Consider the following 72089-nt stretch of genomic DNA (forward strand, 5'->3'; position numbering starts at 1 on the left):
CTATCAGCAGACCTGGGAGACAGATTCTCTCCTCTGAGTTTCAGTGCTCAGAGCACTCTCTGCTGGCAAGCTCTCTTACAGGGAAGGTGCGCAGATATCTTGTATTTGGACCTCCTCCTGGCCGAAGAAGAAGGCCCAAAACAGGACCTTTCTCAGACACTGTGTTGCTTTGGCAGTTCCCAGGTGGTACAGACTCTCACCTAAGCAGACTAAATTCCTAAGTTCCTTGGAGTCCCGGGACCAAGATGGCGACCGCTGCTGCTGTGGCTTAGGCCGCCTCCCCAGCCGGGCGGGCACCTGTCCTCCGGTCCGGATGGTGGCTGGCTGTCCCCGGCCCACAAAGGGTGCTGCCTCAGCGCCTCTGTGCTTCCGCCTGTTCCAGAAGCTGTCAGGTTCTCTGGCGCACCCTCTCACCTGTTCAGACTAATTTCCTAAGTTCGGCGGGTCCCGGACCAAGATGGCGACCGCTGCTGCTGTGGCTTAGGTCGCCTCCCTCATGTTTTCTAATGCATCGATATGAAAGCCCTGTGTCTGTCACATACAGCAAGTTGCTTAGGGCCCCATCCTTCTGCTGAGCCCCACTTTTCCCTTTCAGATTCAGTCAGTATGGGCCTACCAAGGGCAGGAAGATAGAGTCCAAAAGGGCAACACAAGCAGCAAACATACAACATTTGACATCCTGTTTCTCTCTTCTCTCTTCTTTTTCCTTCTTTCCCTTTGCTTCCGGATAGGTTAGAATTCAATAAACAATAGGATGTGACTATCCAAATTTGTTCTGTCAAGCTATAGCATTGGAAATAGTTAATGATAACATACTCAGAAACCACTGTAGCACCAATATAATATCTCATCATGACAAGAATCCAACTTAGCTATACTGTGAAGTCCGAATTTGGCCAATAGGATCAGTCTTAAAAGTCAGATTATCTGGGCTGGGGGTGGGAGTGGCATATACCTTCAATCCTAGCATGAAGGAGGCAGAGAGAAGATGAGGGAAGGAGAACAAACAGCAAGATAGAGAATGGTTGGGGTTTGATTAGGGGAGGTGTTTCAGTGAAGTAGATGCTCATCTCTGGGCATGGTAATATTAGGATATGTAGACTCACACACATCTCTTTCCCTGTCATATCCAAGTTACATATCACGATCCACCTACTGTCTCAGTTCTTTTTGCTAGTCAGACATCAGATGTCTGAATCAAAGATTATCTTCCACTTAGGTTTCCAAGCTTCAGTGGCTCTTGGGTTATAAGAACAACTTCAATAAAGGCAGACATTCTCTAGGATAATTTGTTCACACACACAGATGACCACGCCTTCCCACCTCTCTGTATCCACCCACCATTCCTCTCATCATCATCAGTCTCTCATTCCTTCCTTCTCTATCACCTCATCCACATCTCCCTCCATCCCTCTCATTATCCCCCCCCCCAATTTAATCATTCTTCCTTCCCTCCCTCCATCTCTCCTCAGCTTTGTCACAATAAAAAACACACCAGTGACCACAGAAACTTTTAAGACTGTGTGACTCTCCAGGTTCACTGGCTAGTTCAGAAAGGTCAAGAGAGAGAGAGAGAGAGAGAGAGAGAGAGAGAGAGAGAGAGAGAGAGAGAGAAAGGGAGAGAGAGACCATTGGTTCATAATTGATACAAATTTAGTATCATTACTAAATTTTAGATTATAAATTTAAGATTTAAACATTTTAGATTATAAATTTTAACCTAGCTACTTCTACTTTTGAGAGAAATACTGCCTTTACAAAATTACGTGCTTTGGGAAAATGCATGCTACAATACCTACCATAAAACTGCCCTTTAGTTTCTAGGTTGAGTGGGTGCCCCATAGCAGTAGTCATATAACAGTAAGAGGAGCTAATATATAATGTGACTTCATTATCAACCATCACTTTCATAGTCATCTATTTTCTTTTCCTCTTACACAAAGGAGCATGACTTGGTCTCAGTGCTCTGTCTTACCTCCGGAACCTACATGAGAGCACAGTGGAATGTCCCATATCACCCAAAGTCTATCTGCTTCCTATGACTTTTGTTTCTCTTTAGCCCCTAACTATTCTACATAGTGTGAATGTATTTGTTTAAAACAGTAATTGTCTGAGGTCACAGTAGTAATGAAGGTTAAGACTTAAGCTCAAAAGTCCTGGTCCCAGAACAGAAGAGTAGCAGGAGTCTAGAGGCAGAGGGCACAGGGCCCCATGGGCACCACTCCTCACTTCTCTAACAGTCACACACTGCCAGTAAGCAGCATGGTCCCGTAGTCTCTGATCAGCTCTGCCTCCAGGTTCCTGCCCAGCTTGGGTTCCTGCTGTACTTCCTTAAGTGACATATGCTATATGGAAGTGTAAGTGAAACAAGCCTTTTCTTCTCCAATTACCTTTGGTCATGGTATTTCATCTATGTAATAGTACCCTGACTAACCTCTGTCTTAGAAAGATAGAAAAGTATTTCTAGCCAAAGTGAGAATTTAGGGATCTCCATGAGATAACAGAGGCTCCCTCGGAGCTAGCAAGGCCCATAATGTAATACTTGCATGAGGACATCCAGGGAACATAGAAAAACAGACCCCAGCATCTCCAACAGATTTGCAATGGAGTTTGAAAATAACAAAAAACATAGGCTCTTCTGTGAGAGAAAACTCTAATCTTGTTGGGATTTCCAGGAGAGACAATTACACCTTGAATCTTTGAGCAGTCATGAAGTACAAAGCCATCCATACCATAAGCCCAATACAGTTGCTAGCATAGGAAACTGAGGTCATTCTCAAGGTTTAATACTGGTCACTTCCTTTACAGAGGGACCAGAGCATAGTTATATAAAAACAAGCCATAGAGGCTAGAGGGATGGCTCCATTGGTAGGACACATGCTTTGACTTCACTAAAACCTGGGATCAATATCTAGCATCCATGTGAAAATCTAGGCACATATTTTGTAATCCCAGCACAAGAAAGACAGAAACAGATATACCTCTGGGGTTTGCTAGACAGCTGTGAGCCCTAGGCAACTGAGAGATTCACAAACAACAGGTGGAAGGTTCCTAAGGAACAATACATCTTGTACATACATACATGTATACATACATACATACATACATACATACATATGTACATACATATATGCATACACACACAGAAGCAAGTATACCATAAATATGCATGTACATGCATTTTAAAAGGATTATCAGCATATGGTCTGAGGTTAAGAGCAGAAAAAGCAAAATTGTTGACTTTTTTCTTTACTGTAATGGTGACAAATAAAAAAAAATAGACTCACCATGTAAGAGTGAAATCAGTTAGTTAGAAAAACAGCTTGAGAAATGCAGGATTCTGCCAAGGACACTGAAAACTAAAAGTTACAACAAATTCATAGACATTCATCACAGACTTCCAGCGAGTTCTCCAGAAAAACGAAGCTAAGTGATAAACATCAGTAACCAGGTGTATAGCAAGAAAGAATATTTCTGGGAACTAAACCCAATAAATTCACTGAGTTCCAGGAAAAGTAAAGAGTAGTAACTTATAGTTTCAGTATCTGGATGGATTGATTTTATTTCAAGAGTCAACAAAGGATCTTACAAGCATTGAGGTGACAACAGTCATATAGTAAAGAACGCCAATTGGCCCCAAGCCTCTCCACACTAAACAAATCAGACATCAGTCACGTAGATTAAATCTACAAAATTCCTGACACGAAACATTAAAAAAAATCTGGAACACTATCAGAAGACAAAACCTAAGAATAGTAGAAAGAGAAGAATCCCTGCTCAAAGGCCCAGAAAATATTTTCAATGAATTCATATAAGAAAAATGTTCTAGCTAAATAAGGAACAGGCCTATAACTGTACAAGAAATTTACAGAACACCAAAAAGATTGGACCAGAAAGGAAAGTCCCCTTGCCATATAATGATCAAAACACTCAACATATAGGACAGAGAAAGAATAGAAAAGCTGCAAGGAAAAACAGCCAAGTAACAAACAACAGCAGAGCTATTAGTTACACCTGACATCTCAGTCCAGACTCTTTAAAACTAAAAGAGCCTGGACAGAAATGCTGCCGACTATAGGAGACCACAGATTGTAATAGGTCTTAGCACAACTGAATCCATGATGGAAATATCATTCAGGCTGCAAACCTCAGCACATAGACAGCACTACCTGCCAAAACTAAAACAAAGGCCTAATCCATCAAAGACCATATAGTTCTGGGAAACTCTCAAAATACACTCACCTTGCTGTTTAGCTTCTATGGTTCCACTTCTGACTAACTGTTTTGGTTCACGAATATATGTCAACTCAGAACATGGTTTTTGCGATCAACACCTTGTAGAGTCACCCTCTGGCTAGTAAAGACCTTCCTTTTGCTTAAACCCACGTCTGAGCAGTCTCCTCTGGTGAATATCCCAGTGAGATACTAGAGACCAGACCTGGAGACACAGGGGTGTGGGAGGTGCTCATGTCAAGGGCTTCCCAGGGAGTGAGATGTTTCAGGTCCCCAGGGTTCCCTTTGATTAATCACCACCTATGCTTCAGAGAGGTCTGACATCTCTACCCCAAAAGGAAACAGATTAGAAAGCCACCTGGTCTGTTACCTCGGGAGGTAAGTCCTGTTGAGGCACCTCTGTTTAGAAAAGTAGGAGAGGTCAGGTGGGGCCACTGATCCAGTGTCTGGGATCCATGTCAGATGTCACTGGATCCTTCTGTCTGTTCAGGTGTATGAATGTGTGGTGGCCTCGCGTGGTTGTCTGTTCTGTGTCTCTCTATGTGCATGTGTGTCTCTGTGTGTCTTTCTATGTGTTTCTGTCAGTTCTGTTTACCTGTATTGACGACTGGCTTTCCCTGGTATGAGAATCCCCTAGCCTTAAGACCTGTGTCCCCTCCTGTTGGAGACCTGTATATATTTTTTTTTCTTTGCCAGAGAAACCCTAAAAACCTCCACCTGAACCACTCAGAGAGCAGGAACATTTGCTTGTTTTGTTACTTGACTTCTGCTCACAGTTAAAGTAGGTTCCCATGTAGTGGGTGGGGAGAAGCTGGGGCCCTCAGCCCCCTGCCATCTAATTAAAATGCACACAAAAAGGAGGAAATGGTTTCTCCAGGTGAGTCCCTCTCTCCTCTCCTCTGTGCCTGCTATAAGCAGCCCCAGGAAAAGGGGATATGTTCCCCTGGCTGAGCCCAAAGGAAAAGAAAAAGTTTCACTCCTTTCTTTTTTGTGATTTATGTCTCCTTTAAACCAATGACCCACAAAACCCACCACTCTCTGAAATAAAGTTAAAAAATAAACAAAATGGATTTTCCCTTCTGTTCAACATTGACCAAGGAGTCTTTAAACAGCTTTGGCTAGGTCCTTTGGAATGGATTGAAAACAAAATGGTTACTAAAAAGATTTCCTTTGTCACCCAGTTGGCCCCAGATATTAGAAAAGAAGTTATAAAAGTTAAAAAAATTAAAAGTATAAACAAATTAAAGGGATAAGTAGGTCCTAATTGCTGGAGATAGCTTAAAGGGTGTTTAAGAACACAAAACTGATTAGGAGACCATTTTCATAAACTGACACTTGTGCAAAAAAAGTCACTGTCGCCTTCTCTGATGATGAGACAGTTAGATTTACAGATATTCAACAAAATATTAGTGTCTCACCCTCTATCAGGAAAAACAAACAATCAAGCCCACAGGAATGGCCCAACAGCTAGCTCCTATAATTATTCAACTAACCAGTTCAGCTACATCTATCCAGATTAAACAATACCCAAGGATCCTGGAAACAAAAGTGGAAATTGAAATCCATATTGCCTGGGTTGAAGAGATAGACATACTGGTGACCTGCCAGTAACTCTGGAATATGCCTCTCCTGCCTGTGAAGAAATCTGGGACCTCTGATTCTGAGAGTGATTCTTCCAGAGAAAGAGGTGTCTTAGACTTGAAAGGTGTGTTCTTCAGCCTCTCATTGGCAGAGGTGAGCCAATACATCTTTACTTAGAAATGAAAAGACCCAATGGGAGATTACAGTGGGCAACATAACTGAACTAGGTTGCCCCAGTATTTAAAGACACTAAATGCAGACTTCCTGTCTTTCTGTCAAAGGTTTCCTAGGAAAATAGTTGCTTATGGAGTGTAGACGTAGGACTATAGAATGTCAGCTAAGAAAGCCCAAATTTATACATCAGAGTCTACTTATCTTGGCTACCATAAGGAGAGACAAAATGAGCCTGTTTCAGAGTAGGATTTCTGCCATCCTTAAGATCCCAATTGCAAAGACGGAGAGACAAGTTTGAGAGTTTGAGATCTGAGAGACAGGTACAGCAGGATATTGCTGCCTCTGGGTACCAAAGTTTCTGGAAACAGCAAGGTCTGTATAACCAGCACAAAGGAGGACACTGAGCCTGTAATCTGGACTGAGATAAAACAGAAGACAAAAAGTGGTTCTAACACAAACTTTGGTGTCATGGGAGTGTCCTGTAACATGCCTGTCAAAACCACTAGACTCTGTAGTTACAGGATGTCCGCATCTATCTAAGAGCTGTGGCTGTTTCTGCTAGTTTAATGAAAGAAAGCAAACAAGTTAACTCTGGATCAAGGTCTTATATTCACAGCACCCATGACAGAGTTGAAGCTGTCCTCTGAGCAGCTCTAGAACACTATCAAGTGACTATATAAGTCAGGACCAGGCCCTTCTCCTGGCCCATCCTTGAATCCAGTTTGAGAAACCCATTGCCATTAATCTTGCTACTCTTTTCCCTGGCGATGTCCCACAGGTATTCATCCATGACTGTCAGGAGGTGAAAGATAAAAAAACAGGTACTTGAGAGCTGCAGTAGTTCCTTTAACTGAAATGATCTGGGCCCAAGCCAGGTACCTCAGCCCAGAGAGCAGAACAGGTTGATCGGACCCTAGCTATCAGACAGGGAAAAGAAAATTCCACCAACATTTACATGGACCATCAGGTATGTTTTTACTTCCAGACATGTCCACAGTATAATCTATAGAGAAAGAGGGCTTCTCACCACTAGGAAAAAGAATATTTTAAAAATCTTGCCTTTCCTTGAGGCCATTTGGCTCCCACGACAAAGTGCTGTTCTCCATTGCTGGGCTGCTGACCTGGTTGCTGGACAAATGGCACTAAGACCAGTGGGGCCTGTTGATATTCTGATGTCATACCACAATATGGTACAGCCTGAGCCTCCATGGTAAAGAAGAAATGCACAGCTCACACCTGGTGCTCGATGGAGGACACAAGAGTAAAAATCATTCTCCCAGAAACAACTGGCAGGACTCTGGGAACTGACCTTCACCAGGCTACTCATCTGAGGTCCACAAAACTTTCTGAGCTGCTCAGACCATGATATGTTATACCTAGACTGTATGCCTAGCACAGAATGTCTCAGTCAGATACCCAGTTTCTGCTCAAGTGAATTCAAAGTCCAGGAAGTGGTCCAAATAAGAGATCAAAAGCCCCACAAACTCTAGGGAAACTGATTTCACCAAGATCCAGCCTGCTGGGGGAGGATAAAAGTACTTGGTAGTTTTTAAAGATTCTTTTTCTGGATAGGTAGAAACATCCTCTACCCAGGCTGAAGCTGCTTAAATAGGAGCTAAGATGATCCTCTAGAAATTGATCCCCTAAAAGAAAGAAAGGAAAGGAAAAGAAAAGAAAAGAAAAGAAAAGAAAAGAAAAGAAAAGAAAAGAAAAGAAAAGAAAAGAAAAGAAAAGAAACTGTTCCCCTAACATAGCCTCTCCCTTAACAATTGGGGTTAGCAGCCTGACTTTCATAGTCAAAACCTCTCAATTAATATCTAAAGCCTTAGACATACATTGAAAACTTCATTGTGCATGTAGACCTCAGGGTTCTGGCCAGGTAAAAAGAATAAACAGGACATTAAAAGAAACTTTAACAAAACTCTCATTAGAGTCTGCCAGAGGGTAGATAGATCTCCTTCCTTTGCTTTAGCCCACTGGTCCCCATACCAGTGGATTTATGTTCTCCTTGAGATTATGTTTGGAAGACCTTCCCCAGGCTCAGACACCAGCAGTTGGCAGAACTCTCTAACCGTTCCTTTCTCAAGTTACCATAGGTACTCCAGTCTTCCATAAAGGCTGTCCATTGGTGTATTCAAGAGAGCCAGCTGACCTCCTAATCCATCACCAGTTTTCCTTTGTCCCAGCCCAGTGACATTGTCTGTGTCAGGCAGATAGCCAACAGGGCACTGAAATCAACTAGAAAGGGACTCTACACTGTGATTCTCTCCAATCCTAAGGCTGTGAAGATATCTGGCATTACAGATATCATTACAGGTTAAGAAAGAAGAAGCCATAGATGCTGCTGCCAAATAAACCATCTCCAGACTTAAAATTAAGGTTTCAATGAGCCCTGGGCCCTTACACTCCCTGCCCCTCTACTTTCTCCTGAGACTTGTGTTTAATATAAATACAGGGTTATGGTCCGACCCTCAGGGCCTTCAAGTTTGGACCTAGGAATTGAAGAAGTCAGCTCCAGAGAAGGTATTAACTAGTATGACTGTAGACCAGAAATCATATTCCACCTTGGCCTTTACTTATTGACCCCCTACTTTAAGTATGTGGTTGTATGAAGAAAAGGAGAAACGGGAATTTATATTTTGAGATCAGAATACAGAGTTTAAAATTCTATACATGCCTCGTTGCTAGATACCCTGGCTGCCAAAACCAAGAGAGTTTCCATCACAAAGGTGGAAAATTAAATTTGAGTTTTTTCTAAAGAAAATTCTTTAAAAGATTCTGGCCTTTGGAAAACACAAAAAAACCCAGGGAACTTGACTCTGCCATAGAAAGAGTTCTTGGGAATAGAGTTAATCCTTTCCAGCCAAAGATCAGTCAGGTTTGTGGATTGTGCTTTGATACCCAGTCCACGTACTACAAATGGATAGGGAAGGACTCAGCCCACTGACTGACAAAATCACTGTGATTAGGCACAGCCCAAATTAACATTAGATGGCTTAGAAGGGGCTAAAACTTATCTAATATTAAAAACCTTCAACCTAGACACTTCCCCTTATTCTGGTGCCTGATATTCTGCCATATGGGATAATTCATATGGATAACAACATATTGGGCCTCTGAGACTATTTAGTGGGCATGCACTAAATTTGGTGTGACTAAATTTGCCTCTTCTGGTGTTTTCCAAATGAAATATGTAGGTGGATCAGGACCTAGAGGTATTAAAATTTTCAGTTCCTGAATCAAAACATCAGTTAGATTCCCTTTCAGAAATGGTCCTACAAAATTATAGAGGTTTAGACTTCTCATGAAATAAAGGAAACTATTGATGGTTTGGGGAGAAACCTGCTGTTGTATGCTAATTGATCAGGAGTAATTAGAGAAAAATCTTGCCATGGTTAGAGAAATAATTGGTACAAGTCTCTGTTCTCTTAGTCCCCTGGCTAACTACTCTGCTATCAGCATTGACTTGGCCTTTAATTCTCATTCTGATTGGATTAACATCGAGCCTGTACATCTTAAATTGAAACAAAATGAGTTTATGATTTTTACTCATTCACTAATACCAATGGAGAATGTAATAGGACTCCAGATCTTAGTTGCCCCACACACATTAGCACTATTGGCTCCATGATGAAAGTACCATTCAGGGTACAAAGCACAGCATGCAGACAGTACAACATGCCAAGGCTGAAACAAATGCCAAATCCATCTGTCTGAGTTTCTATTGCTGTGTAGAGACAACTTTTGTAAAGGAAAGCATTTAATTGGAGAGATGACTCACAGTTCAGAGATTTAACCCATTATCACCATGGTGGGAAGCATGGTGGCATACAGTCAGACATGGTGCTGGAGAGAGGTAACTGAGAGCTCTACATCTTGATCTGCAGACAACAGGGAGTGACAGTGAGTGACAGCTTCTTCAAGCCTGCCTCCTAGAGACACATTTCCTCCAACAAAGCCATATCTATTCCTACAAGGCCACACCTCCTAATAGTGATACTGCCTATGAGAGCCTATGGGAGCCTATGGGAGCCTATGGGAGCCATTTTCATTCAACCCACCTGTCTTAGTCAGGGTTTCTATTCCTGCACAAACATCATGACCAAGAAGCAAGTTGGGGAGGAAAGGGTTTATTCGGCTTACACTTCCATAATGCTGTTCATCACCAAGGAAGTCAGGACTGGAACTCACGCAGGTCAGAAAGCAGGAGCCGATGCAGAGGCCATGGAGGGATGTTCTTTACTGGCTTGCCTCACCTGGCTTGCTCAGTCTGCTCTCTTATAGAACCCAAGACTACCAGCCCAGAGATGGTTCCACCCACAAGGGACCTTTCCCCCTTGATCACTAATTGAGAAAATGCCTTACAGTTGCATCTCATGGAGGCATTTCCTCAACTGAAGATCCTTTCTCTGTGATAACTCCAGCTGTGTCAAGTTGACACAAAACTAGCCAGTACACCACCACACCTACAAAGTCCATATAGTTTTGGGAAAATCTCAAAATGTACTAACATTGTGTTTCAATCTTCTATAGTTTCACTTCTGACTAAGTGTTCTTGTTAACTGAAATGTGCAAACCCAGGACATGATTTCTGTGCTTAAAAGCTCACCCTGAGAAAGGCACAATGCTACACTATGTGGTCAAACACCCAGTAGCTTTGCAGCCAGCTAGCAAAGACTTTCTATTAAATTAAACCATTGTTCAAGCCATCTCCAGTGAGTATCCCACAACAAGATTAGACAGCCTACACTACTGTAACCAACAAAACATTAAACACCATAAATGGAAAAAAATATCCCATAATAAAGTCAAATTTAAACAATATTTATCTATGAATCCAGCCCTAAGACTGTGCTATAAGAAAAATTTCAACCCAAGGAGGTTAACTATACCCATGAAAACACAGGAAAAGAATCTGGCATCAACAAAACTGAAAGGGAAACACACACACACACACACACACACACACACACACACACACACACACACACAGAGAGAGAGAGAGAGAGAGAGAGAGAGAGAGAGAGCCACTACCACCACTACCATCACCAGCAGCAGCAGCACAACAAAAATGGCAAGAATCAAGTCACTGGTTTCTCTCACTATGAATGGTACTACTGCATCCAAGAAACATAAAAACATCATGGACAGACATTATCTCAAGGTTAAGGTTAGAAAAAAAATATTCTAAGGACTTAAGATGCAAGTTAATATAGCCATTTTAATAGCTTATAAAATAAACTTTAAACCAAAACTAACCAAGAGATGGGGAAAGATACTATATACTCATCAAAGGAAAAATCCACCATGAAGACAACGCAATTCTTAATATCTATCCACCAAACTCATGGGCATCCACTTTTGAAAAGAAACACTACTATAAGCTTAAATCACATATTGACCCTCACACACTGATTGTGTGAGATTTCAACACCTCACTCTCACCAAAGGCAGATCAAACAGATAAAAACTAAATAGAAAAATATTGGAGCTAACAGACATAATAATTCAAATAGATATAACAAGTAATTACAGAACATTTCACCCAAGCACAGAAAAATATATCTTCTTCTCAATACTTCATGGACCCTTTTCCAAAACTGACCACACACTCAGTCACAAAGCAAGTCTTAACAAAAAAAGAAAATTGAAATGACCCCTGCGTCCTATTACACCACTGGACTTCATCAACAACAGAACAAACTCATGTCAAATTAAAAACCCTCCATTGAATGAAAAATGGTCAAGACAGAAATAGAGAAATTAAAAAATTTATAGAATTCAGTAAAAAAGAATGCACAGCATACCCAAACTTATATGATACAAAGAAAAACATGCTAAGAAAAAAAAATTCACAGCACTAAGTTTCCTACATGAAGAAATTAGAGCAATCTCATACTTGCAGCTTAACAGCACACCAAGCACACCAAAGAGAGGTAGATGGCAAGGAATAATCAAACTGAAGGCTGAAACTGTTATCCAAACTAACTAAGGGACACAGAGAAAATATCCAAATTAACAAAATCAGAAAATAAAGAGGGACATAATAATAGAAAATAAGGAAATCTAGACAATCATATAAACATATGTTCAAAACCTGAATTCCACCAAATTGAAAAATCTAAAAGAAATGGGTAGTCATCCCTATAGGTACCACTTATTAAAGTTAAGTCTAAAACAGATAAACAATGTAGACCCTTAACACCTAGTAAAATAGAAGCAGCCATTAAGTCTTCCAAAAAAAAAAAAAAAAAAAAAAAAAAAGCCCAGGGCCAGATGGTTTTAGCTCAGAATTCTACCAGACTTTTAAAGAAAAACTAGTATCAATACTCTTCAAATTACTACACAATATAAAAAAGAAGACACATTGCCAAGTTCAATTTATGAGGCCACAGTTAGTCTGACATCAGTAGAGAACAAGACAACTGAAGAAAATCAAGGAGATACAAATTGGAAAGGAAGGAGGAAAAGTATCATTATTTGCAGATGATATCATAGTATACATAAGTGACCCCAAAATTCCACCAGGGAACTCTGACAGATGATAAACACTTTCAGCGAAGTGGCTGGATAGAAAATGTACTCAAGAAAAAAAAATCATTAGTTCTCCTATATACAAATGACAGACCCCCCCCCCCAAAATCATGGTAGCAACACCTTTCACAATATCCTCAAATAATATAAAATATCTTGGGGGTAACTATAACCAAGCAAGTTATATGATAAAAACTTCAAGTATTTGAAAAAAGAAATTGAAGAAATCGGAAGATGTAAAGATTTCCCTTTCTCCTGAGTCGGTAGAATTAACATAGTAAAGCATTGCCATCCCACCAAAAGCAATCTACAGATTCAACGCAGTCCTCACTGAAATTCCAACAAAAATGTATACAGCACTGTAAAGGGCTGTTCTCAACTTCAATGGGAACAGACAAACAAAAAGCAAGATAGCTAAAACAACCCTGAACAATAAAAGAGCTGTTATAAGTATCACCATTCCTGATTTCAAGTTTTATTACAGAGCTATAGCAATAATAATAATCACATAATCTAAAACAGGCATAAAAAACAGATACATTGATCAGTGGAATTGACTTGTTGATGCAGACATAAATCCACACATCTGACTTTTGGTGAAAAACCCAGAAACATACACTGGACAAAGAGAGACAGCATTCTTTAACAAATGATGCTGGTCAAACTAGATGATTACATGTAGAATGCCAATAGATCCATATTCATCACACTGATAAAACTCAAGTCCAAGTGGATCAAAGACCATAACATAAAACCAGACACACTGAACCTGGTAGAGGAGAAAGTGGGAAATAGCTTGAATGCACTAGCACAGCAGACAACTTCCTGAACAGAACACCAACAGCTCAGGCACTAAGTTCAATAATTAATACATGGAACCTCAGGAAACTTAAAAGCTTCTGTCTGTCAGGCAAAGGAAACCTTCAATCGGACAAAGCAGTAGCCTAGAAAATGGGAGAAGATTTTCACTAACTCCAATCTGATAGAAGGAGGATATCCAAAATATATAAAGAACTCAAGAACCTAGATATCAATCAATAAATAATCCCGTTTAAACACTGGATACAGATCTAAACAGAGTTCTCAATAGAAGAATCTCAAATGGCTGGAAAACACCTACAGAACTGTTCAACATTCTTTGTCATCAGGGAAAATGCAAATAAAACAACTTTAAGATTTCATCTTACACCTGTCAGAATGGCTAATATCAAAAACACAAATGACGGCTCATGCTGGTGAGGATTCAGAGCAAGTAGAACATTCACCCAGTGCTGGTAAGAGTGTATCACCACTATGGAAATCAATATGAAAGCTCTTCATAACATTGGAAATCAATCTACCTCAAGACCCAGATATACCACTCTTGGTCATATACCAAAGAATATACCTTTGATATATGCCACAAGAACATCCTCCCATAAGAACACTTCCTCAACTATGCTTGCTGTGGCTCTATTCCTAATAGCCAGAAACTGGAAACAACCTAAATGGAACTAGAAAACAATCTTCCTGAGTGAAGTAAACTAGACCAAGAAAGACAAATGTGTTTGTGTTCACTTATAAGTGGTTATCAGCCATTAAGTAAATGATAACCAAGCTAAAGTCCATAGAACCACTGAGAATGGGTAAAGAGAAGGGGTCTAGAGGAGATGCATGGATCTCCCTGGAAAAGAAAATAGAATAGATTTTGAGGGTGGACTGGGGGCACGTGAGGATTGGGGAGAGAAATCTAGTGTATGTGGTGGTGGTGGGGCAATGGGACGGAGACATTGTAGGGAGAAATGTCTGGAATGGGGGGGGGGTGGATTGGGGGAGTGATATGGAAATCTAATGCATTGAAAACGTCCTGTAATTTATGAGGGAGATTCTAATGAGGATTCCTAATAAGGAGGGATAAATGAAAAGGAGGGTTTCCATTGGGTTTCAATTTGGCATCTTTTGTAGCCACACTAGGTTGCATTTGGTTGTATTGTTGGCCAAGAGGGTTCAGTGGAGATCCTTAAACAACCCAGGCTGATGTTAGAAGAGGAGGTTGCTCTTTACCAACGGACTGTGGGACCCCATTGTCAAGGATAAAAGCATATTTCATCGAATGTGGAGAGGTTGACTTGGTACCTGCATGGAACATTCACCCCCTATGGTCTAGACTCTTTTGTGCAGAAAGGTACTCTGCAGGCTACAAAAAAAAAAACAACAAATAAAACAAAATTAAACAAAACAAAACCAGCCTCCCCTGGACACCAACCTAGACACCTTTAAACAATGTGTCCTGCCTGCAAGATGTGCTGGAGCAATGGTGGCACCAAACTTGTGGTACTGGCCAACTAATAACTGATTTAACTTGAGTCCCACACCATAAGAGGAAATGCTGTGCAACACTGCTTGCTGCTTGGATGGCCAGGAATCGAGAATATATAGCTCAGAAACCCAGGGTAAAATCAAACAGGACTGGTCTTAAAAAAAAATCAATAAAATGATTCCTAATGATATTCTGCTAAACTCATAGAACAGTGTCTTGTCTAGTTACCATCAGAGAGCTTTCCTCTAGTAGCAGATAGGAGTGGATGCAGGGACCCACAGCTAGACATTATACCAAGAGAGTCTAATTGGAGGTCTTCATTGGGTCCCTTCCCTCAGAGCTCAGAGAATCAAAAAAGAAATAATAAAGTTTAAAAAAAAAGAAAGAAAAAGGGAAAGAAAATTCTTTTCTCAATACATCCTGACTGCCATTTCCCTCCCTCCACTCCTCCCAGAACCCCCTTACCCTACCTTCCCTCTCCCTCAGATCCACTCCTCTTCCGTTTCCCTTTAGAAAAGAGCAGGCCTCTCCTTTATCAACCAAACATGGCATATAACAAGTTACAATAAGACCAAACACAAACACTCATATCAAAGTCGGATGAGGCAATCCAGTAGGAGGGGAAAAGGTCCCAAGAGCAGACAAAAACGTGAGAGACACATCCATTCCCACTCTTAGAAGTCCCACAATAACCCCAAGCTACACAAGCATAACATACATGCAAGGACTTAGCTCAGACCCATATAGGGTCTCTGATTGTCACTTCAGTCTCTGTGACGCCTGCTTAGTTGATTTTGTGGGGTGTGTTCTTGTGATGCCCTCAACCCCTCTGAATCCTACAATCCTTCTTCCCCCTCTTTTGGGACGGGGTAGTCCCCAAGTTCTGCCTAGTGTTTGCTTGTGGGTCTCTGCATCTGCTCCCAAGCTGAAGACAATTTGGCTAGGGACCAATCTATGAGTATAGCAGAATATTATTAGAATTCATTTCATTGACTTTTTTCCCCCAGTGGTGTTTGGCTCTATCCTAGGTTGCTGGGCTATTCAACCTTTGGTTCCTGGTCCTCCAAGCAGTATCAGGGCTGGAACCCCTCTCCTGGTGTGGACCTCAAGTTGGACCAGTCATTGTTAGCCACTCCCACAAATTCTGCACCATCATTACCCAGCACAGCTCATCTTGCACTAAGGACAAATTGAAGACCAAACGTTTTGTGTCTGGGTTGATGTCTCCTACCTGGAAGACTTGCTAGATTATAGAGATGGCCAGTTCAGGATCTGAATCCCCCATTGCCAGGATTTTTCACTAGGATCACTCTCCTAGATTCCAGGGAGTTTCTCCTGCACTGGGTTTTCACAGTGTCCTCGAAGTGCCCCTCAGTTCCAGTAATCTCTCCCATTAATCTCCCTCCATCCCTAGCCCCCTCCAGTGTCCATCTGTCCCTGCTAGCTGCCCATTCCAGGACATCCTCATCGAGCTTGAACTGAACTGAAAGCTTCTATCCCAAATATTCTACAAGAGGCTGGAGGGACAGGAAGCACTGGGGAGCTCACCTGCCCACACTCTGTAAATCCCATTGTGCAGCTTTCAGGAATTTTACTGCAAGTCAGTGAGACACAACTATTCTCTAAAACTAAATTGGATAAATTCATAGTATATAGCAATATCAAAAACAAACAAGAAGGATTACAGAGAATAACCAAATCACTATTTTGATATCAAAACATTAAAAAATTAAAATCAATCTCTCTCTCTCTCTCTCTCTCTCTCTCTCTCTCTCTCTCTCTCTCTCTCTCTCTCTCTCTCTCTCTCTCTCTCTCAGCTAAAGGAAGGAAAGAAAGAAAGCAACCCTGATCTCTTTAGCTCTGTATTATACTCCTGCAACCTGAGTCACCCTGAAGAATTTCAATTTTCTTTTTGTGTAATCCACAAAGCTTCCAGAACTCCCATTCGGAACAATGGCCTACACACGGTTTCTACATTCATCCCCTTGCCCCTGACTTTTCCCCCATTTTCTTTCCTTTTTCTTGCAGTGCTGAAATCCAGCCAAATGTCCAATTACCTTGGAAAATAAAAGGTGGAGAGAAAAAAAAATCACAAAGAAGTCTTTGGTGTCATTTTGTGAAGACATGTGATCTTAATTTAGAGCGAGGAGCGCTTTCTCCTGCAAGGCATGAGAACTGGAATGAAACCAAGTTCTTTGGACAAGCCTCTGTTTGTGAGCACACAGGTGACAGCGCTCTTGTTGCTATGCAGGTGAAGTTGTAGGTCAGGTGTGTGTGCTTATAAATCCACACCCCTTCGCAACGCGTAACATCCAAAACACGTTTCTAACAAGAGCGCTGGGCAGCTCAGGTAAGCAGGCAAAACTTCAATCTCTCAACCTCTGCTGTATCTAAATAATCGTTTTGTTTCTATTAAAACTGAGACTCTTAGAAGTGAGGAGCATGAAATCATGATTCTGTTGTTGCTACTGACTTGGATTCCTGAGCTGGCTTCACAGTTTTATTCTCAATTCATATTAATAATAGAATAAGTTAGACTTACTCTAAAATGATCTCTTAATAGTCCGGGTGCTAACAACAATGCCTCCTTGTATTTTTAAGGTTTTATTTTATTTTTTAATAATTTGGTTTTTATTTATTTACATGTATTTCATGTGCACTGGTGTTTTGCCTGCATGTATGTATGTGTGAGGGTGTTGGATCTTCTGGGAACTGAGAGGTGTGAGCTGCCATGTGGGTGTTGGAAACTGAACCCAGGTCCTTTTCGGAAGAGCAGCCAGTACTTTGAACCACTGTATCATCTTTCTCACCCCTAAAGTTTTACTTTAAAATACAGAAAATTTCAATATTGAAGTAAATGGGTTGTGTTCAATTTACTTTTCAAAACTGCAAGCCGAACGTGCTAACTGGTCAATGGTAACTAAGGAAGCCTATTGGTAGATGACAGGGTCGGGCTGGTGCATCTGATGCTGCTGTAATGTTAGAATCGTCTGAATTCTTCCCAATGCCTCGGCCTTCCAACTAGACCTTAAGGACTCTCAGCAAGTCACACTTGGACCAGAGGAAGCATCATTGATGCCCAAACAGTAAGCAAGCCACATTGCTTCGAATACTGTTGGTATGCTTTCTGCAACATCTAACCAAGTTTCTTAACTTTAAATATAAAAATGTGCTTAACAATACCACGCAGATATGTAATAAATAGAAATTAGGGATTGTTAGGTTCATCTACAACTGTGAACTTGACCTAAAATAGCACAGATTATGGCTTTGTACATTCTCTCTCTTTTCTTGATGTAAATTCCACCTGTTCATCACTGTTTCTAGCATCAAGAGCTTTATGAATGTTTTCCCCAGAGTAGCTTTCCTTAACTCTTTCTTCTAAGATCCTAAAAGAATCTAAAATATCCTTGGACCTTCTCAAGGATGATGAAGAGACAATCTCTGAATTTTTTTAATTTTATTTCCCGTCTGTAGCTCATTTGTAGAGGTTCTAGAAGCTGATAAGACTTTCTTGTAGGTAATTTTTTGACATCACTACTGCAACTTGCAGCTTGAATGAAGTTGACCCTCCCAAGTTGACCTTGTTAGCCCCGGCTGCCCTGTTCCCTGCTAAAAACCTACCATCCCTTTCATTTCATTGTTCAGGTGCAAGATGGCCAAACCACAAGAGAACAAGATGACATTCTAAAATGTTTTATGGCTTAATAAGCTATATGAACTAAAACTGATATGTTATCAGACATGGTTATTGTTTAACATGTTTTTAGACCCTGCATACAAAGAAGGCAATAAATGGTTCTATTGGCAATTATAGATGGAAGTAATTTCAATAAGACTAACCTGGGCTGGCAAACATCATTGATTTAGGAGGGACATCATTGAAAATGAGAACATACAGGAACAAGAAAAATAAAGTATCTAGAGAAACCAGGGCCTATAAATCTCCACGGAGCTGTTGCCCTACAAGATCTCAGATGCTATTTTGCAGTAACCATCATAGTCACCTGTTGCTTTTCTGGGACCAAATTATTGTGTCTTGTGAATCTTTCCATTTTCCACATGATTTTCTCAATGGAGCTGAATATAGCCACATTCAAGCAGGATCTGTAAGCAGTTGTTGATTAGATTTGGGCTAGGAAATGTCATTATTATGGTGGGATTCACTGCCAAATGACACAAATCTACAGTCAAAATGTTTTAAGAAATCTTGAACAAGCACAGAGGATATCTGTGCACTGATTTCTACTGTTAGCCCTATGTGTCATTTCAGTAATGTGGTAAGACTTTGCTTTTTTTTTTTTTTTAAACGAGAAGAGTTTTAAATCAAAAGGGTAGAAGCTTAAATGACTGTTGGAGCTATGTGCCTATAAAGCACAAAAAAAAAAAAAAAAAAAAAAAAAAAAAATCAAGGCTTGTCCAGAGTCTGCTTTGCTTCTTATTTGTAACTGAAAAAATGTTTTCATATCTAATCTCACTTTGCTATAGAGTTAAAGATGTTGTCCCAGTTATTAGGCCCAGAAAGATGAAAAAAACAAAGAATCTCGGTGCTGATAGTCAACTTTGATCTGCATGATGAAGTTTGAAAGTGATAACAAACAGGATGTTGTTTGAGTTTCACTATGGGACTATGCACAGCACAGTGACCTCAGGGAGAGCTCAGACTGCTGTCAAATGTCACCCTGTGTCAGGATTTCCAGAACCTTCACAAACTTAATATCATCTAAGATGGTTCAGTGGGTTTTTTAAATGTTTTTTAAATGATCCTCTGAGATTATCTAATGTGAAATCAAAAAAGTGAACCTGCCAGCTTCGGGTTTGTCCAAATACCTTTAAATAGCTGGCTGCTAAAAATGACCAGATTCTGAAAATTATCTTCTAGCTGCCTCTGAGTGACTCTATAGAAGATAAGATGCTACATTCCGCTCTGGCCCTCTGCCTCTTGCTGATCACGGTTTCTTCAAACCTTGCCATTGCTATCAAAAAAGAAAAGAGACCTCCTCAGACACTCTCAAGAGGTACCATAATCTCATTGTAGTTCCTAAACTCAGTCATTTCAACTGTTCTCGGTATATTTGGTGTATCTGTCTATAGTTTGATTATAAGGAAAAAAAAAAAGAAAGAAAGAAAAGAAAAAGAAAAGAGAAAAAAGAAAAAAGAAAAAAAAAGAAAGAAGAATGAAAGAAAGCCTAGATATTTGTTAATTATGACTTTAAAACAAACTTTTCTAAAGGGGATCATTGATTTTTAGGCAATAAGTAATCAAATTTCAAAAAAAAAAATAACACCACTTGGGGGTTGGGGTTTTGGTTTTGGTTTTGAAACAGGGTCTCTCCATGTAGTCTTGGCTGGCTTGGAACTCATGTACACCAGGCTGGCCTCAAACTCATAGAGATGTGCCTGCCTATGTCTCCTAACCACTCTGCCTGGCTCAATTAAAAAAATGATTTGAATGATTTTTGGATATGTTGTAAAGAACTGGTTGATGTGTATAGCTTTGATTATCAGAATCTTAGAAAAAGGCTTTTTGATGCCATAGTGTTGTCCTGAAAGCAATTTAAGATTGTGCAAAGTTTGCTCAAATTCCCAGGCCCCTATGTAAGGCAAGAAAATAATATTATCTTATACAAGCTACCCAGGAAATCATGCTCTCTCTCACTTCCTGATATCATTGGATTACCAAGTCTTTCTTAGGACTCTAATAAACAGGTGCACTGACTTTAGACATCTGCATTTGGCTTTGGCTTCAGAAAAACTTCCAGCTTTTTATACTTATAGTTTTACTTTGGACTAGGGAAAAAATAAATCTTCATATCCAAAAGGATGAAAAAGAACAGATTTCAGAGTTGTTTCCAGGGAAATGGTAAATGCAGAGAATTATTTGCCCCAGCATGATAAATTCAAATAAGCAGGATAACCACATAGTGTTTGGCCACTCTTTGAAACAGTGCTTTGAGCAGAGTGAACAGTGCAGTGGTACCGCAGGGTAACCAAAATGCTAAAGCAGACTGACTTCCACGCCATTCATTTCTTCCCATTTATAGACCACCAGCTATGTGTCCATTATTGTTTACCAAAGTCAATTAATTCAATCAATTAGTTAGCTTAGCAATCACAATCTATATGTCTAGAAAGGCAATGTATACTACAAAATAAATAAAGGGCAAAAATACTTCCCTGGATATAATTTATCACATAGCTCTCCAAATGAAGATGATAGTTATAAAATAAATAGCTTAGTACCTTTAAACCACCCAAGGCCAAGCCACTAATTGTTGTTCAAATCCTTCCACAGTCCAGCTGGGTGGCATTGCTATAGTTGATATATAAGACATCAGTATCTTGTGAGCCTACTCAAGTGTTGCTCTAAAACTCTGCAGCAAAGTTTTACTACATGTATTTATTTATGTGCTGAGGTCAGGAGACAACTTGCTGAATTCTGTTCTCTCCTCCCCCCCTCCCCCCCAGTTTGGGTTCCAGGGATCAAACTCAAGTCATCCGTTTTGGTAGTAGGAGCCTTTACCTGCTATGCCATCTTTATGGCCCCCTTTATGACAAACTTTATGAAAACAAATTGAAGTATGTATGGCTTACTTTGAACAACTTGGTTCAGCTATTAAGATACTGCTTTAATAGAGAAAAAGACCACTAATGCTGAGAGTCACTCTACTGGGGATTGGCTTATATTTGCTAACCCTCTGGCTATCTAGTTCTATGTTAGAAAGGGCTGGGAAAGTAAGGATAAAAGGCAGGAGGAGGTGGAAGGAGTCAGAGTACAATGTGAGCAGTGCAGTCCCATAAAGCAAAGAACAGTTCCAAACAGTTAAGGCCAGAAACCAATTGGAAGAAAACATAAGATTAGCGAGGAAAAGAAATAAGCGGTTAAAAAAAAAATACACACACACACACAAGTGTTTTGTGACCAAAACATTTCCCAGCATCCTTTTCACGTGAGAACTGCAGCTTGGCATGATGGTGCTCGCCTAAAGTGCTTTCCAGCGCTCACTTTGTGAGTTCAAGTCCAGCATGGGCTATGAAACAAAAGAACGTCTGGCAGCCCATTCAAGAGCCTAGAATAGAACAAATACTCAGTAAATGCATAGCTGATGAGTGACTAAAATCATTCACAGAAAGCCATAGCTAGAGACAAAACAATAGCCAGACCTGGAAGAGAATTTAAATTCTGTCACATTTGCCCCATTGTGATTATGACCTAGACTGAATGAAGACAGTTATGACACACAATATGCCCCCTGCAGAGCTATGGCTATTTGGGAAGCTATATTATTCTTCCATTGTATACTCAGAGACTAGTGGATTCAAACGGAACAGATGATGATCCTTTAATATAACCAGGCTGAGCAGGAAAAAGAACTGGAATGATTCCATTGATAAAGCTCTAGTATTTGAGTGACATTTACAACAGATGAGGGGAGCTGGAGAGATGATGCGGCAGTTAAGAGCACTTACTGGTCTTCCAAGGGAACCTGGGTTCACATCTCAGCACCCACATGGCAGTTTACAGCTATCTATAACTCCAGTTCCAGGGAATCTAATGCTGACCTCCATGAGCACAAGGCATATAAGTGGTACACTTGCATACATGCAAGCAAAACACCCATATACAAGACAATACAAATTTAAATATAAGATAAGAGTAAAAATCTAAAATAAATACAAGCAAAGAAAGAACAGTAATCATGGGGCAGCCGTCATATTTCTAGAGTAGGTTAATGTGAAAGGTTCTACAGCAACATCAGATCATCTTTCAGGACCATTACTGAGCAGACTCTGTCCGGCCTGGGTGGGAGACCAAAACAACAAAGATGTTTTCCAATGTTAAGGTATTGATCCAGAACAAATATATCTATTACTTTGCCCTTACTATAAATTGGCACAGTGATTTTGTAGAACAATTTAACTAACTACTCCTCAGAAAGTTAAAATATGTGCCAGGTGTGGTGACACTCACCTTTAATCCCAGCACTTGTAAGTTTGCGGCCACCCTGCGTCAGGGATAGCAAAAGCCTGTCTCAACAGAAAAGAAAATTAAAATATAGTTACCATTTAAATTAGCAATTTCACTTCTCCCTATATGCCCCAAATAAATATAAATATATACCTGTTCACAAACTTGTTCTTTTATGTTCGTATAAATGTTATTCATCAAAGTCAAAATGTTAAAGCAGCCCAAAATTTACATCAAGCGATGAGTATATAAAAAGTGGTTGTCATAGTTAGGGTTACTATTGCTATGATGAAACATCAAAGAAGCTTGGGAATGAAAAGTATTTATTCAGCTCACACTTCCACAGTACTGTTCATCCTTGAAGGAAGTCAGGACAGGAACTCAAGCAGGGCAGGAACTTGGAGGCAGGAACTGATGCAGAGGCCACGGAAGGGTGCAGCTTACTGGCTTGCTCAGTCTGCTTGTTTATAGAACTAGGACTACCAGCCCAGGGGTGACACCACTCACAATTGACCGGGACTCTCTCATCAATATCTAATTAAGAAAATACCTTACAGCTGGACTTTATGGAGCCATTTTCTCAGTTGAGGTTCCCTGCTTTCTGGTAATTCTGGCTTGAGTCAAGTTGACATAAAATCAGGAAGAATAATTGATTCCGTGCCAAATTGACACTCAAACATATCATTGATAAGCCATAACTATGTCTTCTTGTTCATCTCCAAGATCAATCTTGTAATACAAAACATCGAACAAACAGTAAAAGTCCCGTGGTCTTTACAAATTCAAACACTTTAGAACTTAGTCTCTTTAAAAACATGTAGTCTCTTTTAAAACCTAAAAATCTCTTTAAAAATTCAGTCTCTCAACTCTGGGCTTCTGTAAAATAAAAAACAAACTAAATATGTTCTCACTTCAAAAGGGAAGAAATAGCATAATCACAACCCGAACAAAGCAAAAACCAACTACAAAAGTGTAAATAACTTGTCCAATTATCTCAGATTCACTCACAAACTTCTGGGCTCCTCCTCCAAATGGCTTGGGTTACTTCTCTAGTTCTGCCTTCTGCCACACGTACACCTTGTTGTCTCTTCTCCAGCTGGCTCTACCCCACAGCTGCTGATGTTCTTAGTGGCCATTCCATGGCACTGGCATCTCAAAAAGGCTGGGGTCTTCTGCTGCAACTGAGCTGTACCTTCAAGCCTCAACTTTCCTGCCTGGCCCATTGCAGCTTTTCAATCCTGAGCCTTCAACTGTCACTGAGGCTGTACCTTCACCAAAGACCACTTGTAGCCACTCACAGTGCCATGCCTCAGCTCTCTCCATGTCCCCTTCATACCTTCCAAACCAGTGCCACTTGGGTGACTTTTATAGTACCAACTTTGGCTGCCAGCACAAGATACATTCTTGGCCACATTCTGTGTGCTGACCCTCAGGAAACACTTCTCAGATTTCACCTCAACAGTGCTGGGCTCTTCCCTGCAAATTTCTCAGCCCCAGCTGACCAGCTTGGAGTATTCCAGCAAAGCAAAACTGATGCTTCAGCCCAGCTAACTGGACCACCACATGCATGCACACACACACACACACACACACACACACACAACCTGACAGAGTTGCTGCATCACTCTGAAATTCCACAAGCCAAGCCTCCATTGGCTGCACCATTCTCAACATTCTTATCTACCAAGCTCTCACAGAACAGCCCTCTGAGCTCTCAACATCAAAGGCTTTTCTAACTCAAAGTTCCAAAGTCCTTCCACAATCCTCCCCAAAACAATGCAATCAGCTCTACCACAGCAATACCCCATCATACTGATACCAACTTCTTTCACTGCCCAAGCCTGGCTCTATGTTATGGAATAATATTAAGCCATAGAAAAGTCGTTAACTACTAACATATAACATAACCAGCCTGGTGGCCTGGACTTCATTCCCAGAATCCTCACACTGTCAGGATGTCCTCAGACCTCCACGCTGGTGCTGAGCATATTATGCCCCCTCCCAACACACATAAATAAGTAGATAAATAAATGTAATTAGGGTTTTTTTTTAACAAGAGTTTACTTTGAGGTGGTAAAAATGTACTAAAATCAACTGTGGTGTTGGCTGTGTAGCTCTGGGAATATACCACAAATAATATACATTTTCTATTAGTGAGTTGAATAATATGTGACTGATATCTCAATAATGTTGTTATCAAAGAACAAATAAATGAAACAAAAAGAAACACAGAATCATGTGTATCTTAGTTCATGGTTCTGCTTCTAATCTCTGACATTTTAACACACAGGAAAACCTGAATCTCTAACTCAGATATTTCATGTCAGTCTTTCTCATCTGTATCTGGGGCAAATCCTAAACACTCGGCAATGTTCCTGGATACCCTATACTTCTTGAAAGCTTCATTCTTTAATCTCTAGCATATTCTCACAACTACTGCTATCTCCTTTCTAAGGCTAATGATTTTGTCTCTAGTCACAGCTTTCTCTTTCCCTGTATTTCACTCTTTGAATGTTTCCAGAATAATCTGTGTGTGTGTGTGTGTGTGTGTGTGTGTGTGTGTGTGTGTATGATTCTCCTCCTTAAACATTTTTCAAGCAAAAAGGTGAAAGTAGAATTGCATAGAAGCAGTCCTTTGACTCTCAAGACTCATGGGGAACTTGGTAGTACAGTGGAAAGGGCTCTTGGCAGCTCTTTGGAAGTCTGCTAAGATAACTGTTGATTCATGTACATTTTAAACGCTAGAGCTTTTACATAAACAGGGATGTCTTCTCAGCCACCGCCCATCGACTATCTGGCCCTGATCAGTGCTGAATAGGTTTGAGGCTGGTTTTGAACTTTGATGTGCCCTCCCAAATCCTGCTACATACAATTTGATAGGGCATCCCATCTTTGTATCCAGATATAACTTACTATCTTTTACAGTGCATGGCACTCAACAGCTTTGGGGCTATTATAGGTTTGTAGGTTCACATCTGCTCTTCAGTCAAAGTCCTATAGTCCTGGAATAATACAAGGATTTGTCTCTTCTTCAGGATGGGGAGATGACATCACATGGGTGCAAACTTACGAAGAAGGTCTCTTTCATGCTCGCAAAAGGTAAAATCCCTCTCAGTTTCTCTTCACATGCCATCTGCCATGCCTCGTGGAAAACCCAGAAAGAGTTATGTTAGCTTCTGAAAGAAAGCCACAGTTCTTGTGTCATTATTGTAGGCTGTGTGAAGTCACAACTGCTATCACAATGCTGTTTTAGCTATTCTTCTCGTTACTGTAACCAGACACCTGGCAGGAAGCAACTTGAGGAGGAAGGATTTATCTTGAGTCAGGACTTAGACATAGAATCCATCATAGTAAAGAAGGCATGGCAGCAGGTTCCACCATGCTGGCAGTCAGCAGAGAATGGGGCCAGAACCAGAGTCAGGTATATCCCATGAGTACTGTCTACCAGCCCCAACTCTCTCCACCTTTTAAACTTTGTAAAACTGTAATACCAGCAGCTGGGAACAATTGTTCAAGCAATCAAGTTTGTGAGGGAACATCTCCCATTCAAACCATAGCAAGTGGGGTTCATTATTTATAAAAGTTCTAAATCCCCCAATATGAATGTCTTGATTACACAGGCAAGCTTTAAATATAAGTTGTATGAATAAGGTAGTGCCACTCACTAAGCACTGTGCACGCTTCGTAAGAAAGTGACTCATAGGAACAGTCTCCAGCAGGTCTGGTGAGCCAGACACCCTGGGGATCTTTATTTCACGCTCGTATTCATAGTTAATCATCCAAGTACTAGTTTCTCACCCTCTCCTATGTGCCAGGTACTGGTCAATGATCAAATGTAACTTTTATTCTTGATGATTAGAAAATCTCCTGGAGAGTTTTCCATATACCTGAAGAATATTCATTTTCAATTCTCAGATTAAAGTGAAAACACAGGAAATTAAGTGACAATGGAGTTAAAAACTCCAGAACTGAATAAATACTACAGAAAAAATATCATTTCCAAATATGAACGGACAAATTCCAGCCTCAGACCACTGAAGCTATCTGCTCAGATAGGGTAAGATTTAATCTAGAAATTCTAGAATGAGAAAAAACTAAAAATTAATCTGTTAAGTCAATATTTAGGGCAGCTGATGTAGCCCCCCTAGTAGAGTGCTAGCCGAGTGAGAAAAACCCTCTGAGTTCAATCCCATTGTCACACATAAAATGGGTGATGGTGCAGGACTCTGGAAGTAGGTGCAAGAGGACCAGAAGTTCAAAGTTATCCCGGCTATAGAGTAAGTTTAAGGCCAGTCTGAAATCCGTGAGACTTTGTGGAGACAGGTGAATTCCAGGAGCTCACTGGGCAGCCAGCCTAGATGAAGTAGAACACATACGGTTCTTTGAGAGACCTGCTCAAGAAAATAAAGTACAGCATTGATGGAGATTAACAATGACATCCGGCTTTGGTCTCATCATGCGCTACACAGTTGTTTGCAACCGCACACTCAAGTGCATGTACTGCATACACATTCAACACAAAGCACTCATGTGTATGCACTACATATACATACCACACACAGCTTACACAAACACACACACACACACACACACACACACACACACACACACACACACCAGGCATTCCCCTTCCCTGGGGCCTCAAGTCTCTCTAGGATTACAGGCATCTTTCCCCACAAAGGTCTGACCAGACAGACCTGTGCTATTTATGTGCCAGGGGCCTCCAACTGACCTGTGTATGTTCCTGTTGGTAGCTTAGTCTCTGGGAGCTTCCTGGGGTCTGAATTAGTTGAGACTGCTGGTCTTCCTATGGGGTCATTCTCCCTTTCAGCTTCTTCAATCCTTCCCCAAATTCAACCATAAGAGTCCCTGACTTCAGCCCAGTGGCTGGGTGTAAGTATCTGTGTCTGTCTCAGACAGCTGCTAGTAGAACCTCCCAAAGGACAGCCATGTCAGTCTGTAAGCACATCATAGCATAGTAATAGTGTCAGGCCTTGGTGCCTTCCCATGAGATGGATCCAAGTTGGGCCCATCATTGGACGCCCTTTCCTTCAGTCTCTTCCCAATTTTTTGTCCCTGCAGTTCTTTTAGATAGGAACAGTTCTGGGTCAGAAATTTTGACTGTGGGTTAGTAACTCTGACCCTCTACTGGAGGTGGGCTCTTCCAGTTCCCTCTCCCCAGTGTTGGGCATTTTGGCTAAGGTCACTTCCATTAAGTCCTTGAATCTCTCACCTCCTGGGTTTCTGGTACTTTCTAGAGGGTCCCTCCACCCCCCACCCTGATGCTGTTTATTTCCATGCATTCTTTTGGCCCTCTGGACTTCTCTCCTGCCCCCCCCCGGCCCACCCCAATACCTGAGCCTTTGGGGTCTGAGTTGCCTCACATAGGATATTTCTAGTTCCATCCATTTGCCTGCAAAATTTATGATGTTCTCATTTTTAATAGCTGAATAGTATACCATTGGGTAAATAAGCCACATTTTCTGCTTCCATTCTTCAGCTTAGGGACATCTGGATTGTTTCCAGCTTCTGGGTATTACAAATAAGGATGCTATGAACATGGTGGAGCACCTGTCCTTGTGGTATGGTGGTGCAACTTTTGGGTATATGCTCAACAATGGTATAGCTGGGTCTTCAGGTAGAACTATTTCAAATTTTCTGAGGAACTGCCATGTTGATTTCCAGAGTGGTTGTATCAGTTTGCAATCCAACCAGCAATGCAAGAGTGTTCCTCTTTCTCCACATCCTTGCCAGCATGAGGTGTCACCTGAGATTTTCATCTTAGCCATTCTGATTGGTGTGAAGTAGAATCTCAGGGTCAATTTGATTTGCAGTTCCCTTATCACTAAGGACATTTAACATTCTCACCATTCGAGGTTCTTCTATTGTGAATTCTCTGTTTACCTCTGTACCCCATTTTTAATTGAGTTGTTTAGTTTTTTGGAAGTTGACTTCTTGCGTTCTTTATATATTTTGGATATTAGGCTTCTATCAGATGTAGGGTTAGTGAAGTTTTTTTCCCAATCTGTAGGTTGCCAATTTGTCCTATTGATGTTACATGAGGTCTCATTTATCAATTTATCAATTAGTGATCTTAGAGCATAAGCCATTGCTCTTCTGCTCAGGAAATTTCCCCCTGTGTCAATGAGTTCAAGACTCTTACCCATTTTCTCTTCTATTAGATCCAGTGTATCAGATTTTGTGTTGAGGTCTTTGATCTACTTGGACTTGAGCTTTGTACACTATAATAAATATAGAACTATTCTCATTCTTCTACATGCAGACCACCAATTAGACCTGCACCATTTGTTGAAGATGCTTTACTTTTTCCACTGTATGTTTTGGCTTCTTTGTCAAAGATCAAGTGTCCATAGGTGTGTGGACTTATTTCTGAGACTTCAATTCTATTCCACTAATTAACCTGTCTGACTCTGTCGTAATACCATTCAGCCTTTATCACTATTGTTTTGTAGTACAATTTAAGGTCATGGATGGTGATTCTCCCAGAAGATATTTTATTGTTGAGAATTGTTTGGGTTATTTTGGATTTTTGTTTTTCCATATTAAGTGAAAATTGCTCTTTCCATGCCTGTGAAGAATTGTGCTGGAATTTTGATACGGACTAGATTGAATCTGTAGATCACTTTTGATAAGATGGCCACTTTCACTGCTTATCTACCAACCCATGAGCATGGGTTGGTCTTCTTCGATCTCTTTCTTCAGGGATTTGTAGTTCTTGTCATACAGATCTTTGACTTACTTGGTAAGAGCTGCACCAAGATATTTTCTGGTATTTGTAGTTACTGTGAAGGGTGTTGTTTCCCCAATTTCTTTCTCAGCCTGTTTATCATTTGTATAAAGGAAGGCTGCTGATTTGTTTGAGTTAATTTTATATCCTGCCACTTTGATGAACTTGTTTATCAGCTGTAGGAATTCTCTGGTGGAATCTTGGGGGTCATTTATGTTTAGTATCATATCATCTGCAAATAGTGATACTTTGACTTCTACCTTTGCAATTTATGTCCTCTTGCTCTCCTTTTGTTGTCTAATTGTTCTTGCTAGCACTTCAAGTACTATGTTGAACAAATAGGAAGAGAGTAGGCAGCCTTGACTTCTTCCTGATTTTAGTGGGATTGTTTCTAGTTTCTTTCCATTTAATTTGATGTTGGTTTGCTATATATTGCTTTTACTATGTTTAGGTTTATGTCATAAATTCTGATCCTGATTATGTCATAAATTCCTGATCTCTCCAAGACCTTAAGAAGGGGTGTTGTATTTTCTCAAAGACTTTCTTAGCATCTAATGAGGTGATCATGTGACTTTTCCCTTGAGTTCTCTTATACAGTATATTATGTTGATGGGTTTTCATATATTGAACCATCCCTGCAGCCCTGGAATGAAACCTACTTCATCATGGTAAATGATGGCTTTGATGTGTTCTTGGATTCAGTTTGAGAGAATTTTATTGAGTATTTTTTGCCTCAATATTCATAAATGAAATTGGCCTGAAGTTCTCTTTCCTTGGTGGGTCTTTGTGTTGTTTAGGTATCAAAGTAACAGTGACTTCATAAAATGAATTAGATAGTGTTGCTTCTGTTTCTATTTTTGTGGAATACTTTGAGGGGTATTAGTATTAGCTCTTCTTCAAAGGTCAGGTAGAATTCTGCACTAAAACCATCTGGCCCTGGCCTCTTTTGGGTTGGGAGGTTTTTAATGACTACTTCTATTTCTTTAGGAGTTATGGGACTGATTAGATAGTTTGCCTGATCTTAATCTAACTTTGGTAGGTGGTATCTGTCTAGAAAATCATCTATTCCATCTAGATTTTTCAGTTTTGTTGAGTATAGGCTTTTGTAGTAAGATCTGATTTTTTTTTTATTTCCTCAGTTTCTGTTGTTATGTCTTTCTTTTAATTTCTGATTTTGTTAATTTGGATACTGTCTCTGTTCCCTTTAGTTAGTTTGGCTAAGGGTTTCTATAGCTTGTTGATTTTCTCATAGAACCAGATCTTGGTTTCGTTGATTCTTTGTATCATTGTCTTTTTTATTATTTGTATTATTTGCATTATTCTCTTATTTGGGGGTGAAATGTTCTGTAGATATCTGTTAAATCCATTTGGTTCACAACTTCTGTTAGTTCCACTGTACCTCTGTTTCGTTTCTGTTTCAATGAACTAGCCATTGGTGAGAGTGGGGTTTTAAAATCTCCCAATATTTTTGTGTGAGGTTCAATGTGTTTTGAACTTTAGTAAAGTTTCTTTTATGAATGTGGGTGCCCTTGAACTTGGGGCATAGATATTCAGAATTGATACTTCCTCTTGGTGGAATTTTCCTTTGATGAATATGACAATCTTTGATGAATATCACCATCTGGCTTTATAACTTTTGGTTGAAAGTCTATTTTATTGAATGTTAGAACGGCAACTCCAGCTTGTTTCTTGGGACCATTTGCTTAGAAAACTTTTTTCCAGTCCTTAACTCTGCGGTAGAGTCTGTTTTTGTCACTGAGGTGTGTTTCAAGTATGTGGCAAAATGCTGGACCCTGTTTACACATCCAGTCTGTTAATCTGTGTCTTTTTATTGGGGAATTGAGTCCACTGATATTGAGAGATTTTAAAGACAGATGATTGTTAGTTCTTGTTATTTTTGTTGTGTAGGTGGTATTATGTGTGTGTGATTCTCTTCTTTTGAGTTTGCTGTGAGATGTTTAATTTCTTATGTTTTGTGGGTAGAGTTACCCTTCTTGTGTTGGAGTTCTCCTTCCATTATCTTCTGCATGGCTGGACTAGTAGAAAGATATTGTTTAAATTTGGTTTTGTCATGGAATATCTTGGTTTCTCCATCTATGGTAATTGAGAGTTTTATTGGCTATAGCACCCTGGACTGGCATTTGTGTCCTCTTAGGGTCTGTATGACATCTGCCTAGGATCTTCTGACTTTTAGAGTCTCTGTTAAGAAGTCTGGTGTAACTCTGATAGGTCTGCCTTTATGTTACTTAGCCCTTTTTCCTTTACAGCCTTTAATATTCTTTCTTTGTTCTGTGCATTTAGTGTTTTGATTATTATGTGACAAGAGGAATTTCTTTTCTGGTCCAATCTATTTGGTGTTCTGTAGGTTTCTTGTACCTTTATGGCCATCTCTCTCTTTAGGTTAGGGAAGTTTTCTTCTATGATATTGTTAAAGATGTTTCCTGGCCCTTTGAGCTGGTATTCTTCACCCTCTTTTACTCCTATTATTCTTAGGTTTGATCTTTTCATTGTATCTTGAATTTCCTAGATATTTTGGGTTAGGAGCTTTTTACATTTTGTATTTTCTTTGATCAATGTGTTAGTATCTTCTATGGTAACTTCTATGCCTGAGATTCTCTCTTCTATTTTCTGTTGGTAATGCTTGCATAGGTAGCTCCTGATCTCTTTCCTAAGATGCCCATCTCCAGGGTTGCCTCCCTTTGTGTTTTCTTTATTGTTTCTATTTCCATTTTTATGATTTGCATTGTTTTATTCAATTCCTTCACCTGCTTGATTGCATTTTCCTGTATTTCTTTAAGGGATTGATTTGTTTCTTCCTTAAGGGCTTCTACCTGTTTTCCTGTATTTCTTTAAGGGAATTATTTATATCCTCCTTAAAGGCCTCTATCATCTTGATGAGATAGGATTTTATAGCAGAATCTTTCTTTTCAGGTGTTTTAGAGTATCCAGGGCTTGCTTTGGTTAGAGAACTGGGTTCTGATGGTGCAAAATTGCACTGGCTTCTGTTGCTTATGTTCTTGTCCTTGCCTCTCTCCACCTGGTTATCTCTAGTGTTAACTGACCTGTGTGTCTCTGACTGGAGCAGGCCTCCTTGGAGGCAGGTAGAGCTCTGTGACATGGGTTAGAATCAGCCTCCTGGGAGGCTGTCTCTTGTTAGGGAGGGCTTCCTGTGTCCCTGATTAGGATAGACCTCCTGTGTTCCTAGTTAGGGTGAACCTCCTGTGAAACAGGCAGGCTTTGGGTTCCAGGGCCAGGATCTGCCCCTGTTGCAGATGAAGATACAAACTAGAAGGGCTGTGTTCCTGGTTACTGTAGCCATCCTGGAGACAGGCAGGTTGTCTCCATGGTTACTGAAGACCTCCTGAGAGGCAGGTAGACTGTAGGGTGTAGGAGGGTATTGGGCCTACAGATCTGGCCAGGATAGAGAAGCAGACCAGAAGGAAGATGGAGCCTGGGCTCTGTGAGTGTTCCCAACTAGTGTAGCTATTTGAGCAGGAGTCTCACCTGTGTCCTTGGTTACTGCAGACCTCCAGGGAGACAGGCAGTTGTATTGTGTGGGAGAGTATCAGCACCACTGATCTGGCATGGGCGGAGAAGCAGAAGAGGTTTTATTATTGTCATTATTATTATTATTATTATTATTATTATTATTATTATTATTTTGAGGAAAATGAGAGGAAAGTCAACATACTAAAACTTAGGCAATGCACTATAAATATATCAAAGAGGCAAATTTTCTGAATCAATACCTTTAGTGATATACTTTTACAACAAATATATTTATCTTATGTTTTACTTGAAAGAAGAAAGTTTCAAATAATCTAGTATTATACCTTAAAACTCCCTTCATTCCACAAAATGGAAAGAAAGTAAATTCAAAATTATTCTTAGAAAGGAAATATTTAAAACCCTAAGAAAATAATGGACAGGATCATACAAATAAAAGCTGCTTCTCTTTCTTTTCTCTCTTTCTTCCTCTCTTTCTTTCACTATTTCTTTCTTCCTCCCTTCCTCCCTTCCTCCCTTCTTCCCTACCTCCCTTCTTCCCTTCCTCCCTCCCTCCCTCCCTTCCTCCCTTCCTTCCTTTCATTCTTTCTTTTTGAAGAGATAAAGACCAACATACCAGTAAATATACCAGCAAAGAAAAATAAAGAATTCTAATAAAATCACAAATGAGAAGGAGAAATTACAAGTGACATTACAGGGATGGAGAGATGAATCAGTGAGTAAGAGTACTTCTGTTCTTCCAGAGAACCAGAGTTCAATTTCCAGCAACCATGTGCATGTAACTCTAGCTCTATGAGATCCAAGGCCTCTGTGGCCTTCCTAGGTACCTGCATACCTACAAATATATGCACATACATGTAAATAAAAGTAAAACCAAGAAAAAATAACCAAAGGAAAAAGATGGATCAAAAGACTATTTTTAAAACTTTTAAGTCAATAAATTAGACATACTAAGAAAAACATAAATTCCTATATACATAAAACTGTCAAGATTGACCCATTAATAGAAAATTTAAACAGACCACTGAAATTTTATTCAGAATTTTAAAAGAATTTCAAAAGTCTTCCATTACTAGACATTGATAGTACACACCTTTAACCCCAGCACTTGGAAGATGCAGTCATGTGGATTTCTATGAGTTTGAGACTAACCTGGTCTATAGAACAAGTTCCAGGACAACCAAGATAAACCATGTCTCACATAAATAAATGAATAAATAAATAAACAAACGTCTTCCATCTACCTGATGCTTAACTGCAAGGTTTAACCAACTTCTAAATTTTTTGTTTAGTTTTGAAACAGTATCTTCTACATCCCAAATACTGGCCTCAAATGATGCTCCTCCCTCAGAACTCCAGATGCTGGTTTTACAGCTGTGTGCTAACATTGCCTGGTGCCTTCTAAACTATTAAAGAACTAATACTCATCCTCCTGAAATTCATCTAAAAATCAAAGAAAACAATATATTTCAATTCCTTTAATAAGGGTGTAATCACCCTAGTAACAAAGTCAGGTGAACACTACAAGAAAACTATAAGTCATATCCTTTGTGGTGGTTTGAATGAAAATGGCCCCCATAGGCTCTATCCTATCAAATAGAGTGCCACTATTTGAAAGGATGAAGACATGTGACCTTGTTGGTGTAGGTGTGGCCTTGTTAGAGGAAGTATATCACTGGGGGGTGGGGAGTGGGGTGGGCTTCGAGTTTTAAAAGCTCAAGCTAGGACCAGTGTCTCTCTCTTCCTGCTGCCTGTGGACCAGGATATAGAATTCTTAACAACTCTCCAGCACCATGAATGGTTGCATGCCACCAAGCACGATAATGGGCTAAACCTCTAAAACTGCCAGACCTTTTTTTTTTTTTTTTTTTTCTCCTACTGATCATTTTAGTCCTGAGGTTAAAGTTTCTTTTTTCTTTTTTTCTTTTTTAATATTTGTATTAGGTATTTCCCTCAATTACATGTCCAATGCTATCCCAAGTCCCCCATACCCTCCCCCAACCCCACTCCCCTACACCTTGAATCTCAGAACTTGGTAGCCAGAGGCAGATGGATTTCTGAGTTCGAGGCCAGCCTAGTCTACAGAGTGAGTTCCAGGACAGGCATGGATACACAGAGAAAACCTGTCTGGAAAAAACCAAAAAAACAAAAACTAAAACAAAACAAAACAAAAAAAAAAACAAAACAAAACAAAAAACCCTCAATTAGTGATTTTCTATTAGAAAAGTTGACATAGGCTAGAGAGTCGTGTGTTCTTAGAACAGATTTTTACTATAAATTTTGAAAAATAAAATATATAGTATCCTGTAATGTAAAATTGACACTAAACTCACATTTGGGGGTTCACAGATGAAGTTGTGTTTGGGACACAAGCACTCTCTTCTTCCTCACAGACCACTTTTACCTAATTCTATGTGATATTGGAAGGGTGAGGCACTAAAAATGAAAGTACTGCCACCAACACTCAGGTACTTACTCCCCTCAGCTGAAAAAAACCACAGCAAAACTCAACTCAAAGCCTTTGCTTTAGACTGTCGCTACTCCAATTTCTGCCATTGTCTCTGTCCTTTTCTTTAAGTGGAATAACTGCTCGTGTGAAAACTGTTGTGAGTGACATTTCCTTGTATTCTAATTACTGCAGTCTGATGCTGGAGTCAATGTCCTGAGACTTTCCTCAAACCTCCATAAGCATGGCTGCCCCTTTCCAGAGGTCTTGAAGACCCTGGGAAGAAGTGGTGGCCAGTCAGGAGAGCAGGGAAGCCCATGCCCCTGACTGTGTTTCTCCACTGAGCTCAGTCAAAAGAGCCATCTAATAGAAAACGTCCTTGGCTGATGTTTACATGGCTGAGTGTAGACCTGCCTGTGAGAGCATCATTAAACATCTTAGGCTCAGGAGGGCTGAATCTAGTTTGTCCTGCGAGTGAAAGCCTCATTGAATACCTTTAGTCTTAGCATGCTATTCATAAGAAGTGTGTATAACACTTCGTTCCTCATAGCTCCAATCTGCACTTTTCCCAACGCCTGATGCTGGTGAATGACAGCCCTCTCATTTTCCCATAAATCCTAAAGGTAATTTGGAAGAGTTTTATCCAAAATGTACTTTTTTTGTTACTTTTATTGTTGGTTTTGTTGTTGTTGTTTTTCATTTTTCAAGACAAAGTTTCTCTGTGTAGTCTGGGCAGTCATGGAACTCACTCTGTAAATCAGGCTGGCCTCAGAGATCTCAGAACTCAGAGATCTGCCTGCTTCTACCTCCCAAGTGCTGGGATTAAAGGTGTGTACCACTACCACCTGGATCCAAAATGTTCTTTTAAAGTTTGAAAAGTAAATGAAGTTTGTATTTAACCTCTACTGAGACTGAAAACCAATGCTGGTTACAGCATTTTTCAGTGGTTTGCAACCACTGAATTTATATAATTATATTTTGTAATTGATTTTGAAAAAAATTTATGCTGCCCAGGAATTCAGCCAACTAGGAGAGTGCTTGCCTAGCCCGTTCAAACATAGATTATCAGCATCACAAAATTAATGAATATTAATACATAAAAATTTTTGTTCACCTGTCCTCTGCCACCTACATCACTTCAGCATAGACCACTTTCATGAGCCGTGCTTCAAGGGACAATTTAAATCTTCCAAGGCCACCCAATGAGCAGTCATTCAACAGATTTCCTTTTATCAACAGCTCATGAGAAGTAACTGGATACTGTAATTATGGGACAAGAGAACGGAGTATTTTGATTCATGTTCTTTGAGAATTAGCAAAGAACCCCATGACAAGTCAATAATTCCCCAAAGGGCAATCTAGCAGAGAAATGTAGCAAAATTTTGCCCCAATTAATTTAAATATTAACACAACAAGAATCCTGTGATTGGCCAGGGAAAAGAAAGGCAGAGCTAAGAGTTAGAGGAACAGGAAGAGAGAGCAGAGAGAGAGGAAGGAAGGTGGAGGAAGAAGAAGATGCTCCAGATTCCGTGTGGCTTTAAATAGCCACAGGTAGCTATGAATATAATATTATATGGATATAATAAAAGGATAGAATAATTGGGATAATTTGTCTAATCTAGGTGGGCAACTTGTATCATTATCAATTGGCTATGAAATTATTGTGTGGGCATCTTGTGAATTGAGAATTTATTGATATAAAAAAATTTTGTTGTTGAATAAGCATGACTCTAAAACTTATCTTTTGATGTCTATAATTATCTTAGGATTAAAGCTATATTTGAAAAAGCATCCAATATGTCTTTCTTAGTCAGTTTTGTATTGTTAGTTATAGTTGTATAGTATAAATACATGAAGCTGAATAATTTGTAAACCAAAGAGGTTTACTTGGCTCCAGAAGTTCAAGAGCATAGACATCAATATTTGCCCAGCTCTGATGAGGCCTCATGGCAAATGGCGTCCCAGGATATGATTGTGTGCAAAAGGGATTAGAAGATTCCAACCTCACAGCAAAGCATCCTCCTGGGAAGTGATCCAGTCCCAGGACACCAGATTGTCTTCCAGGAGACACAGTGACATATTCTTGAGGACACAGCCATTATCTAACCATCTTCTATCCTTAGAGTTTCCACTGCCTCATCATCCCACTGGGGACCTTACTCCTACCACAAGAACCTTTGGGAAAAGGATGAAACACAAACCATGAAAATATCCACACCATAATCATTTTATCCCTTCTACAATTACTATTCTCATTTTACTTTTAGACTAGAATTTGGAAGTCACTTAGTATTACAACTTTATTTAGAGTTAAAATCAAAATTATCCTGAAAAAATTTAACAAGAGACTCTGATTTATTTATAAATTTAGTTTGACACATGAATAAAATGATATGAAACTGATCAAATATGCCTATTTTGTAAAAACTTAAATGAAAAACGAAGAATATTTTAAGTTGACTCTCCTGAAATTATATATCATGGTTTCATTAGAAATAACTGTTGGTTATATAAGTCCTGGAGATAACATGGTTTTCTAATTATCTGTACATACTATAGTAGACCTAAGTGCCACCTGCCACTTTAAGCTGTGCTTCCTGTACCCCACATCGACAATCTGATTCAGGATGCTATGCAGCCTGTGAGCTGACACTTATAATATTGTACATGGTGTGTTCTGTGGCCATATACCAAATGACACTACCTACTATAGGTCACATTGCCATGAAGTATGAGCCTAAGGTATTTATTTAAGTCTTCTCAATAGTACTAAAACTTTAAATATAATTCCATTTTATAATCACAATTCAGCACTAATCACGAAACTTCACTTTATGCTTTCTCTGTTTAGTAACAAACCACTGATGGTTATTCACCACCTGGAGGACTGTCAGTACTGTCAAGGTAACTTTAGCTCCTGGGAGCTTACTGTCTGTCCAAACATAAGATAGAAGTTAGCTGGGGAGAATAATTAGGAAGGAACCTAGAAAAATAACATTTAAAAAATGTAATTCCTAAAGTACCACCATTCTACCAAGATGCTTAAAGACCAAGAAAGAGCCACCTATGGGCACCCTCTAGTAATTGCAGCAGAAAGATTATGGGCTAAGTAGTGAGGCACAAACCAGACAAAAGATTATAATGGTTATTCAAATCTGCTGAAATTATGATATGCTGTTTGAAATGTGATATCAACTTCTTAGAAATAAAAATGAATGGAAAATTTGCTGACATAAAATTTCCTAACCAATGAGTTACTACGTAATGTAAATTATAAAACTACTGTGTTCGTTAATGTCTGTTGACATCTCCACAAGCAAACTCTAGCTCATCGCTTCCCAATGATAGACTAAGTAGTAAAAGGACAACAACCATTTACACCCATGCCATTGACACAATTATAGAAAACAATGTAATGTCATTGTAATATCAAAGTTAGGTAAAATGACATTTCCTTCTCTTTCACAGCACTAAAAAAGGAATTTGCCAAAAATGAAGAAATACAAGAAATGGCACAAAATGACTTCATCATGCTGAATCTCATGGTACATGATCCCAACAATGTTGTCTTAATGTCATAACTTTATAGAAACGTTGAACTCTTTTTTTTTCTCTAAATATTTAGGGTCAAATATTAGTTACTACAGAATTTTAAAACTCTAATGTATAATTTTCTGGAAATTTAGCTTCCATAAAGAATGCTACATAATCCAATGACATTCATTTATTTCATCTTCTGCTAGCATGAGACCACGGACAAGAACTTGTCACCTGATGGGCAGTACGTGCCCAGGATCATGTTTGTTGGTACGTGTCCATATCAGGTTTGCTAAGTCAATAGCAACCTTAGCTTGTTTTTATTTGCTTTAAGATTCAAACTTAAGCACTGTTCTTTTAAAAGGGGAGCCATTTCTAACCCAATCAATAACATTATGCTCTTGTTAGATCTACACCAAAATGTACTATGTTGCTAACAAATTTTAAACATTTAAAAAGAATTTATGTTCTTAAATCAACTTAACCATGCACCTTTAATACAATACCACAAAGTAGAACCATGTCTCTCTAAAAGGACTGAAGGCTAATCCATGAATTCATGTGATGAAAACTGACTTTGCTTATCATTTTCCTGACCTTTGTCTTAGAGTGGAGAGAAGAAACAAGTTTAAGACCATGTTAAGTAATGTTTGAATGACTTTGCTGTGTGTTGTTTTTGACAGACCCTTCTTTGACTGTCAGGGCTGATATAACTGGAAGATACTCTAACAGACTATACACGTATGAACCCCAGGACTTACCCATGTGTGAGTAAATTACATCAAAAATTACATTGGTCAGTGGTGATAGCTGACTCTGACACACTGAAAAAGACACAAACATTAGGAGACATAATGCTTCCTCCTAGTCAAAGACCCAATATGATTTTTTCTCAGATGACAATAATGATGATTTTGTTTTTCTTAAATGCCTATAAATAGTGAGGTACAAAATTTACTTAAGACTAACTATTTTTAATAACAGTTACTATCAGTCATATTTAAGAAGATGGTATTGGTCTCAGATCCAGCAATACTGGATTAATTCAATAGCTCATTAAAAAGAAAACACTCTGTGTTTGGAGGCTGATTATGGGATGGATCCCCAGGTGCAGCAGTCTCTAGATGGTCCATCCTTTCATCTCAACTTCAAATTTTTTCTCTGTAACTCCTTCCATGGGTGTTTTGTTCCCAATTCTAAGAAGAGGCGAAGTGTCCACACTTTGGTCTTCGTTCTTCTTGAGTTTCATGTGTTTTGCAAGCTGTCTCTTGTGAGACTATGCCGGGGCCTGGCAAACACAGAAGTGGATGCTCATAGTCAGCTATTGGATGGAACACAGGGCCGCCAATGGAGGAGCTAGAGAAAGTACTCAAGGAGCTGAAGGGTTCTGCAACTCTATAGGTGGAACAATATGAACTAACCAGTACCCCCAGAGCTCATCTCTAGCTGCATATGTTGCAGAAGATGGCCTAGTCAGCCATCATTGGGAAGAGAGGCCCCTTGGTTTTGCAAACTCTATATGACCCAGTACAGGGGAACACCAGGGCCAAGAAGTGGGAGTGGGTGGGTAAGGGAGCAGGGAGGGGGGAGGGTATAGGGAACTTTTGGGATAGCATTTGAAATGTATATAAAGAAAATAATAAATAAAAAATTAAAAAAACAAATAAAAAAAAGAAAACACTCAAAGATCCTTTAATAAATTAGTTGCTTATTCTCAATGAATTTGATGAGCCACTTCTGATGGACATAATCCATAAATTTACAAATATTCATTTAGCTTATTAATATAGTATGTTAATGAGCCAACTAATACAAAAATGTAAGCAATCTAATTTTATTTATTATCATTTAAGTTCTAACATTTACTAGTTTCATTTACTAAGAGCACAATATTTGTTTATTCTTATTTCAGTGGTAGACAACATGAAGAAAGCACTAAGACTTATCCAGTCAGAGTTGTAAGGAATATGGAAAGATGCTTCCACTCGAAGAGGTCAAACATGTGGTACAAACATCTGGTTCACTAACAAATACCAAATGTGCAAGTCCATGGATTTTTATAACATCACTATTTGGCTTTGTGACATGTCTGTGATAGTTTATGAAGGTAAAATTATATTTTAATAAATGTTAAACTCTGTGGTTTACCTGGATCTGTAGCAAAGACAGTTTGCCACGAGCTCAGAGTTGCTATGCTTTGTATATCCAATATCTCCCCTGCCTCATGTCTTGGTGGATTGGTTCTCAGATAGTAAAGAAGTTCTGGAGACTTTAGAAGGTGGGATCTAGCTGGAGGTCATAGGTCGTAATGGGTAGCACATTGAGAGTATCTCATCCCTGACACCTAATCTTGCTCTCTATTTCCTGTTGACCAAGAAGAGGAACCACACACACACACTTCCCCCGCTATAATTATTCTGCCCAAGTCCATGGTACCAATTGACCATGGGCTAGACCCTCTGAGTCTTCCTCCCTTATGTTGCTATGTCAGACACTTTAGTTACTGCACAAAGTACCCAATACGTTTCTAGTGGGGGGGGGGGAGGGGGCTTATTAAGAAGTTGGTGCTTCCTTCTGCTTCCTCAGCTCTCATTCTCTTTGTCCACCGATTTAATTTTACACCTACCCTCTGCAGCATAACAAATATGCTGTTGTAAGTGATAAATGATTTCCTTGTTACATCCTTAAACTTTTAGAAGAATATTTCAAAGTTAACCAATTATTTTCCCCTTTAAATTAAGATAGGCAGTTGAAAGCTAATTCAAATAAACTTAGAATATATTTTAAAATTCAACTGCATGTTTTTCTTAACTATTAGTAGATGTTTTAAATTTTTTAATGTTTCCAGAAAAGTGAAATCATCTCAGTAATATTAAAGAGTTTCTCCAAGTAACTATCTGGGAAGCATGATGGCCCCTTCTAATATTATTAGATGACCAATCTCTAATTCAGATTTTCACAGGAATACCAGAAGGCTGATAAAAATGTTTCATGAGTTGGGATATAACAATTATCAGAAATCAGGACATTTTCAGATAGTTAGCATTCCTAACCTACAGAATCTGGTTGTACTTCTGAGCTGTCTCGAGTCACAAAACATATACTTGAGCTAGATACACACAGTCCGATACACATGCCTAAATAACCCTAAGATTTGATGAGTCAAAGAAAGATTGCTCCAGGTGTCATTTGATCACCATCCTGTTGGCTCTAAATTACACTTTTAGGAACCTGATCTACTTGTATATAAATAGGATACATAACTTTCTGTACTACATTTCTATGTATGCTATCTGCTTATGCAAAAGACATAAACACACACATTCATGCTCCCAAATTAGAGAATACCAGTGCATCTTAATATCTTAGTGTTTACTTAAACACTAATTTGACTTTGATCTAAAATTAAAAATAAGATGTAGTATAAAAATGAGATACTTAATATTCTTTTGATAGATAAAGATTAAAGTAATACAGTTGATTAAAGTAATCCATTACTGAATACATAGGAAAGAGAAAAAATGTCAGGAGTCATTCAATATGGCCTACAGAAGGGATTCATTGACAGCTTAGTCACTAGAAATAAAAAAAGAATATTCACTTGTTTTTATCTAGAGTGAATGGTGAATGTGTCACTGAATAAGACATTGGTACTTCTTTGTAATAAATTTATATTTCTTTATATACTTATATAAAATTGTATTAAGCATACATTAAATAACATTTTAAGTTGTAATTTTGTAATAATTATATTAGGAAATATAGCTTTGGAGTCTGTTATTTCCTCTAACCTCATTTAAGTTTTTAAATTCTGTAGCCTACTTAATATTTCTACTTAATATCATTATTTCACAAAATGACTTGCTTTGATTCTATCACTTCAAGATTTGCTCTTACATTTTGTATTTAGAACTACACATCAGCATTTGGGGGAGGTGTTGGGAGAAGGACATACATGCATAACCGCTTTGCCATTATTTATAACTATAACTTCTAAATTTCTTCCCTGATGTATTCAACATTAAGAAAATATTACTAATATCAACCCTCTGGAACTGTACGTACAATTCTGTGTGAATGGAATTTGTATAGAAGATCTTTCAGGATTCATTTGAATTGCAAAGAGACATAGTAGTCAGAAAGTTAAATATTCAAAGTGATAACAATGGGGTTGTGTTCTAAAATATAGGGTACCCAATTAAATATTGATAAGCTGCTGTTCCCATGGCTACATCTACAAAGCCTATTATACCTAAAGCTCAGGAATCATTGCAAGAAGAGGGAGTAGAAAGTTTGTAAGAACCAAGGGATCAGGCAGTTTGCTGTGAGATTATGTCTCCTAGCAACATCAGCAGCTACACCTGTGAGGTCTCATCAACATGACTGCTGAACAGGAATAATAGACATGCCAAATTTGATGGGGGAAAGTCTATGAGTCCTCAATCCCACACAAAGATGTGTACAGATCTAAGAAAATCTGGTTGCAGTAAAAATAGTCGTCTCCACAGAAGAACACACCAGTTGGTTAACCAATACCAAATGGTCAGCTCTGAAAATATCAATAGAACAAACATTATGCATACTGAGCAGGTTGTATTTATTTATTTAGGAATGTGTGTGTGTGAGAGAGAGAGGCAGACAGACAGACAGAGACACAGAGAGAGACAGAGAGAGAACAATGAAAAATAGAGAAATAGAAGCCATGAATTTTAGAGGAGCAAGGAGGAATATATTGGAAGGTTTGGAGGGAAGGAAGAGAAGTGGAAGTGATGTAATTATATTATAATATTAAAAAAGACATAATTTTTGTTGAAAATAGATTTTTTTCTTATAATATATTCTGATTACAATTTCCCCTTTCCCTCCCCCTCCCAGTTCCTTTCCGTCTCTCTTCTCATTTGGATCCACATCTTTTCTGTCTTACCCTAGAAAACAATAGGCATCCAAGAAATAATAATAAAATAAAAAGAAAAACAAGAAAAGAACAAGACAATCAGACAAGAAAAGAAACCAAAGAGAAAGCACAGGGAATGCACAGAGATGCACAGACACATACATTCACACACACAGGAATCCCATAAAGGCACAAAATGGGATGCCATGACATAGACACAAAGGACAAATAAGATGTAATAACAAGAACAAAGCCCTGACTTAACATTATGCAATAAAGAACCTCCAAAGATGCCTTTGGGTTCCTTTCCTGTTGGACATCTGCTGCTGGGAATGGGGCCTACACTTAAGAGTGGTTGTTTTCCCAGTGAGATTCCCTTGGAGAAAACTGTTTTCGTTTGCAAGTGTCTATCAGCTGGAGCTAGTTTCTTGGTCAAGGATGAGGGCTTTTTTTCCACATCTACTTTCAGTCTTGGGTCCCATTCAATCCCATGCAGGCCCTGTACATGCTGCCTCAGTGTCTGAGTTCATATGGACACAAGCTCTGTTGTGTCTAAAAGGCCTTGAATCTATGGTGTCCTCCATTCCCTCTGGCTCTTATACTCTGTCTCCTCTTTCACAGAGCTCCCTATGCCCCAAGGAGAGAGCAGTGATGGAGACATACCTTTTTGGGCTACCTGTTCCAAGTTCTCTTACTCTCTGCATATTGTCTGGTTGTGGGTCTCATCTGCTACAGTAGGAGGCTTCTCTGATATCCGCTGATCAGGGCATTGATCTATGAGTATAGCAGAATGTCATTAGGAGTCATTATTGCTACTTTCCTTTAGCAGAATAGTATTATTTGGTTTTCTCCTAAGTTCCTGGCCAGTCTAGTCCCAGGATCTTGGCCACCCAAGCAGCATCTGGTATGAGATCCATCTCAGGAAATGGGGCTAAACTCAAATCAGAGACTGGTTGGCTATTCCCACAAGCTTTGTGTCGCTATTGCACCAGTATGATTTGCAGGCAGAATACCATTGTGGATCAGTTTGTAGCTGGGTTGGTATTAACCATTCTCCTTTGGTACCATGAAGAGTACCTTCCAATACTATGAAAACAGGTACATAGGGGTAAAGACTCAACGTGGGCACCAGCTCGACTTCTCCGTGTTCATTGAGTTGTGTAGGTTTTGCCTTCAGCAATGGGACCTTACTGTCATTTTGTAGAGAGCCACTCATAGTCTGAGCAATGGCCTGGATTGTTTGGGGGTTCCTATGAGACCCTACTTGATTATATATAACCCATTCCTGGAACTGGAAGCTTCATTTGGGGATGATAGATGTTTACCTGGAGCTCTGTCTCCTCTGTTATTTGCCAATTTCATTTAGATCACCTTCATATATGTATATATTTTAGGAAGCTTCTACTATTTTAGTTTTCCATGTGGCCCCTCACATTGCCCTTAGTTTTAGCTGTCTCTTCCTGTATTTCCTCCCTCACCACCTCCCTTCCCTACTCCTGGTTGATCCTCCCATTCCAGTGCCCCCTTGTCTAGTAGGGACTGAACAGAGAACTCAGTTGGTAAAATGCTTTCCATGAAATCATGAGGACCTGAGTTCAAATCCCAGAACTCATGTAAATAGACCCAGGCACAGTGCTACCCACTTGTAATAGAAGTGCTGAATGGATACACATGGAACTCTGCAGCTCACTGGTCAGCCAGTCTAGAGCTAAGCAGGCTCCAGCTCCAGGCCAATGAGAGACCCTGTTACAAAAACAAGCAAACAAATGAAGCACATTCATGTAAGTAAAAACACACAAAGATCATATTTTAAAATATTTAATCTTTCCTAATTACCAAGTATCTTTCTTCTATTTTGTGCCAGAAATTGCATTTGTTACTTTGTATGCAAAGACAGACTGGAAAAAATTAAAGCAATCTCCCTTCTCTGTGGAATTCCACCCAGTGGTAAGATGTATATATGCCTCAACAATAGGAAACAATCCCTTTCTACCAGGACTTTGATGGAGTGGGACCAGTAGAGAGAGGCACAGCTGTCTCACCATGCTGTCGGGTTCCATACAAGCTGTAGTGCTTATGAATCTTGAGTAAAATGAGAATGTGTTCCATTACTGCCAATTTCATAAAACAAAGTATACTGTGGGATTAAAGATTCATTGATATAGCCCCAAAACACAAAAGTATATACAGGTTTTATATTTCAGTATTTTATAATTAGCCTAATATGTCAGGCTTCAAGAAATTTTAATCTTTCTAGAAAATTATACATATATACATTAATATTGGCTAAATGCTTTAAAGTGATACTACTTAAAACATAATTATATACACTCTACATATTCAGGACCAGTCTTACTTAGTAAAGGAAAAATGAGAATTTTCTTTTCTGCTTTTTAAATGTGTTTTTTCCCGTCTGTTTTTCACTAAATAGTAAGCCCCTGGAAACAGAGTCTTTTCCTGTGACTCCCTGGCCCTCTTACACATCTACACTGATACACAGAGTCACAAAATTGTTTTGATGTTGGGAGGGCAAAAGGATTTTGGAGCCTACCCACAACCTAATAAACAGAGGACTCACCTGCTATTTGCCCAGATTTGGTTTAGAACTACTGCACACTGTGGCTGGAACAGATCTACTGGAATACAAGTGGATTCCAGTAACCATTGATTACTGCCACTCATAGAAATTCAGTGCAGTGATTTTCATAGAGCATATGTCATCACACTGAGCTACATTCATTTTTATTGCTGTGATGAAACACCCTAACCAAAAAACAAACAAACAAACAAACAAGCAAACAAACAAAAAAATAAATAAAACAAACAAAAAAAACCCAGCTTAAATAGAAAGGGTTTATTTATTTTAGCTTACAGTTACAGCTTACAGTTCAAATTACAGGGAAGCCAAAATTTCAAAAACTTGAAGCAACTGTGTATATCATATCCACAGTCAAGAGCAGAGATAAATAAATGCATGCATGCTAGTCCTCAACTTGCTTTCTCTACTCTCATATAGACCATGGCCCAAACCAAGGGAATGGAGGTGTCTACAGTAGCTGGGTCTTTCTACCTCAATGTCAGCAATGAAGATGATCTCCCACAGAGAAGCCTATAGGCAAACAGGACCAAGATAATCCCTAACTGAGCTTCTCTACCAAGGAAATTCTAGGCTGTGTCCACTTGGTAATTAAAACTAGCCATCACATACAGGTTGAATTGCTTCCCTTAAAACCTTTACATGTAATTATTTTTACATGTCCAAGTCCTTGTTCTTAGTACCTCAAATATCACCTTACTTAAAAATAGCTGAAATATCCAACAAAAGGGAGAGAGAACTTATAGAGATCATATGGAGAGGTTAGGCATGGCCTCCAGTTGATGGATGGGGCCACCTACCCTTTTCCAAATTTCATCCCAGAATTGCTATTGTCTAAAGAAAATACAGGGGCAAAGAGTGGAGCAGAGACTGAACAAAAGGCCATGTAGAGACTGCTCCACCTGAGGATTCATCCAATATGCAGCCACCAAACCAACGCAGATACTATCGCTGATGCAAAGAAAAAAAACCAAAAACAAACAAACAAACAACCAAAAAAAAAAAAAAAACGCTTGATGACAGGAGCCTGATATAGCTGTCTCCTGAGAGGCTCTGCCAGGGCCTTAATGATAGAGATGTGGATGCTTGCAGCCAACTATCAGACTGACCATGGGGACCCCAACTGGAGGAGTTAAGGGAAGGACTGAAGGAGCTGGAGGGGTTTGCAACCCCAAAGGAAGAACAACAATATCAACTAATCATAAGCCCCAGATCTCCCAGGGACTAAACCACCAACCAAAGACTACACATGGAGGAACCCATGGCTCCAGTTGCATATATAGCAGAATATGGCCTTGTCTGGCATCAATGGGAGGAAAGTCCCTTGGTCCTGTGGAGGCTTGATGCCCCAGTGTACGGGAATACCAGGACAGGGAGGCAGGAGTGGGTGGGGGAGCACCCTCATAGAAGCAGGGGCTAGGATAGGGGGTTTGTGGAAACCAGGAGGGGATAATGGGGGGTAACATTTGAGATGTAAATCAATAAAATAAGCAATAAAAATAAAAATAGGGACCTTAAAGAATGATGTTAGTTATAACATAGCCATATTGGATGAGAATGGGTCCCACCTCCAATGTGATGATGGTATCTTTACAGGTAAAAAAACGATTCCCACTCTAGCCAAAGAAACAGGAAGGCTCCCTATAAATATTCACCTCTCTCTGTGTCCCTTCAAAACCAACCCCAAAGTCTTCTCCATAGCTCTGTACCTGCTGCAGCCTCCCTTCCCCTTCCTGGCCCCATCTCCAGTGAATCACAGAGATCTCCCCCTTGAAACTGCCTACCCCCTCACTTTTCTCATCCCCCCAGCCCTGAACTCCAGCAGGCATTCTCTGGGAACCACCAGGGCACATCAGCCAGGGAAGCAGGTAGGCTAACTTTGTATCTTTACCTCTCCTTCAAATCTGAATTCCAGCATCGTTCTCAGCCCTGTAGCAGACAACATAAAGCAGATTCCCCTTCCTTTCCGCCCCAACGCCCAGGAGACCAGACAGCTCTTCATGATGAGTGGAGGAGGGAAGGAAGGCTGGACAAGACACACTTTTAAATCCTTTGCTCTACGATGGTATTATACCTGCAAGATATGCTAGTGTGATGGTGGCACAAAGCTTGTGTGAGTAACCAACGAGCATCTGATTTGACTTAAGACCCATTCCACAAGATGACATACCAAGATGACACTGGAGAGATGGCTCAGCAGTTAAAAGCACTGGTTGTCCTCCCAGAGGTTCTGAGTTCAATTCCCAGCAACCATATGGTGGCTCATAACTATAATGGGATCTGATGCCCTCTTTTGGCATGCAAGTGTACAATGCAGATTGAGCACTTAAATAAGTAAATGAATAAGACTGATGCCCTCTTCTGGCATACAGGTGTACATGCATGTGGGGTCCTAGAGCTGAACAGAGAAGTAGGCACATGTCCCTATGCCTAATCCAGAAGCGATTTCCAGCTCATAACCACTTAGAAATGAAAATTTACTTTTCTCCAAGGAACTCTTGCTGGGGAAATGAAGAACTCTTTAAGGGTAGACCGAATGCCCAGCACAAAAAGAACTCAGTGGCATCTTTGGAGGTTCCTTGTCTCATAATGTCATGTATGGGCTTGTTTTTTCTTTTTCTTTTATTTTATCCATATTTTTCTTCTCTCTTGGCAGGTACTTTGCATATTTATTATGAATGCCAGCTTAGTGTTTGGATTGGATACCTGAGTGTGCAAATGATTGACTCTCTGTCTCTTGTGCCTTCTTCTCTTTGGGTCCTTTCTTTCTAATTGTTTGGTTTGTCCTGCTCCATCCTCTGTGTTAGTTTTTGTTTATCTTATTTTATTTTAGGATTATGTTTTAGAAGCATGCTTGCTTTCTAATGACAGACAGAAAGGGGGTAGATTCAGACAGGAGGAGAGGTGGAGAGAAACTGGTGTGGTTGAGGGATGGAAACCATAATCGAAAGTATCATGTGGGAAAAAAAATCAATTTTTTGTAATAATATAAACCTTCTTTATTCTTAAAGTCCATGCTAACATCCATGTATTCAATACAATATTTCAGTGTCCTCAAGTCACCATTTAGATTCACTATTTTCTTTTAAACTTTTTATCTTATGAAAGAAATCTAGCCGGACTGTTACCATGAAGTGCACTTGGGCAGAAGACCCCAGTGGACCACCCGGTGTGTGATGGGGAGGGTCAGTTAGATGAAGCCACAGGATCTCCCTGACACAGGAAACAACAGGATATCCTAGAGGAGACTCAGTGAGGATCCCATATTGATGGCACTGCAGAAGCCAGAGAGCTCAAGGTGGACTAATGACTCAATGCAAGTGAGTCTGCATGTAAAGATGTATGGACAAAAGAGTATACTGTGTGACACACTAACACTGCTTCCATAATGAGGGTTTTTTGTTTCTTTGTTTTGTTGTTTTTAGTTTTGGATTTCTTTTTTACTTTTTATTTTCTTTAGGGAAAATGTTGCAAGGGCCAAGGGCACATGTGAGTGAATGGGGGGATGAGAGGCATTGGGGTGCATGATGTTGAATTCACAAAGAGTCCTTACAGAGCTAAAAAAGTAAAACAAGCCAGTCACCAAAAGACAGATATTACAGGTTCCATTTACCTGAAGTGTCTAAAGTAATCAAATTCACAGAAATAGGGAAAAGAATGTTGGCTACCAAGGAGTGGCTATGGGCAGAAAGGAGGAGTTTTTACATCAGTTTAGAGTTTCTGTTTTGCATTATGCAAATGATTTGTAGATTTGTTGTACAAACTGTAAGTGTGGCATTACTGAATTGCACACATAATAGTGTAAAACAGTGACTTCTGTGTTATACTCCTTTTGCTGCAATTTATTTTTTGTTGTTGTTGTTTTTCATTGTTTTATTTTTATTTTTAACATTATAAGGAATAAATGTAATAAACCAAATACATGGACAGAAATACAAGAATCATATGATCATCTCAATGGAAGCAAAAAAAGAAAGAAAAAGTCTTTGATAAGATTTAGCATATCTTCTTTTTCTTAACAATTTTTATTAGATATTTTCTTCATTTACATTTCAAATGCTATCCCGAAAGTCCCCTATACCCTCCCCCCCCCCCCGCCCTGTTCCCCAACCCTCCCACTCCCGCTTCTTGGCCCTGGTGTTCCCCTGTACCAGGGCATATAAAGTTTGCAATACCGAAGGGCCTCTCTTCTCAATGATGGCTGACTAGGACATCTTCTGCTACATATGCAGTTAGAGACACGAGCTCTGCGGGTACTGGTTAGTTCATATTGTTGTTCCACCTATAGGGTTGCAGACCCCTTCAGCTCCTTGGGTACTTTCTCTAGCTCTTCCATTGGGGGTCCTGTGTTTCATCCAATAGATGACTGTGAGCATCCACTTCTGTATTTGCCAGGCACTGGCATAGCCTCACAAAAGACAGCTATATCAGGGTCCTGTCAGCAAAATCTTGCTGACATATGCAATAGTGTCTGTGTTTGGTGGCTGATTATCAACTGATCTTTTTAATAAAACCTCTAGAACAAGAATGACTGTAGGAAATATATGCCAACATAATAAAGGTTATGTATGACAAACCCATGGCCATTATCATCCTAAATGAATAAAGCCATTAATAAGCCCCATTAAAATCAGGAATGAGAGAGGATTGCCCACTATCCCTACTGCCCATCCATAATGTGATTGGAGCATTGGCTGGAGCAATAAGACAAGAGAAGGGATACAAGTGGGAAAATATTAAGTCAAATTATTTTCAATTGAAGATTATATTATCTTATATATACCCAATGTTCCCAAAACTTGACTAGAAAAAATGTAGAAATTATCAATAATTTTAGCCAAGTGTTGTGATACATAGTTGATTTACAAAATTTACCAGTCTTAATGCATATGAGTAACAAGCATGCTGGGAAAGAGATCATGAACATGCTCCTCTTCCCAGTCTCTCAAGTCAAATAAAATATTTATACATAACAAAAGAGGTGAAAAAAAACTCCACAATAAAAACTTTAAATGCATGGAGAAAGAAATTAAGAAACATACTAGAATTTGAAAACCTCCCAAGCATATAGCTTGGTAGAATTGACATTGTGAAAAAAGGCCTTCCTACCAAAACAATTTACTGATTCAATGAAATCACAATCAACATCCTCATCTCATTCTTCACATAAGTAGAAAGAAAATCCTCAATTTGATATGGAACAACAACAGACCCAGAATAGCCGATTAGTCCTAGGTAAGTGTTGGTTTCTATTCATTTTGAGTGTTTTAAGTGCTAAGTGCATCTGTCTAAGACCCCAACTTTTATACATCTGTTTCTATTGAGTGGATTTTGTTCAATATTAGAATGGCTACTCCCGCTTGTTTCTTGGGACCATTTGCTTGGAAAATTGTTTTCCAACCTTTTACTCTGAGGTAGTGTCTATCTTTGTCACTGAGGTACATTTCCTGTATGCAGCAAAATGCTGGGTCCTGTTTACATATCCAGTCTGTCAGTCTATGTCTCTTTGTTGGGGAGTTGATTCCACTGATGTTAAGAGATATTAAGGAATTGATGTTAAGAGATGAGGTGATGTTGAGTCCATTGATTTTTAAGAGACATTAAGATTGTTACTTCCTGTTATTTTTGTTGTTAGAGGTGGAATTATATTTGTATGGCTATCTTCTTTTGGGTTTATTGAAAGATAACTTTCTTGCTTTTTCTAGGGTGTAGTTTCCCTCCTTGTGTTGGTATTTTCCATCTATTATCCTTTGTAGGACTGGATTTGTGGAAAAATATTGTGTAAATTTGTTTTTGTCATGGAATATCTTGTTTTCTCCATCTATAGTAATTGAGAGTTTTTCTGGGTAAAGTATGCTAGGCTGGCATTTGTGTTCTCTTAGGGTCTGGATGACATCTGCCCAGGATCTTCTAGCTTTCATAGTCTCTGGTGAGAAGTCTGGTGTAATTCTGATAGGTCTGTCTTTATATGTTACTTGATCTTTCTCCCTTACTGCTTTTAATATTCTTTCCTTCTTTTGTGCATTTGGTGTTTTGGTTATTATGTGACTGAAGGGATTTCTTTTCTGGTCCAGTATATTTGGAGTTCTGTAGGCTTCTTGTATGTTCATGGGCATCTCTTTCATTAGGTTGGGGAAGTTTTCTTGTATAATTTTGTTGAAGATATTTACTGGCCCTTTAATTTGGAAATTTCACTCTCTTCTATTCCTTTTATCCTAAGGTTTGGTCTTCTTGCTGTCTCCTGGATTTCCTGGATGTTTTGGTTTGGGAGCTTTTTGCATTTTCTTTGACTTTTTTTTTATTACGTATTTTCCTCAATTACATTTCCAATGCTATCCCAAAAGTCACCCATTTGTGTCATTGTTTTCTATGGTATCTTCTGCACCTGAGATTCTCTCTTCTATCTCTTGTATTCTGTTGGTGATGCTTGCATCTATGACTCCTGATCTCTTTCCTAGGTTTTCTATCTCCAGGGTTGTCTCCCTTTGTGATTTCTTTATTCTTTTTATTTCCATTTTTAGATCTTGGATTGTTTTGTTCATTTCCTTCACCTGTTTGATTGTGTTTCCCTGTAATTCTTTAAGGGATTTTTGTGTTTCCTCTTTAAGGGCTTCTACCTGTTTACCTGTGTTCTCTTGTATTTCTTTAAAAGAATTATTTATGTCCTTCTTAAAGTCCTCTATCCTCATCATGAAAAGTGATTTTAGATCCGAATCTTGCTTTTCTGGTGTATCCAGGACTTGCTATGGTGGGAGAATTGGGTTCTGATGATGTCAAGTTGTTGAGGTAAATCTCCAACCCAAATATGCCCAGGCAATGAAAACACAACTCAATTAATATGAATACATGCTGTGCACCTAGATTTGGCAGATCTAGCACTACACTACCATGTTCCCCATTAAGAGACCCCTTAGAGCTTGCGGTTTCTCCAGGCCACGTGCTTGTGCTCCACTTTCCTTCTTCCTCCTCCCCAGTTGTCCTTTCTCTCTCCTTTTCTCTCAAAACCTTCAGTTCCACCTTCCCCTCTTTCTCTGCCCAATCATTGGCTCTAGCCTTTACTTTATAAATTAAGGTGAAAGAAGATTAACAGGAAATCACCTGAGTGCTAACTCGCTCCTTGTTTTCAGCCCCTCACAGGAGAACAGAATTAAGATCAATTATAATTATCCCCAGAGCTATCCACAACATCCAGTAACCTTGGTTTCTGTTGCTTATGTTCGTATGCTTGCCTCCTGCCATCTGGTTATTGATAGTGTTACCTGCCCTCACTATATCTGACAGGAGCCTGTCCTTCCTGTGATCCTGGTTGTGTCAGAACTCCTCAGAGTCCAGCTGCCACTGTGATCCTGTGATTCTGGGATCCTGGGATCCTGAGATCCTGGGTGTGCCAGAGCTCCTGGGAGTAAAGCTGCCTCTGGGACCCTGAGATCCTTGTGTGACCAAACTCCTGTGATCCTGTGATCTTGGGATCCTGGGATTCTGGGCATGTTAGAGCGCCTGGAAGTGGAGCTTCCTCTAGGTTTTGTGGGACTTGCTAAAGGAGTTCAGGCCCGAGGTCTGCTCAGGGCTCTGGCTCAGACCGGAAGGAAACGTGTCACTCAAAAAAAAAAAATCAATTTTTAATAAAAGGTGGAAATTTTGGTACAAAGATATTCACAGAGAGAAAGCATACCAATATCTCAGTCAGAGACCTCCAGTTTCCAGCACAGTGAGTCAAAAATTGTTAAAGCCATCCAGTGTTGGGTGCTTTGCTATGGCAGCCCTAGAAAACTAATATAGCTGATTATTCCTCCCAGGTCCAACCTGCGGAATTTCTACCATGCATAAGGAAATGCCAAAACTCCCCCATCACACATTTTGAAAGAAGCCTTGATACAATAAAGCAGCCATGTCTCACATTAAGTTCATCACGTTGTATTTTTATCTTCCACACACATTTCTGCTCAGTTTTACATTATTGCTGGACCGTGGGGTTAAATTAATAAAGTTCATGAAATGCACAAAGCTAATGCTGTGGTTTCAACTCAGAAGCAAAAGTAATTCTGGGGGAGGACCTGGTTACTCCCAGATGTGTTTAGATGCAATATTGACTCTTACTATGTTCCAGGCACAATGATGAAGTCTTCGCGTGGATTAATCTGTTTAAATCAATGGGAAATTGTGTTATTCTCTCTTAGCTTGGGAGTTAGTGGGCACTTAACACTGTTCCATCACTTGGTTCAAAGGTCACTGTATGCGCACATTCATGGATCCAGGACTCAAATCCAGCAAATCTAGGTTCTGTGTCCACACACTCAACTTCACAGTAATCTGCTTTGGATTTGTGTGATATAAGAAACATGAGATAAACTAAACTGGTGTTGTATGTATACGTGTGCAAATACATGCACATAGGTGTATACATAAGCATTTGCCTGAGGAGGCCAGAAAAGGGCATCGTGTCCACTGAACTTGGAATTACAGGTGTTTCCAACCCTCCTGGCGTGGGTGCTAGGAACTGAATCTGGGTCTTAAGAATACATTTAATGCCAACTCCATTCAGCACCTTCTCCTAGATCTTTTCCAGGTCACAAATTGTCCTCTCTTAGTATCAGCCCCTGACCAGCTTCTCCCCTCCACAGACTCACTGTCCTCACCTGGAAGTGTCTGCTCTCCTCAGTCCCTTTGCTTTCCTTGGTCTCTCAAGCCATCAGCCCTTTTCCCACCACTCCTTAAAGGAGACTGTGGTTACAGCAGCTCAGGGGAATGACCCTCCTCCAGGGATTGTGATTAGTGATGTTTCTCTTATAAGTGATGCTTTTTACCTAAAGGCATCGATGTACCCTGCTTGCTTCTGGTTTGTTGTTGCTCTTACTTGTTTGTTTTTAAGACAGGGTTTCATGACCCCTAGGCTGGTCTCGAACTTACTTACATAGCTGTGGGTGACCTTGAATTTCTAACCTTGCATCTGCTCCAGAGTGCTAAGATTATCGGTGCATACTATCACACCCAGTTTATGTAGTGTAGTGATCTAACTCAAAGCGTCATGCATGTGCCTACGAACTGAGTTATATCCCCAGACTCCATGTTTAACATATAGGAAGCCTAGAGTACCAAAGCCTTAGAGGTTTGGGGTACCAATACAATAGCTGAATAAAGTTGCATATATGTACTCTATATAGTAAAGTACAGTCTATACTCTATAATTATATATATAATATAACATATACTCTATAATGTATTATGTATGTATTAATGTATTATGTGTATACACATAATACATTATAGAGTATAGTAACTAATCAATACTCTTCTATCTGCCTGCATCTGGGTCAGTTACCATGTTGAAATCATATTTTCTTAATTCTATTAGTCTTATGAAATACTGTTGAATTTCATTTACACTTATAATTCTTTGGTGTGCTTAGAAGGTCTTTCATACTAATTTACCACAAATAATCAAGTTAAGACTGATGTGTTTTCATACTTGGATTTGACAAAGAACTTAGAGAAACCAACTGGGAGTATGAGGAGATCATTTTGTTTCTTAGTTCAGGCATCTTGCTATAATTATTTTTAATCCCTTTATAGTTTGTCTCAAAATTTTCAAGCTCTAAAATCAAGTTGCCAGTCAATTTTCTGTCTTCATCTTGTATATAGATTTTTCCAAAGAAGAACCATGCTGGAGGCAAGCCTTTGAGGCAATACTGCATGAGCAGGAAGCTGAAGGCTGTGTCCCTTGGAGGCTTCCTTCTGAAAGCAAAGGTAGCTGTTTCAAGGAACAAATCTCCAATCCAGGCTTGCTTTCCAGTTCCTATAAACTCACTCTTAAGTGCCCAGAGCAAACACTTTAGGGAGAGCTGTAAGATTACATTTAGTTAAGCATCTACAATTTAAAACAAGGGTTACCGATCATTTTAAAGATACACACCTCCAGATAGTTCCATTTGCCCAAGAATTTCATAAATTCATTGTTTTTAATAGCTGAGTAGTACTCCATTGTGTAAATGTACAACATTTTCTGTATCCATTCCTCTGTTGAGGGACATCTGTGTTCTTTCCAGCTTCTGGCTATTATAAATAAGGCTGCTATGAACATAGTGGAGCATGTGTTCTTATTACCAGTTGGAACTTCTTCTGGATATATGCACAGGAAAGGTATTGCTGGATCTTCTGGTAGTACTATGTCCAATTTTCTGAGGAACCCCCAAACTGAGTTCCAGAGTGGTTGTACAAGCTTGCAATCCCACCAGCAATGGAGGAGTGTTCCTCTTTCTCCACATCCTCGCCAGCATCTGCTGTCACCTGAAGTTTTGATCTTAGCCATTCTGACGGGTGTGAGATGGAATCTCAGGGTTGTTTTCATTTGCATTTCTCTGATGATTAAGGATGTTGAACATTTATTCAAGTGCTTCTCAGCCCTTTGGTATTCCTCAGTTGAGAATTCTTTGTTTAGCTCTGTACCCCATTTTTAATGGTGTTATTTTAATTTCTGGAGCCCATCTTCTTGAGCTCTTTGTATATATTGGATATTAGTCCCCTATCACATTTACGATTGGTAAAAATCCTTTCCCAATCTGTTGGTGGCCTTTTTGTCTTATTGACATTATCTTTTTGCCTTACAGAAGCTTTGCAATTTTATGAGGTCCCATTTGTCAATTCTTGATCTTACAGCACAAGCCATTGCTAGCAGAAGATGGCCTAGTCAGTCATCATTGGGAAGGGAGGCCCCTTGGTCTTGCAAACTTTATATGCCCCAGTACAGGGGAACACCAGGGCCAAGAAGTGGGAATGGGTGGGTAGGAGGGCAGGGCGCAGGTATAGGGGAGTTTCAGGATAGCATTTGAAATGTAAATGAAGAAAATATCTAATAAAAATTGAAAAAAATAAAGATACATCCCACTGTGACTTGCATGTCTTTTTTTACTTTCATTCCTTCTGTCTTTGCTAGGAATGGAGCAATAAAGATCTCCTTCCCAGAATACCCATCCCTTCTAACATGCATAGGGTAATATGCCAAGTTTCTTATTCCATTCTTGACCCTCTGAACGTCAGAACAGAGAATCCACAAAGGTATCGATTTACCTAAAGCTGATGATAATGCAGCCTCTTTCTGACTCCATTACTGTAGAAAGATTTGTGTAAGAGAACCTGAAAGCAGTCTTTATGGGCTGTGACAAACACACACACCCTTTCCGACATTTTATCAGGCATTCTTAGCATGGGGCAGCGCAAACAAAGCAGGGCCCCAGAGAGTCAATTGCCTTCTCCTGGAGCAGGAGAAACAGGATACCAGCCTGGATCCGTCTCTTTACAGGTGGGTGTTGGCTCACTGTAAGCAGATGGTGGGTTTATGATGCCAGTGTACTGTCTATTTCTTAATAGACAAATATTTGCATTGTATCAGAGTAATGTGGGAAAGAAAAAAAAAAAAACCTCCTAGATCTAAGCTTTCAAAGAATGCCTGAAGTTTAGGACACCTCAGCATTCGGACGACTGAGGAAGTGAGTGGATGAGCCCCAAGCCCTGCCCTTCCTGTTACTTAGACCTGAAACCTGCCCTGGCAGATAAATGAAAACATTTGGAAGGCACAAACACAGTGAGGTGTGTTTGATAAGCAGTATGCTTCCTCCATTCAAAGAGATCTGCAAGAAACAGATAGTGCAAGCATCATAGCTCTAATAAAATATGTTAAGTTGCATTACCAAGTATAACTGCCAAGGTGGCCTATCGAGTTTCTTTCTCTAACACTTTATGCTGTTTCTTTCCATGGTGTGACAGTATTCATTTTCCCCCCTGGATATGAATATGCTGCTCAAGAAATCTGAGTAAAGTGTTAAGCTGCTTTATGAGAGTTTCAGTTTCCCCTTACATCTTTAGAGCAACTGTGTGGGCCTGCCTTTTCTAGCTCGTTTTTCTTGTTTTCGTTCGCTGTGCACCTGTAAAAGAGGTGGACGTTAGAATTTGACCTAGCTTCCCTGGGAAACTTAAGAGTTGCACTACTGCAGAGCCACGAGTTTCAGTAGGGGTGGAGGTGTAACACCATGGAAAACACGGGGATCTTATTAACCCAGCAATACAAGAAAAGGAAGATCCAGCCACTGGAATACAAACCTAGTTCATAGACTCAGGGACCATTTTTATTCCTCTAAAACTTGACACTTGGACTTCTGAAGCTGATGGGTGTGAACATTTACTTAAAATAAATGCTCTCTCCAAAAAGAAAATCTCTTGAACATAAACGCTTTCTCCCAACAAAGCTGAAAATTTAAATTTAAGACAATTTGACTCATCTGCACTTCTCACGATGGGGAAATTCATAAGAGAGAAATAGGCAATGCAATTTCCAAAAGGTTCCCGTACCTCCCCAGAAGGGAGGCCCAGAGAAACGCAAGACTGAAGTCTTTGCACCTGCCTGCCTGGTCCCACTGAGGCATAGCCTTTATCAGTGGGCTGCATTGTGTCCCCCAAGCTCTATTGTCCAGCCCACAACTCTGCCTGCAGCTCCAGTGGCCAGCATGCACCAGGGATAACCAGATGGTTAAAGACCAGCAGCATAAGAACACAATTAACAAAAGTCAGAGCAATACAGCACCACCAGAGCCCAGCTACCCTTCTACAACAAGCTATGGATATCCCAACACAGCCAAAGCCCAGGAACACCTTAAAATCAATCTCATAAAGGTGACAGAGGCATTTAATGAGGAATGAATAAATTCCTTGAAGAAATACAGGAACACACAATCAAACAGGTGAAGAAAATGAATAAAACTATTCAAGCCCTGAAAATGAAAATAAAGAAAACACAAACTGAGGGAATCCTAGAGATTAAAAACAAAAAACAAACAAACAAACCTAGGTAAGAGAACAGAAACTGCAGATGCAAGCTTCACCTACCAAATAAAAGAGATGAAAGAGAGAATCTATAGAAGATATGATTTGAGGAAATTTATACATTGGTCAAAGAAATGTTAAATCTAAAATGTCCCTGACACAAAATATTCAAGAAATTTGGGATATTATGAAAAAAATCAAACATAAAAATTATAGGAGTAGAAGCCAACTCCAAGGCCCAGGAAATGTTATTTTAAAAAATCATAAAAGAAAATTTCTATAAACCTATTTCTATAAATGCCTATAAACATACAAGAAGCTTACAGAACAGAAAATAGGTTGTTCCAGAAAGAAAACCCTCCCACCACAAAATAATCAAAACACTAAATGTACAGAACGGCAACAAAAAAAGAATATTAAAAGCTGCAAGAAGAAAGGCAAAGTACCATGTAAAGTCAAACCCATCATAATTGGACCCAATGACTTCTCAACAAAAACTCTAAAAGCCAGAAGGACCTGTTAAGATGTCTTACTGACTCTAACAGACCACAGATGTCAATCTAGACTACTATACCCAGCAAAACTTTTAATCACCATAGATGGATAAAACAAAATACTCAATGACAAAACCATATGTAAACAATATCTATCCACAAATCCAGCCCTATAGAAGATACTACAAGGCAACCATCAATCCAGAGAGGTTAACCACATACAAAAAAACAAAACAAAGAAACAAAAATCAAAAAACAAAAAAGAAAACAATAACAACAACAACAAAAAAAAGCCCACAGGAAATAAATAACTCCACACCAACAAAAACCAAAAGAAGGGAAACAGACAGACACAGACAGACAGACAGACAGACAGACAGGTATACACACACACACACACACACACACACTACTACTACTACCACCACCATCAAAACAACAGGAATTAACAATCATTGGTCATTAATATCTCAATAGCAATGTACTCAATTCCCAAATAAAAAAGACACAGGGTAACAGAATGAGCAAGAAAACAGGATCCATCATTCTGCTGCATACAAGAAACACACCTTTTTCTGACATTACCTCAGTGTAAAGGGTTTGAAAAAGATTTTCCAAGTAAATGAACCCAAGAAACAAGTTGGACTAGCCATTCCAATATTTAATAAAATAGGCTTTCAACCAAAAGTAATCAAAAAAGAAGGGGGTATTGTGGATGCCAACAAGTGTTTGCTGACAGGAGCCTAATATAGCTGTCTCCTGAGAGGCTCTGCCAGTGCCTAACAAATACAGAGGTGGATGCTCTCAACCAACTGTTGGGGCCGGACTGCGGCTCTCATGTCCCGGTTCGATCCTGGAAGGCATCTTAGAACTGAAAGAGAGGGAAACTAGGCAACAAGAGAAAGATGGAAGTAAGACAGTGTTCTGATCAGGGTTCAACTTTAATGTTGGCAAACACGCTTTATAAAGAAGAGGGGAGGCCCATTCCCAGTCACAAAGTTCCTTTGAAGTTGTCAGATCAGCCTTTTAGTAGGAACTCGGGAAGATCACAGTTCGGTGCTAACTCCGGAAGATCTTGGCCTCAGGCAGGTAGCAGGTAGTGGCATATCAAAGGAGAGGGATGAGAAGCAGCACAGCAGGTGGCTCCACCTAAGTAGAGATGGTCTCAGCCAGCCTTGCTAGGCTGGAAGGAGGTAACAACCAACCATTGAATTGAGCACGGGGTCCCCAATGGAGGAGCTAGAGAAAGGACCCAATGAGCTGAAGGGGTTTGCAACTCCATAGGAGGAACAACAATATGAACCAACCACTAAGGGAAGTAGGAGTGAGTGGGTTGGTAAGCAGGAAGAGGGGGACAGGATAGGGGGTTTTCAGAGGAGAAACCGAAAAAAGGGATAACATTTGAAATGTAATAAAGAAAATCATTAATAATTATTATAATAAAAAGAAAAAAGAGAAGGGGGAGGATACATCATACTCATCAAAGGAAAACTCCATCAAGTTGACACTTTATACTCATCAAAAGAAAACGTATCACTTCTGACCATTTATGCCACAAATAAAAGACACGTTATAGTGGAAGACTTCAACAACCCCACTCTCACCAATGAGCAGGACATTGAGATAGAAACTAAACGGAGAAATAATGAAACTAATAGATGTTACAAATCAAATGATGTACCAGATTTCTATAGAATAGCCAATATTAAATTAAATGAAGAGAAACTTAAAGTAATTCCACTAAAATCAGAGACAAGACAAGGCTGTCCACTCTTAAAGGAGATCAAGGGGGATACAGATTGGAATGGAAGAAGTCAACATCTTGCTGTTCACTGATGATATAATAGTATACATAAATGACCTCAAAAATTCTACCATGGGAACTCCTACAGCTGACAAAAACTTCCACAAAGTGGCTGGTATAAAATTAACTCAATCAGTAGCTCTCCTTTATACAAATGATAAACAAGCTAAGAAAGAAATTTGGAAAACAACGCTCTTCACAATAGCCACAAATTCAGCCCTACATACCCTAGCTAAGACTTCCAGTAACAGAGGATCTGGAACCTGCAATAGCTACAGGCAAGACTTCTACTTGAGGGATGGGGATACCAACCCATCCATTAAGCCCAAATTTCTCCTGCCTACAAGATGTGCAGGAATAAAGATGGAGCAGAAACTGAGGGGATGGCCAACCAAAAAATAGAAAAACTTGATACTTATCCTGTTAGAGAGAGACAACCCCTAACACTGTTAATGACATTCTGCTATGCTCTCAGATAGAGCCTAACATAGCTGTTCTCTGAAAGGCTTTACCCAGTAGCTAATTGAAATAGATGCAGAGAGTCATAGCCAAACATTAGGTGGAACTCAAAGAATCTTGCCGATGAGGGGGACGAAGTATTGAAGGAGCCAGAGAAATCAAGAACACCATCAGAAAACCTACAAAATCAACTAACCTGGGCCCTTAGGGACTCACAGAGATCAAACCACCAACCAAATAGCAAGCATGGGATGGACCTATGCTCCCTACACCTATATAAGGGATGTGCAGCTTGGTCCTCATGTGGGTCCTTTAACAACTGGAGCAGGGGCTGTCTTTGACTCTGTTACCTGGCTTTGGATCCTTTCCTTTAATTTGGCTGCCTCGTCTAGTCACAATAGAAGATGTCCAGTCTTACTGCAACTTGATATGCAAGGTAGGTCGATATCCATGGGAGGTTTCCCCATCACTGAGGAGAAAGAGAGGGGTAATGGAGGGGAAGGAGATGGAGGAACTGAGAGGAGAAGAGGGAGGAGAAGCTGTGGTCAAGATGTAAAGTAAATTCTTTAATGGGGAAAAAGAAAAGAAAAAAACAAAACAAAACAAAAAACATGTTCTCGATAGGCATACTTCTGTTAACGAGAACAGTTAGCCAGAATTTTAACTACAGAAGCAAAAAAAAAAAAAAAAAAAACAAAAGTCAAGGTAAGTACATTTAGAGACTTTCTCAGATCTATGAACTTTGATGGATTAAGCCTTCATTTTAAGTTTTGGTAGGTGGTGCAGTCTACATGCTGGGTTCATGATCTGAATGTCTTTTCAATGGAGTCAGTTGTGCTAACATCTTGGGGCCTATTAGACTAACACCTGTGAAAGAATGTCTTTATAACAGAACCAATGAACTTGGCAATGAGAATGAAGGCAAGCAGACAAAAAGCAAAAGCTTCCTTCTTCCACGTGTGTGGATGTGGGCTGCAACCCCAAAAGGTGTGGCCCAGATTTAGGGTGGGTCTTCACACCTCTAAGGATCCATTCAAGAAAACCCCTCACAGATGTTCCTAGCTCCTTGGATTTTAGCTGATACCAGATGTAGTCAAGTTGATAGCCAAGTTCAGCCGCCATCATTGCACATTTCAGCTTTGTGTGACACCAGCCAACTAGATGCGTTTTTATATTACTGGCCTCTTCCTTTTCTGTGTGGATGTGATTCTTATGGGACTAGTAAATTCTAGCACTCAGTGGGTTGGAATTGTAAATATTCTTTTATATGTGACATGAAAAATGAATTAAATGCAATGGTTTATCTATGACATTTATCAAATCATAAAAAGCATTCTGGCTTTCAAAGATGATAAAATGCTGACAAACATGTATCTTGAGTAGAAGACATTAATACCAACTTTGACAATTTGATTCAGATTCTGTAATGCACAGTTCCTTGCTTCCAAAAATAGTTCTTATTAAAATTAAAATAACATTTTACATTTCCTTCTCCCCGTCTCTCTTCCTCCTCCTATTGGAACCCAGGGTCTTGTACATATTTAGGAAACTGTCCTTTCATTTAGAGGCACACCTAGCTGTGTTGTCTTCATGCCTCCACACCCAGTAAAGGAGACCCTTCCTGACTGACTTTAGAAACAAAGCTTTTAATTGTATAAGTATGGAAGCTTTCTCATGAGAATAGTTTTAAATGTATGTGTCTTTATACAGACTGAAGATAAAGTAAGCCAAGAAAAAAGAGGGCTTGGAGGAGGTCACTCTTGGTTGTTCAATTATTTTTGTTGCCAAAATCAGTTGCCTATGTTTTAAACACTTTCCTAAACAACAAACATCTACACATTAAACATTGAATTTTTAAAAGGATATTTACAATTAAGGGTCACCAGTTAAGAATAGATTCTTGACTTGGAGAGACAACTTGTTGAGTGTTTGCTGCTTAAGCACAAGGACCTGACTTCAGGTCCCTAGAACCATTTTTTTTCCATATATAAAAGACCAACATGGCTGTGACCAAACCTGCAGCCCCAACACCGCAGAGCACAGAAACAAATGGATCTCAGGGCTTTCTGGCCACTAGCCCAGCTCCACAAAGAGACCTGATGTCATAGAGCAAGACATTCTACACCTCGTCTGGCCTTTGTGAATACATGCAGTGCATACACATATAACAGGCACAACACACGCAATGCTTACACACACACACCTACAATATAGTGGATATAGGTAGTTATGAGTTGCTATCTGAGTCTGCCCACTCCACCCATACCATCACTCTGTTCCTACCCTCACCTTATAGATGCTCATTAACAAAGTCAGTCCAATGCTAAGACCTTGTTACATTGATCAACAGATCTGGAACTCTCCTAGACTTCCCTCCCCAGTGAATACCTCAGCCACTCCAAAAAGTAGCATAAACGTAGTGTAAAGTAGACTACATATAAGGAGACAGTCTATCCCCAAAGTCAGACAGTTACTGAACAAAGTTTACCCAACCGCCATAAAATCTTCCTACCATGGAGTCTTTCCATCAGTCTTCCTTTAATATATATATGATAAACTACCTAAGACACATTTGTGTCAATCTACTGATATTTAGTTTTCTTTTAAACTGTTTAAGATTTTAATTGGTTTATTGTCTTTAATTGGTTGAAATCTTATTTACTACCATCTTTTGTCAGAAACTTGCTTTTCCAACAGCCCACGAAAGCTTAATGTCAACTAGCCAACTATATATTATCATAAAGTCCAAGTTGATATGGACAAAGTCCCTTCAAAAACACTGTTCCGAAGTAGAGGTGGGAGAGCATTCAGCATTGGGAACTGGTAGCACAGACCTAAAATCCCAAGTACTTAGGATGCTGAGGCAGGAGAATTACAAGTGCAAAGCATGCCTGGGATATAGAGGGAGTTCAACACCAACCTGGGAAACTCATTATCAAAACAGGAAGTAAACAGGGCTGAGACCATCTATAGCTCACTGGTGAAGTATTTTATGTGTATGCTTGAGGGGCCATAGATTAAACAAAAGCAATAGAGCACTTAAAGTTTAAGAGGTATTATTAAAAGGGTTCAACTCAAAATTAATTGTTCTTAACCTCTGCTGATCTGACACTTGCCACTGTTTTAATTCCACTTCCTCACAACTGTCATGATTCCAAAATTCATGATTTTCCTTACAGTTGAATAAAATTCATTATATGTCCATCATGTTTTCCTTACCTATCACTGTATATTTAAATTGGCTCCATTTCTTAGCTAGTTAAACATTATAGCAATGGACATGGGTGTGTAAAGTATCTCTGTGGTAGGAGAGATATGTATGCCTAGTAGTCGTCTAGCTGGTCATATGCTACTTTAGCATGAATATTTTGAGAACCATCAACATTTATTTCCATGGTGACTAAGCCAGTTTTACTTCCAGAAGCAGTAATTAAAGATTTTTCCTTGCCACATCCTTTGTTTTTTTAACATTGACCATTCTCACTGGGATGAAAAAGAATCTCAGAGCAGTTTTGTGTTTCCCCCATGGCTAAAGATGTCATTTGAGAATCCTTTTGTAGAAAGTGTCTATCTAATTCATTAGCCCATCTATTTCTGTATGTATATTTAATTAGATTACTTACTTTATATGTCTGTGTGTTTGACCTGCCTCTCTCTCTCTCTCTCTCTCTCTGTGTGTGTGTGTGTGTGTGTGTGTGTGTGTGTGTACCTGGTGCTCATAGAGTGCAGAAAAGGGTATCAGATCTACCAGAATGAGAATTATGGATAGCTGAGAGCCACTATGGTTGGAACTGAACCCAGGTCCTCTGAAAGAGCAACAGCTCTTAGTTCCTGAGTCATATCTCCAGTTACTAGCCCATTTTTGGTATTTAATTTTTGCATAATTATAAGAGATTAACCCCTGTGTGAAGCAGTTAGGCAAGTGTCATAAAGACAATTTAAAATACTTACACTCTTGAAGTAAACAGATCAAAAAGACTCAGTAAAGAAAGAGCGGAGACAAAGAAAGTTCACGTGGAAATTTTAAAATACAAATGTGCAATGGCTGAACTAATAAACAAAACAAAACAAACAAACAAACAAAAAAAAAACCCAAAGGTTGGGCTCAAACAGCAGAAAGAAGATCCAGGAAAGAGTTAGTGAATTTAGTAATGGGGGCGGGGGAAGCATTCTTGTGATTGGCATGTTGAAAGGAAAAGAGAAAGTCAATACTGAGGGAAGTTCTTTAAAAATAATAATTTAGAAATCTCAAGTATTGTAAATGACAGAATAGCATAAATAATTCAAGTAGAAAAAACGCAGAATAAAGCACCAGACAGACAATAATCATATTTCTAAAGATTAAGAGAAAATATTAAAAGCAGGAAGAAAACAATGGAACATATTACTTATTTTAAAAACAAATGAAATTATAACAGATTTCTTTTTAGAAGTCCTGACATTAGAAGAAGCAGGTAAAAATGATCAAAAGTGAAAAAAATACATAAACCTAGAATCCTGCTACTTATAAAACAGTCATCAAAAGAAAAACAATTTAGAAGAAGCCAGGCACTGAAGAAGGTGAGATAAAAGGATAACAATTTTTCTCGTACAAATACACACACACACACACACACACACACACACACACACAGAGGGAGAGAGAGAGAAAGAGAGAGAGTCAGGTTATATAACTTCACAATGAAATCCTGTCTTAAACAAACAAACAACAGTACATAATTTAAAAGAAGTGTAGACATCAACGTTTAGCGAAAGAAACATGAAAGAACTGGTTGTCCACATCCCAAAAGATTGGCCTTGAACGGGAGACCTATCTTCCCAGAGTGCATATGGCTCTGGAATAAGTGAAGTCCTGAGAGCTAAGGTTCTTGAGTTGTGCTGGCTTGTGCCGAACAGCCCTCTACCATACACACAAAGTCAACATTACATTATACTTTGGTAGAAAACTATCAGCTGTAGTAATGTGAAGACTTTTCAAAGGCATTGTCATACACCTATTATTAACACTAATAATGTTGACACCTTTTATTTATTGGGCACCTATTATACAGCAGACATCTTGTAAATAAATAACCATTAATCCTAAAAACAAGCCCTGTTAAGGCAGCTATTTCCTCACCTGTCAGTGTCTGTGCCAGAGGGTGAGATTATCTCTGGATGGCCCCAACCACTCAGAGAATTTTATTTCTAGATCTTAAAACAAAGTAAAACAAAACACAATTTCCTGGTGTTCTATTAAAAAGAGATCACAGAGGAAACTCCAGGTTCAAGAGGAAACAATTGATAAAAGGAATTAGGATGCCCAGATGAGACATTTGTGCTAGATGTTTTTTTGTCAACCTGTCACAGACAACTGTCTGTCTGGAAGAGGGAACTTCAATTGAGAACATGCCTCCATCAGATTGGCCTGTGGGCAAGACTGTGGTATGATTTCTTAATTGATGAATAATGTGGGAGGGAGCAGCACACTGGGGGCAGGGTCACGCCAGGGCAAGTGGCCCTGGGTAGCATAGGAAAGCAAGCTGAGCAAGTCATGGAGAGCTGGCCAGTTCAGGGCATTCCTCCATGTGCTCTATTTCAGATTCCTGCTTTGGGTTTCCTCGATGCAATGTAACCCCGAAGATGTAAGCCAAAGAAACCCTTCCTTCCCCTTTTGGTCATGGTCTTTATCAAAGCATTGGAGAATTAACTAGGCAGCAATCTAAGCAACCCAAACTTTTATTATGTTTGGCTAAGAGAATAGCCTGAATCATTGAAGATGGAACAAGAGAGAAATATCTCTCCCTATCATGAGGTAGGAGAGGAATAGTCACACTAGCATGAAATTATTGTACAAGACAATTGTAACATGCTGATCCAGCAGAACCCATTCATGCCTAGGAACTGGTGTGATGGAATGGAATTAAGCACTTTTGTGGGCAAAAGATATAAAGTGAAGGATCAAGTTTTACAGGGAGATTTGGATGCAGTGGTTTTGTTTCTCTTCCCTTTCTGGAACATTTTTCAAATATTTGTATGACAGGATCATTCCTGACCTGACCTGACTTATAAATTTCCAGACTCTTTCACTCTAGCAGCCTTTCCTCGAAGGGTGGAATGATGCAGGGCCTCTCTCGCTTTTATACTAAAGCAGGAGACTATGACAAAAGTCCCTTAACTCCTCTGAGTCAGTCTCCCACCCCACCCCCTGTAAAATGTGGTACCTAGAATCACCGACATCTAAAATCATTCTCAAGTATAATACCTTATATTTCCACTAAAAATACTTTAGAGACAAACCGTATGGACATATATTTGAAGACCATCAAGAGTAATCTGTGGATTACAACAGGATCTAATTATTTTTATAAATATTAACACAACTTCATAATGACCAATTTACAGTTTTTCTGGTTCTTAGCATTTAGTTTTTTTCAACTGCATAGAACACACAACAATGCCACCATTTTCTCACAGAAAATGTACTTTTCTATTTCTGATTCCATATAAAGTTGTCTTCCCATGGCAGCGAGATGGTACGTAAGATGCTTCAGATGGTGTTTTGTGAGAAACCACCATAGAGGATGTTACTAGATCAACACACACCAGTTTACAATACAACCTGGACAACAACCACACAGCAGAAAACTACTGGACACATTTGTGGAGTGCAGTGACTCAGCAGCTAGAATGGCTGTGGATGTCTGCGGACCTGGAGTGGCATTGGCTTTTCAAGCTACATTTTCCTTTATGTGAAGTCAAAAAATGATGACAGTGACACTATCTTCCCAAGCAGTGGTCTAGGGATCTAAAAGATAAAATATGCAGAAGGAAATGAGGACACTCTGCTGTGGGAACATTGAAGGGTGCTACTCCACCCTCTGAAAATTGGCTACAATAGCAACGAAACAGTGGTTGCATTCAACAATGTATCTATTTTGGTGAGGCACTTCTGTTCCTTAATTTAAGAGATCCAGAAGTTTGTCCCCTGGAATGCTGGATGTTTTATTAAATGACAGTGGTGAAAACCCAAACAGCTTTAATTACAAATTACCTAACCAAAAGCTTGGCTAAGCAAAGTTAAACAGACTTTCTTCTTGCTGGACTTCAAAGGGCTTTCAATATGCTAATGACCAATCCTCTGCAGGCCCAACATTACTCTGTGATTTCCAAGCTCATAGAACCGATCTCCAGAGGGCATCTCGAGGCAGTAATGTCTATCAAGTGTCGTTTGGGAGGCACAGCGCTAATAATGTTTTCTTCTGCTTAATTTGCTGAATGAAGCAGAATCTGTCCAGTTTGCACCCCAGAGCTGCAATTCCAGGCATAAAGAACACAGGCAGGACGGTAAACATTGAATCCAGCTGGGCTAAGTCCTTTTGTAACAACATTAAAATAACAGGGCTTCTGGGCAGCAGGTATATTAGAGAAGAGACATCTTGGATCTCCAGCAAAGCCCTTAGGTGAGTGAATGACATCCTGTCTAATTAAATTCACTCACACACACCAGCACATCAGTGTTTGCTGCCTATATTCTAGACGCCAGTGTTTTGATGGCTTTCTTTTCCTCTCTGTTTTGAAATAGAAGATTCTAAACTTCTTGGTAAAGAATTAGGAAATTTAAAGAAAGGAAAGGATAGGAAAGTAAATAAGACCTTACCTTCGAGCCAGCTCTCCTGAATGGAATCCACATCCAGTCTCAGAAACTGACTGGTTGTGTGACCCCAAAAAGAGTCAACTCGCTTTCCTGGGCTTCAATACCTTCAGTGTAAAGTAAAACAGGATAAGAATTCTCACTATAAAACTTTAGTAATTGTGTAAATCAACAAACTCCTTGCTATCTAAACTCCCAGTGCCCTTTATCTGAAAATCAGGAACCAAGTTGAATTGGGAATTTATCACTCCCCAGTTTTTCTGCCCAGTCTGAGTGTTTTGATTTGATGGTGAAAGCCCAGACCACACTGAGTGTTGGCCTTGCATTTAATCTAGCTCATATGGCATAATCTTTCTCCAATTTCTACTTGACACAGGCTCTTGAAACTGTAACTTAGTTTTAAAATAAGACTTCGCATTTTATTTATACGTTCATTTGTTTTTGTAGCAATTTCTCTCTCTCTCTCTCTCTCTCTCTCTCTCTCTCTCTCTCTCTCTCTCTCTCTCTCTCTGACATGTAGCCTAGGCTGGCCTGAAATTCATTGTGCAGTAAGGAAGAATGATCCTCCTACTGGGGTTGTAGGCCGGCAACATCATATTCGACGTACGCAGAGCTGGGGTAGAGCCCAGGGCTTCTGGCATGCTAGTCACGTGTGGTACTCACTGAACTACAGTCCCAGAGGATCTTTCTTGGGAAATAAAAGAATGTGAAACTCAGGGCTTGTTGGTCTCATTTCTGGGCCATCTTTGCAGAATCCTAATTGTAGGGAGTAACTTCTGAGCTTCCAATTCAATCTTCAGAAAAGAAAGAAATACCTGCCCTTCATGCTGAATGGGGTTGGCAGAGAGTACATGAATCTAAAAGTGCTCCAGGAATGGCAATTTGTGGCACTTAAAGATAATGTCACTCCTTTTGAATCATTTTTTAAATTCTATTTATGTGTTATAAGCTCAAAATCTCAGCCATGATCTCTAAACGCCTATGAAGCTAGAGTCATCTTTGAATGCAGAGGAAACCAGAGAGTTTCACACTAGTTTGTAGAGCAGAGGTTGCACAGTAATGTATACTATAAGCAATATAAGCAAAAGGGCATATTGACTAAAGCAGCCAACATGGAAGGAACACCATCTAGACCCAGGTGCTTTGATCCAGCCAGCCTGGCAGAATCATGGGTCCTAAGACTCACTACCTACAGAACTGGATTATCACTGGGCATTTCTCCTCCCACCTATTTTGTTGCTGATTCTTATTAAGTTACATACAGTCTACTCAATTGTCCTTTGTTTGTAAAAAAAAATAAAATAATAAAATAAATGGCCCTCTACCTCAAGAGAATATGAGTTTGTATTTCCTCAAAAGGTAAACGTCACTGAAACCCAGCCTATGTGTCGATAATGTATCAGGGGTTGGTTTCCAGTGGCAATGCCTGCTTTGTTAGCCATTCATTTTGCCCTCTCGGAAATTTAATAAACGTTATCTGAAAGGTTATGGGTCCTTCCTGTACAGCAGCACTAAAGGTATTTGTGGAGCCTTTAATATTTAGCCAACCCTTTACAAACTCACTGTTTATTTTCCCCTTAGCAACCTGATGTGGTTGCCATCACATTCTTTAGAAACGGTCCCAGCCTCTACACCATTTGTCAAGGGCTCCCAACAGTGCAACTGTTATCTACATAGCCCACATATGATATTAGATATTCCAAGTTAGCCAGAATGGCTTAGAGTCTGAAGAAGGCTGCACATAGGTAAACCACTCTTTGTAAGAGACTTGAGACTTTGTGGATCTAGGCATCTGGGCATCTGTATGGGTTCTAAAACCATCACTGGATGATAATGATGCATAGTTGTATATTTTCAAATTAAGGATGACTAAGTTATTTTTGCAGACTCTCAGAGGATCTTATGAAGAAAAGGTAAGCCAGGTAGGTCAAGTCTCACTCACATAGAGCAGTCCCTGCTTTGTGTGTTTAACACATGGATTTCCTAGTAAAAAGTTTCTTTTGAGAAAATTGTCTTAGAGACAAACATCAGAAAGCTTGGGTACAGATTCCACGCACTGTCCTTAGGACCTTGCAAATGTGTACCTACTCGTTCTTCTAAAACACTTAGTGCAATATCCACTACTTCAGCTCTAGCTTACTAATGAGAAAGATGAGCTAGAGGGAAAATAAGCAAGTTACCAAAAGGTCCTTAGCTAAAGCCAAGATCAAACCCAGCACTTATCACACTGGCCAGCAGGGCACTAAGGACTCAGCTAATTACCTAACCAGCATTTACTATTGCCTAATCCTTATATTTTAAAAGTTACTAGTAAGTATTCCCTCTGCAAAAATATCTCTTACCTATCATTAATTGTGATAATAGACTA

General features: G+C 39.5%; 1 protein-coding gene across 3 annotated transcripts; it reads left to right on the forward strand.

Annotated features, from left to right (window-relative positions):
• Nucleotides 1-17064: 17064 nt before the first annotated feature.
• Nucleotides 17065-41181, forward strand: Agr3 (anterior gradient 3). 3 transcript variants are annotated; one of them, NM_207531.3, is made up of 8 exons: nt 17065-17171; nt 19704-19839; nt 25826-25889; nt 38343-38395; nt 38960-39036; nt 39235-39298; nt 39712-39795; nt 40941-41174. In NM_207531.3, exons 2-8 carry the CDS (start codon nt 19734-19736, stop codon nt 40988-40990), a joined length of 498 nt encoding a protein of 165 aa, NP_997414.2. In that variant the 5' UTR covers nt 17065-17171; nt 19704-19733; the 3' UTR covers nt 40991-41174. The 3 variants fall into 3 exon arrangements, with proteins under 3 accessions (NP_997414.2, XP_006515205.1, XP_006515206.1); XM_006515142.4 differs by lacking the exons at nt 17065-17171; nt 19704-19839; nt 25826-25889 and adding an exon at nt 32907-32998 and having other exon boundaries at nt 40941-41181; XM_006515143.1 differs by lacking the exons at nt 17065-17171; nt 19704-19839; nt 25826-25889 and adding an exon at nt 36063-36114 and having other exon boundaries at nt 40941-41181.
• The last annotated feature ends 30908 nt before the right edge of the window (nt 41182-72089 follow it).

This window comes from Mus musculus, chromosome 12 (assembly GCF_000001635.26).
Source record: "Mus musculus strain C57BL/6J chromosome 12, GRCm38.p6 C57BL/6J".
NCBI lineage: Eukaryota > Metazoa > Chordata > Mammalia > Rodentia > Muridae > Mus > Mus musculus.

Bases quoted from the DNA above. Each gene is read 5' to 3' on its own strand.
- Agr3 (NM_207531.3), top strand. From the start codon at position 19,734: ATGCTACATTCCGCTCTGGCCCTCTGCCTCTTGCTGATCACGGTTTCT. The intron at 38,396-38,959 runs GTAACTTTAGCT...TCTCTTTCACAG, and splicing joins GGACTGTCAGTACTGTCAAG to CACTAAAAAAGGAATTTGCC. The intron at 39,037-39,234 runs GTACATGATCCC...ATCTTCTGCTAG, and splicing joins TCATCATGCTGAATCTCATG to CATGAGACCACGGACAAGAA.